The sequence below is a fragment of the Mauremys reevesii genome, linkage group 2 (genome assembly GCF_016161935.1).
Source record: "Mauremys reevesii isolate NIE-2019 linkage group 2, ASM1616193v1, whole genome shotgun sequence".
Lineage (NCBI taxonomy): Eukaryota > Metazoa > Chordata > Testudines > Geoemydidae > Mauremys > Mauremys reevesii.
The window spans coordinates 49,114,022-49,186,110 of NC_052624.1; the positions used below are offsets into that span (position 1 = coordinate 49,114,022).

The following is a 72,089-nucleotide window of genomic DNA, read 5'->3' on the forward strand; positions in this document are numbered from 1 at the left end:
TATAAAACTTACAAACAGAACACAATGAAGATCTGTTAATAGTAAATCTACTCTTTCATTAGCTCTATTCCATTTTAGTGTGTTTGTCTTTGTTCGTGCTACAGTTTATAACAAACTACATTGCAATAAATTGGTATATGGCAGATTTGTGAGTCTTGTTTGGCTTTGTTGCCAAGGTAGATAAGAACATAAGAATGGCCCTACTGGGTCAGACCAAAGGTCCATCTAGCCCAGTATCCTGTCTACCGACAGTGATCAGTGCCAGATGCCCCAGAGGGAATGAACAGAACAGGTAGTGAGCAAGTGATCCATCCCCTGTCACTCATTCCCAGTTTCTGGCAAACAGAGGCTAGGGACAACATTCCTGCCCATCCTGGCTAATAGCCATTTATGGACCTATCCCCCATGAATTTATCTAGATTTTTTTGAAACTTGTTATTGTCTTGGCTTTCACAACATCCTCTGGCAAGAAGTTCCACAGGTCGACTGTGTGTTGTGTGTAGGGTGACCAGACAACAAGTGTGAAAAATCGGGATGGGGTGGAGGGGTAATAGGAGCCTATATAAGAAAAAGACTCAAAAATCGGGACTGTCCCTATAAAATCGGAACATCTGGTTACCCTAGTTGTGTGAAGAAATACTTCCTTTTATTTGTTTTAAACCTGCTGCCTATTAATTTCATTTGGTGACCTCTAGTTCTTGTGTTATGAGAAGTAGTAAACAACACTTCCTTATCTGCTTTCTCTACACCAGTCATGATTTTATAGACCTCAATCATATCTCCCCTTAGCTGTTTCTTTTCCAAGCTGAAAAGTCCCAGTCTTATTAATCTCTCCTAATACGGAAGCCATTCCATACCCCTAATCATTTTTGTTGCCCTTTTCTGAACCTTTTCCAATTCCAATATATCTTTTTTGAGATGGGGCGACCACATTGGCCCTCGCCGCTTCCAGCAGCTCCCATTGGCCTGGAGCAGCGAACTGCGGCCACAGGGAGCCGCAATCGCCCGAACCTGCAGATGCGACTGGTAAACAAACCGGCCCAGCCCACCAGGGGCTTTCCCTGCACAAGCGGCAGAACAAGTTTGGGAACCACTGACCTAGGGCCTTACTCAAGGCTCCAAGAAAAGTGTGGGGAAGGGGTTTGAGACTGCAGAAAGGGTGTATAAAACAAGAAGTGCTGGGATGAAATAAAGAAAAAGAAAATTTAGGCTGAATACCCAGAACAATGAAATCTTAGAATATAGAATTGGGGGCAGGGGGGCGGGGTAAGCACTGGAAACCAAATCACAGGAAAGATTTAAAATCAGACTGGAAAAGATACTAAAAATATACACTGTAGGGAATGATTCTTCCCTGCCTGTTGGTGGAGCTTTCCCTTCTCAGGTCTTCTCTAGCCCTAGACACAATTCTGCACATTACTCTGCACAGGGGGACTCCTGTAAATGATGATGTAGTCAGAGCTACTTCTAGAGAAGCTTATGTGGATTGCCACTGAGGTCCGTGGAGGTCCACCTGCTCCGATTCAGTCACAGGATCAGGGCTTTAATGTTTATGAAGCAACGAAAAAGACTTTCACAGCCAGGGCTTTTTGTAGGCAGTAAACAATTGTTTATTCTGAAGAATAATCAGAGGTGAGAATGGTAAATGTTTTGATTTTCCGCGCACCCCTGAAAATGTGCTTTTCTTTCATCACCGGCGAGAAAAAACTTCCACACAACTTTACACCTATTACCTTCCCCAGCTCATCTCTTTAGCAATCTCCACACTTGCCCTGTATTCACTCACAATAATTTACCACTTTCTATCTCTGCTGTGCTTTTCATTCATTAAACATCCATTTTAAAACATTGCAAGATTTGCTCTTCTAGGAGGTCTCATTTCATTTAGAGTCAGTAAACTAAGGGACATTTCTGGGAATCTGAACATTTTTACTCCACTCCATCAGTCTTCAGAATTAGAGACAAACATAGGGCCTGATCACACAGGAAATTCTGCCAGTTAATGTACTGCTAGACTGGTATACTACAGTGATAGGCATGCTAAAAATGCCAACGGTGCTAATCCTATGCCTCTAAGTACAGAGGTCTCTCAGAAACAAGGCTGAACAGTACATTTTCATAGCACTGCAATGAGTCTTACCAGGACTCATTTCATTGAAGTCTATGGGAGACATTTGGATAAAACCCCATATGCCACATTGAAAATTAAGGGAAGTGTCTTTAAAGCCTAATGACAACTGGAAATGTTTGGTTATATGTTACTCTTGGATTTAAACCCATAGTTAGCCAGATGTCAATTTTACAATTATCTACAAAAAGTAAGGAGGACAAGTCCTTCTCTGTCTTCCATTGACGTGGAGGGCTAAAACAAAGTGCAACTGGTGATTTCTGACCACATGGTGAGACAAGGGGTGAAATCCTGTTCTCTTTGGAGTCAAAACTCCATTTGCCTCAGTGAGTCAGGGTTTAGTTCCATAAGGGCCCCCTTCATTATAGCATTCAGAGATGTGCGACTGTTTGGATCTGTTCCGTATCTCCCAAAGCTCTGGAGCTGCTGAACCACCAAAGTGGGGGGTTCAACAGCCCTGCAGCATCCGTCATTAAGTAGTGGCCCTGTCACAGGATTCACTTACTATTGGGGCATCTCGTTTTGCCCATTCATCCACACATGCTGCCACCTCCCTCTCAGTGCAACTCAGGGTATTCTCTCTTTGTGACTTGGCCCTCTGGCCAGGTCATGATGCGCCTCCCCATTTGGGTCCTAAAGTCCCACTGAACAGCCATCCTAGGCAGTCTTCTGCGCTGCTGCCTGGTCTGTGCCACTACTCCAGTGGGTGTTAGGGGAACCTGGCCCATCAACTCTTCCAGGTTCCAGTCCAGAATGGTACAACCAGCAGCCAAGGTCTGAACAGTCCCAAACCTTGATACTGTTTCCCTCGGCTGCTCCTACTTCACCTCTATCAGGCTCTTTCTACACTCTCCTCCAGGTATTCCCTTTCCTCAAGGCCAGGACCCCAGGCCTTCTATTCTCCCCCTAGTTTCCATCTTTCCTTCTCTACAGCCTCCACACTGCAAACCCCTTTCTACTGCCAACTTCATAGCTTTATCGGAGCCCTGCCTGTTCCTTCTCATTTGAGAGTCAGGAGTTGCTTATCCAGCCTAATTCCCCTCAAGTGTGGCCTATCAAATTAATTGCCCCCCCTGTAAGCCTCATTAACCCTTTAAAGGCTGGTGTGGGGTGAAACCCTTACCCCCCACCCATCACAGTCCCTGACATTCCTAAAGCTGGGAAGTGGAATGGGAGAGTAAAATTGTCTTAACTCTTCTGTAATATCCCTGCATCAAGCTCATATGCTCTGGCTTTAGTGCAGGGAGTAGAATTTGCCCTTAGCCACTAGAATTGCGTGTAATATAAAAAGAGACAATTTATTGGTTTTAAAATATGTTTGATATCTTGTACAGTTCCCTTTAGCAGAAGATTCCTGAGCAACAGCATATCTTGCCTAAGGGATTATTTTATACCCACCAGCAGCACGCTGCAAATGTAGTATAAGAGGCTCCGGAGATCCATCGGCTAATAATAAAATAGCTAACTTCAATCTCTTGACTAGGAAAGTGGGTTTATTATCTTGCACAAATTGTTTTGCAATATTAAAAATATTCATTTTTAAATGTTCCTAGCCATGTACGTTTTATACCCTGTCTCTTTTCTACAGGCTTCTTGACGATAATAAGTGCTAGAGTTTGATGCCAAAGCAGATAGGGACAGCCCAGCAACTTTGCTACCTAATAACGTGACCCTACAGCAAATATTCAACCTCAGCTACAGAGGCTGAGCAAGTTAAATCCAAGCACCTTTTGTTGCAAGCTTTAAGAAGTGGCTAACCAGATGACATGACCTGAACCGTAGTTGTTGTTATTTAATAAGTATATTCCTATATTATTTTTATTCTTTCAGTTTTGATACTCTTCACTGAATATTCATGTGTTCTATATGTCACCTCTGTATGTAATGCCTTTTGACAGTCTTATAATTGTAAAAACTCAATCAATTATTGAAAAATTGCCTATGAAATCAGATAAACAGAGTTGAGATAGATCAACATAGAACTTCCACTGCTTAAAGGTTCCCAATGACAGAAACAAGGATGGTTTATGACTTTGAACAATTCTTACTAATACAACAACATTACAGTAGAGGTTTTTGTGTCTGCTTAACATTCTGACATTAACAAACCATACCCATGACAGTATGAATGACCTTAAGCTTTGAAAAAAGAATGGAATAAGATATGGTGGGTAGAATACCTACTTAAATTATTAAGTAATGAACCAGGGACAAATTGTCCCTGTCACTTGTGTCTTCTCTGTGTACTTGGCACAGTAGGCAAACAAGAAGGCATCAGTGTGAGCTGTATTTTTCAATCTAGAAGCTTTTAGGGAAATTACAGGGTTCTGCAGAATTTCAGCCCCGTTAGTAGTGACTAGTGTTAAAGTAGAAAAGGAAAGATCCTTTGCACTTAGTTTCTTCACAGAAACCACATCCTATGTTTAAGCAGAATGCTGTCTCTAATTGAGAATAATTACTCTATAAATCTAACCCTCCAATTTCCTTTTTATGTGACAGTCAGATTTCACTCAAGTGTTATCATGCACAAAATAATGTTTGGGATGGGTCAAAATGTTGAACGGATGTCACTTGTCTGATCCACGGATCCAAAACAAAGAATACTCATAGAATTCCTGTATGGTGCTCTTGACATCTCTGGCTGTAATTCTCTCTCTTGATATCTCTGGCTGTAGCAATATTTGTGAATTTTTAAAAATATTGTAACCCCTAGCACTCAATTATAGACTCATTTCAAGCAGCCTAGCATGCACGTACTTGCATAATTCAGAAAAGAAAGATGTCTTGGTTAAATATTTTAAAGGTGTTTTAAAAAGTCTGCTACTTTAGATCAAGATGTTTCAGAAGAGAATGTGATAACAAGATGAAGAAAATCTGCAAACAATGAGTCCAGGGAAAAAAAATTTAGAAAGTGGAGAATTAATTTTTCTAGCTATCTATTACATGATTTACTAGGACTTTCTTTAATTGTATAGTTATTGAAAGTAACCTTGATTAATCTGGAAGACATGCACATTAAAAGCAAGGAGGAGACTGTGTGGTCTATCAAACACCTCATTTACAGATGAGGGAAATAATCTATGGATATCTTCTCACATGAACACTAAAATCTACTTGGTAATTGTGACTCATCATCCCGCCTTTTTTAGAAATATTATTCATTCTTTCTTGGGGCTGATCTTTATTCCTTATTTTTGTTGCTAGCTTCTAACCACTTCATGAAAATTCTACCCCAATTTCCTTCCTGGATATATAATCCTCTCTTCAACAGTCTATGGTCTGTTTATTTTCAAATTCTTTACAAATTCAAATGTATTAAAAAAACTAATTTCCCCCTACTGTTACTCACATCTTGTCAACTGTTTGAAATGGGCCAACCTCATTACCACTACAAAAGTGATTTTTTTCTCCCTTGGTATTCTACTGTTAATTGAACTGTCTCGTTAGACTGATTCCCCACTTGGTAAGGCAACTCCCATCTTTTCATGTACTATTTATATATACCTGCTATTGTATTTTCCACTCCATGCATCTGATGAAGTGGGTTCTAGCCCACAAAAGCTTATGCCCAAATAAATTTGTTATTCTCTAAGGTGCCACAAGGACTCCTCATAGATTTCAGCAGCAGACCTCGCAAATTCCTTCAAATGAACAAGTGCACTTTTAACAAGCTACTTACCCATGCTTAGTACATCTGTGATTAGGAGCATGCACACCTGTAGATTTAAGGGCATTGCACATACTAAATTCAAATACCCATTTTTTTGTTAATCAAACATGCATAGACTCCTGAAGACCATTGTGCCAGCCAGAGTGACCACAGTTGATGGCATTGAACCAGGAATCATATAATGAAGTTCCCAGATCTGGCTTAATCCTGCAAATCCATGAATCTCTGGGACAGCCCCACAGGCAGTGCCAAATAGAGTCAGGGCACACCCCTTCACACGTCAGTGGAGAATCTGAGAGAACAGTGTGCTGTGGTATCTTTGTCCTTTCTAGTGACATGGCCAAAGATTCCCCCTTTTAAGTTAATGAGAGTTTTGCCTGAGTGAGGTTTGCGATGGTCAGGGCTGTAGATGTTTAGCTTACTCATCAATTCCTAACATGGAATATTTCCCAAGTCTCTCATCATTTTAATCACCTGCTCCTGAATTCTCTACTTCATGTAGCTCAGTGTGCAACCTGAATGCAGTCATCTGCAACTCATCACTGTTGAATAGAAGGGAAAAACTTAATTTCACATGTGATAACTGTGTTTACACAATGCAATTGTATAAGCAGCATTGTTGCACTGAGAAATCATTTGCCATTTTCTCTGTGTTCTTTTGTGGTACTATTGTTGAGCAAATGGTATTCCGTTCCAGATGAGTGCTTTTGATTTTTGTCCTCAAATGGACTAATTTCTGAATTTAATTATATTTGTGCCAGACTTATCTTGCTGAACTTTTGCTCTGTCCTTTGCTTGCCATTCCACACTAACAAACTGGAGGATGGCTCACATAAAACCTCTGTGAACAGTGCCTACCATTGGGTCCTGTCAGGAGAGTTACAGCTTTCATTTTAAAAGTAGATTTCTAGCTTTTTACCTTTAAAAGATAGTAATTGAGACGATTCTTTGGAGAGCTCCCCAAACTTAGCTGACACATTTTACATAAACAACAAAAAACAATCTTTCAATCCTAGGCAAAAATTGGTTACATTTAGGGAGAGGCACCAATTTTATTTATTTTTCACAGCCCACCCCAAATTGCTAAGGCTGGCTCTAGTTGTTAAAATTTCCAGCCCTTTCTAAATGGACTCATTATTGCTAGGACCATGGCAACAGCTATTTCAAAGGGAACTCCCTCCTTTTGTTCCTGACCCGCATTTCTAGATGTGCCTGAGGGAAATGTACTTTCTACCATCCTGCCCCACCCATACCAGCTGTTCAGCAGTGGAAAAGGAGAAGACAAAGGCCAAGCTGCTACTGCACTGAGTGCCTGTCTCTACAGCTCCCATCCAGAAGCTGAAGAGTTGGTTCTGGAAAGGAACCTGGGGCCCTGTTGCCTCTTCAGCAGAAACCTATTGCCCACACTAGGAAGAGACCTGCCTCTGGACAGAGCCAAGTAGTTCTATTCCCCCAGCTGGCCACCCAGTCCACTCCTAGGGGGGACCACTTCTCTCCTGATAAGCATCCCACAGCTAAAGACCACAGGGAAGCTTGTCTGTCATCACTGTTACTGTGACAGTCACTGCCAGGTAAAGGAACCACTTACAGGAGTCTCAGTGAGGTGGTGGAAATAGATATGATGGTTCAAGGAGTATTGCAACCAAGGATGGAGGTTGGAAGACTGATGGATTTGGGAGAGGAGATAAAGTATAGAATTGTGAGGAAGATAAGCCCATATTCAAGTTGGACCTGGGAAAACTTTAATTGTCCAGTCTAAGGGGAATTTATTCTGTTAGTAATGTAAAAGAAGCTCCTCGTTTCTAGGAATTGGAATTTTTAAAACAAAATTGAGGGAAATTTCAAAACAAAGTATTTTTGAATAAAAAACAAAATGTTTCTTTTAAAAAGTTTCAAAGTGAAATATTACAGAATTTTTTTACACAAACTATTTGGCAAAACTGACATGGATTCACAAACATATGGATTCACAAGTAAGGTTTTTGATACTGTCTCACATTACTTTCTCAGAAACAAGCTAAGGAAATACAACCTTGATGGAGCTATTATAAGGTGGGTGCATAACTGGTTGGCAAACTGTTCCCAGAAAGTAGTTATTAGTGGTTCACAGTCAAGCAGGAAGGGCATATCAAGTGGGGTCTTGCAGGGATCAGTCCTGAGTCTGTCTCTCTTCAATATCTTCATCAATGATTTAGATAATGGAATAAAGAGTACACTTATAAAGTTTAAGAGGAAGAGTTACAAGTGCTTTAGAGGATAGGATTAAAATTCAAAATGATCTGGGCAAACTGGAGAAATGGGCTGAAGTAAATAGGATGAAATTCAATAAGGACAAATGCAAAGAACACCACTTAGGAAGGAACAATCAGTTGCACACATACAAAATGGGAAATGAGTACTTAGGCATCTGGGGGTCATAGCGGATCACAAGCTAAATATGAGTCAACAATGTAACACTGATGCAAAAAAAAGCAAACATTATTCTGGGATGTATTTAGCAGGAGTGTTGTAAGCAAGTGATGAGAAGTAATTCTTCTGCTCTACTCCATGCTGATTAGGCTGCAACTGGAGTATTGTGTCCAGTTCTGGGCACCACATTTCGGGAAGGATGTGGACAAATTGAAGAAAGTCCAGAGAAGAGCAACAAAAATTATTAACGATCTAGAAAACGTGAGGGAAGATTGAAAAGATTGGATTTGTTTAGTCTGGAGAAGAGAAGACTGAGAGGGAACATAACAGTTTTCAAGTACATAAAAGGTTGTTACAGGGAGGAGGAAAAAAATTGTTCTTAACATCTGAGGATAGGACAAGAAGCAATGGGATTAAATTGCAGGAAGGGTGGTTTTGGATGGACATTAGGAAAAACTTTCTGTGAGGGTGGTTAAACACTGGGATAAATTGTCTAGGGATTGTCTCCATTATTGGAGATTTTTAAGAGCAGGTTATTCAAACACCTGTCAGGGATGGTCTAGATCAGTGATTCTCAACCAGGGATACGCGTACCTTTGGGGGTATGCAGAGATCTTCCAGGAGGCACATCAACTCATCTAGATAGTTGCCTAATTTTACAGCAAGCTATGTAAAAAGCACTAGCGAAGTCAGTAAAAACTAAAATTTCATACAAACAATGACTTGTTTATACTGCTCTATATATTATACACTGAAATGTAAGTACAATATTTATATTCCAGTTGATTTATTTTATAATTATATGGTCAAAATGAAAAAGTGAGCAATTTGTCAGTAATAGTGTTCTGTGACACTTTTGTATTTTTATGTCTGACTTGGCAAGCAAGTAGTTTTTAAGTGAGGTGAAACTTGGGGATACACTAGACAAATCAGACTCCTGAAAGGGATACAGTAGTCTGGAAAGGTTGAGAGCCACTGGTCTAGATAATACTTAGTCCTGCCATGAGTGCAGGGGACTGGACTAGATGACCTCTCGAGGTTCCTTCCATTCCTACAATTCTATGATAATATTCTAATATTGCCAAGTCTGCAATTTTCTATGAAAAAAGGTTTCAGGCAAAAACTTTTGTCTAGCTCTACCTGTGACTGCACTGAGGTTTAAGGAGGATGTATTTAAGTGGTGTGCTGCAAAGAGCTCACAGAATTTCTTTAAAACAAGCCAAGGTGATTTCACTATTGCATAGAGCTATCTCCCTTGATAAAAGCCTAAAACCACAAGGGATGCTCATGTCCTTCACCAGCTATGTGGATACATTGTAATGGCTTCCTTCAGTTCTCCAAGGAGCAGGGCTGTCCAATCAATACTCACACATTTCTCTCAATCAATCGTGCTACCTACACAAACCCTCAACTCTCAGTAGCATTGGCCTGGGCCCCCTCTCACCTTCAGAACCTCCTTTTTCTCTATTTCATCGCCCCATTAAACCCACAGGCCAGTTTAGGAGGAAAGAGCAACAGCAAGTGAAAGGGATTCATTCCATGTCTGAGATTGGCTTCATGTCCAAACTATCTGGCACTTAATGAAGATATTGATTAGAAGTATCATCTAATCCAGTACCAGATTTGAGAAACAGAGGGCACAGCCCTGAAGAGAACCAGAAGCCCATGCAGGCACAGCATAACCTTGGGACCTTGTGCAAAAGCTGAGGAGTGCACACACCATGAGTATCAGAGGCTCGGAGAACCCACAATAACTGAAGTCAATGAGACCTGCAGGTGGTCAGCACTCCTGAAAATCAGGCCCTCACAGCTCAGACCCAGTTCAGTCTGAGAGCTGATTGACCACAAGGGAACCCTTGTGTCCCTAACATAGAACCTAACTTGCTCCCCTGGGTTGAGATAGATATACTGTCTCTAAACACTTGCACTGTACATTTTTTAATTCCTGTCTAGAATGTTAATTTTAACAGCTGACAGACTAGATAGTTTAACTCTTTGTACACTGCAGACACCAAATTAGCTCCATCTATTTAATGCTGTGATTTGCATTATTCTTTGATAATAATTTTTTCTTATTCATTCTTTGATACAGATTATTTGCCTTGAATTACAGGTGCTGTTCATCATTGTTTGAAATGTTCCACTCTCTTGGATTATAAAAGTATTGCAATGTGATCTGGTAATTGATTGGCAGCCCATGACAATCAGCTTGATAGAAACTGATATTCAATATTCAGCCAATGATGTATTCGTATCTTTAGAGATACTATCATTAGTTTTATACATGTTATTTAAATGTAGATTTGAGTTGCAGTTAGATATGTCAATCATTTCCCATTTTAAAAGGAGCACAGGTTAGAGGATATCAGTCTGATGAAGACTAATGGTATTTGAGCAAATGCCCTACCTAATTTGTGACCATCATTTGATAGGAAAATGCCCCGTTAATTTGACCAATTAAAACTCATCACGATATATTTTATTTGCTTATGGTTCTTTTTAAACAAATATTACTTTGAATTGTACCATGACACTGTAGTTAGTTAAGCAACTGTACTTAATTTTGTAGCTCTTTTAAAAATAGATATTTTGGAGGGGCTTGTGTTTGAAGGTGTGGCTTTAACTAGAATAGTCCAAAGCAGAAGAGATGAAAAAGGATTATTTTAAACATTCAGATCTATTCAAATAGAGACTGTCTGCTAATGAAGATCATGTTGTTTTCTTTTATCTTGCCATTTTAAGGAGGAAATAGTGGAAGAAAGTCTGGATCTTCTATAGCTAATCTGATAATTTGTCTTGCCTTGTTTCTAATCCTTGCGCTTTTCCTGAGGTACCATGCTTGAATTTCACTGTCAGCAGCCTGAGAGAGATACTTTCTCAAACACAATAAGAACATTTTTTCCTCAACTGTGCAGCACATGAGAGAGTCTTGAGCCACGACTGTAATTATGATGATGTATTAAGGAAAGTTTTGTGGTATTTTCATTATAGCGTCCTGGTCTCCTTCACCTTCTCATTTTTTCTTGTCCTTTGAATGACATAAATAAAAATTAAAAATGGTATGTCATGCCTACTGCAGGCAAATTATTGACAAGTATAAGCTGTAGTGTTACAGTTGGAGTTGGGCAACTGATTTTCTTGATTTAATGGCAATTTTAAAGTCTCAGGTCAAATGAAATATTTTGTTTTGACTTCAAGCATTTTTAATGATTTTGAATATTTTAAATAATTAAAGGAAATATAAAAACAAAAAGTCAATTTGAACCAAGAAAATCAAAATGTTTCATTTTGAAAATGTCAAAATGAAATGTTTTAATTATTTTAGAATTTGTTTTTCTCAATGAACAATTTGGTGTAACCGACATGATGCCTAAAAACAACATTTTGGAGCCACCTAATCTGTATATTTTGCCAAAAAAAACCTTTGGTTGAAAAATTTCACCCAGCTCTAATCAGTTGATAAGAGACAGTTCAGCCTGGTCTACACTGTGGAATATCCCCGAAAATTCTAATCGCTTCTAAAACCAGATAAACCAAACTTTAAACTAGTTAAAAATGAAGGATAAACCAGATTCTCATGGTCTGCACTGTCTTATAAACCTGCTGAAAAGAGCATTAAAACCAGCTCAGGCCATTAACTAATTAACTATTGTCATTGCAATTTCAAAAGAAGCTATTGGTTTCTCTAACCATGGGAGGAATATATGTATGATTATTTGACATGGCTCCCTTCAGAAATTATATCGAGGTCATAAGAGTCACTGAGAAGAGTGATATGTGTGCAGTACGTGTGTGTGCCCATTTTGTGCACACACACTGAATTTGGTTTGGCTTTGGCAAGGGTTCTGCTGCAGTTCTGCACTTAAAGCAGTTAAAGAGCTCTTTGTGTGGGTTTGTCTGGAAATATCCCCTTAAGCGCCCTCATTACTGGCATTCTGGAAATGGTTATAAGGACTTTAAATAACGGACATTATCATTTATACTAATGGTTTCATCAGTGACTAATGGTTTTGTTTTGATGCTCTTACAAATATTTCATACTGGTAACACATGAATAGTGGTTAATAATGCTGTGCCTTCTCTGTACTTGTTTTCTGATCTATGCATTGTTTCTATGGACATAGTTTTATTTTTGCTAAAAAAATACCTATGGGATACCACCCGCTGTTTCAAGTCCTTCTATTATTTACAGCTTGTGTCACCAATAGAAAAATGACTTAATAAACACCAGGCATAGCTTCCATTGCTATGCAGACAAAACACAGATCTATGTCTCAAACTTTTCCTTATCTTAGCCATCTGCACTTGAGTCCTGCCTATCAAAAATGAAAATATGGATGGGTACAACTTTTCTTTTTTTCCCCTCATCAGTTAAACGCTGATAAAACTAGGTGATGCTGATTGCCCCTCTCATTTGCAAGGTGGCCAAGATTAACTATGTGAACAGCCTATCGAAGTGCAGAAGCCTGTTACAGTGACATGGCACATTTTTATGTCATGCGTTATCTGAGCATCTCAGAATACTTTACACAATACTCCTGTGAGATGGGTAAGTATTAGAGATGTGCAGGAACTGGAAATTCTGTCTTGTGGGAAATTCCATGATTTTGAAATTTGTTTTCATTCCAAATTGGAACAAAAATGTAAAACTTTGAAATTTCCTATTAAATGAATTTTTTCAAAATACTTCATTTTCCTTTACAAAAGCCATGTTGGCTCTTCCCCAACAAATATTTTTCATCTATGTGTCTGATAAATTGCAGTATTTTTATAGCCATATTGGTCCCAAGAGGACCAGAAAAAGAGCTCTGTCCAACAGCAATAAAAAGATATTATGTCACCCACCTTGTCTCTCTAATATAATTGACTGTTTTCTATATAATGTAAAATAAAAGTAATTTCAAAATGAAATAAATGTTCTCCCTTGAAATGTTGAAACAGAATGATGGCTTTTTTTTCAATTTTTTTTCTAAACAAAATCTTGTTGAAATGAACACATTTCTATCACAAAAATGTTGATCAGCTCTAGTGAGTATTATTACCCTACTTTACAGATAAGGAAGTTGAGACACAAATGGCCTGATTTTCAAAGGTGCTGCTGAGTACTCACAGATCTCATTTTCTTAAATAGGAATTATGGGTGCTCATCACTTCTGAAAATCATGCTAAAAGATCTTGATTCTTCTCTGATTTACACTGGTGTCAATAAGGAGTAACTCCACTGAATGCGGTCCCTCCTATCTAGTCTATCTGAATGCATGTATACCATGTTTATCAGAGTGATATAGGAGCATCTTTCAAGAAAATAAAATGAAGATTGGCTGTAGAGTAGTTATCTCTCTACTCCTATCCCAAGGCAGGGAAATTAGTTTGTATTAAAAAATCATGTGGGCCAGATCTTTAGCTGGCTTAAATTGATGGAGTTCCTTTGACGTCACTGAGTCTACATCATTTACACCAGTAGAGGATCTCACACAAGGATTCTAAATGGGGCTAAGCAATACTAAATATATGTGGAAACAACCATATTGCAAATGAAAAGAGACTATAATTTAATCTTAGTTTTCCACTGTCATTCATGAGCTACACTCTTACAGCTCATGTCATCAGCTGATTACTGAATTGTGGCCTTTCTATTCAATTTAAGACCATATTTTGTTTTCTCAATATGGAACTAAAAGATCAAATCAATTAAATAAAGTATTGGACATTATCTAGAGGTAAGCTGCACCATTAGGAAAGAAATATTGAGATAGTGCCTAAAACAACTAATGAAATTATAGCCACGTATGTGTAAAGGGAAGACAGAGTGGGAGATTCTACAACAACCCTGTGGACATACATGTTAATACTTAAAATAACTAATGAATTCTTGGGTATGAGAGACCAGTGGGGTGTCTGATAAGCAATGTTTCCAAAATATTGTCACCTAAATATTAATTTTTAAAGTGAAGAGATTAAATATGGAAAATGCTAATGTTACCCTACTTGTTTTAAGCCCCAATCCTGTAACATACTTCATTGAAAGAAGAACAGGAGTACTTGTGGCACCTTAGAGACTAACAAATTTATTTGAGCATAAGCTTTCATGGGCTACAGCCCACTTCATTGGATGCATAGAATGGAACATATAGTGAGGAGATATATACATACAGAGAACATGAAAAGGTGGGAGTTGCCCAACCAACTCTAAGAGGCTAATTAATTAAGATGAGCTGCTGTCAGTAGGAGAAAAAAAACTTTTGTAGTGATAATCAAGATAATCAAGCCCATTTAAGACAGTTTGACAAGATACTTAACATGGGGGAAATAGATTCAATGTGTGTAATGGCTCAGCCATTCCCAGTCTCTATTTAAGCCTAAATTGATAGTATCTAGTTTGCATATCAATTCAAGTTCAGCAGTTTCTCATTGGAGTCTGTTGAAGTTTTTCTGTTGCAAAATTGCCACCTTTAAATCCGTTACTGAATGGCCGGAGAGGTTGAAGTGTTCCCCTACTGGTTTTTTAATGTTATGATTCCTGATGTCAGATTTGTGTCCATTTATTCTTTTGCGTACAGACTGTCCAGTTTGGCCAATGTACATGGCAGAGCGGCATTGCTGGTGTAGCCTACGAAAGCTTATGCTCAAAGAAATTTGTTAGTCTCTAAGGTGCCACAAGTACTCCTGTTCTTTTTGCGGATACAGACTAACACGGCTGCTACTCTGAATATGTCATTGAGACAAACTCCTATACCTGCACAGAGTCCCAGTAACATTAGTTGGGGGAGGCCTATTCACAGCTTACTTCAGCATTATGGCCTTAGGGAGATACAAGACTATCCATAATATTAGCACCTACAGCTCCACAAATAATGAATTTTTTGGTCCAAAAAGTTAAAAAAAAAATCCAGTCAGACAAAAACAAAAACATTAACATTTTTGGGTGAATTGAAAAATAAAAAAATGTTCATTTCAGGTCAAACAAAACATTTTGTTTCAACAAAATAATAAATATTTCATTTTGATTTCAAGCATTTTAAAATGGTTTTGATTTTTTTTAAATAAAATGAAAGGAAATGGAAATGCAAAGTCACTTCAAATGAAAAATGTTGATGCAAACTGTTTTGATTTTTTTCTGCATTTGAGAGGAGGGATTCTAAACACTCAATCTAGTAAAACTGCCATGAATTCGCAAAACATTTTGGTGTTGCTGAATCTGCCTTTTTGCCTAGAAAAGTTTTGGGTGAAACATTTTGCCCAACTCGACTAGCACCTCTGTCTTCTCGCTGACAAATCCCAAACCTTACACTGGGAACATATTGGTGTTTGGCACCAATGAGCCACAAGTGAATGCTTTATGCTGTGTTTTGTTTTTTAATCACTAGCTTGTAAGTGCCAAGGCAATGCAGTGACAGTCTCACTTTCTTCGCAACACTTTGCACTTCCATAGTGCCTTACACTGAAGATCTCAGAACACTTTTCATTTTCCAGACTGAAATTAATCAAGTCTCACAACACCCCAGCAGTTCCCTCATTACAAATTGATAAATTATAACTCAGCACTTTAAATGATCCTATTTGTGAAAAAGTAAAAGCATCTCAGCACACTGGAGCAGAAGGTTATTTTAAACAAAACTTCACCTCATGAAGTATTTACCAGGGAGAAAACATGCCTTTCAGCAGACCTATAAGTCTGTTCTCTGTTATGTTCCCACACAGTAAGAAACTCTTTTTTTGCAGCCTTTGTTCCCTCTTAGGCCTAAGAGAACAAAGTACTTCAGCACTGGAGATCCCCAGCAGATGTTTAACAAGTTCAATCAGACTGTAAAAGGTGCTTGAGCCTGGAGCACAGTGTTAATTATGAGCAGAGATCATTCTGGCAGGCCTTACCATTACATAACTGCAAAAGGTTTCTAGCAAAGAACAAAACGATCTGTGTGCAGGAAGGAAAGGAGGCAGCAGACAAATGATTCTTCATCTGATAGGTTCAGATTTTATTAAAAATCAGGATGAGCAGCTTTCCTCTGGCAGATTGTTGCTAACCTTAAGTTGTCTGCTTTGATACTACACTTTTCTAGCACAATAACATTTTCCTACATGTTCTCACTGTAACTAAGTGAGGATGTCCCTACCACGGCTGCAAGGGTGAGTTAGAAACATTGCACTACACTGCTTGTGTGTTCGAGGTAATTTCTAAATTACCTTTCTCTTATATTTATTATATAGTTCTCATGTGTATTATTTTTCTGAGTTACACAATGGATTTCAAATAGCAGAGTAGGAAATGGTACATTATCAATGTCTGATGGGGCTGGGAATCTTTCTTTGTGGCACACATGCCTGTGTGGTTGGAATGAAAAAGAGAAAGAAACAAAAAACCCTGTAATTGCCAATAGCAATAAATACATTAAATCACAGTGACCTCGTGTCAGACTGGTTGTAATGACACAGAAACATGGCTTTCAGAAGCATGTGTCGCTGCTTACCTGGGAATGTGATTTACCACCCAATTCTGCAGTCCTCATGTGCCCAAAACTCCCATTTGTCATTTGAGGCACTTGTACATACCCAGGGTTTGAGGTGGGCTTGGCCCACGCTGCTTCAGTTTAACTGTTATTTTTGGCTACACAAGCTAGATTGAAGCTAGTGTGGGTATGCCTACATGAGCTGCAGTCATACCTCTAATTGCAGTGTAGATATACCTTTTAAAGCTCTGCAGTATAGGGCACGGTTTTCACCCATAGACATTATAAGCTGTCTAGCAACCCCCCACAAGCTTAGAGTTTACAATGCCTATTGGCAGCATCTGGCGAGTGGAAGAGAAATGGCAGACAGCATGAAGCTTATGTAGTTTGCAATATGGCAGTCTGCATTTACAAGTCCTGCAATCTCTGTAGTAGTAAGCACAGGATTAGAGATTCCAAAAAGATAAATGGAACTCTATGCCAGAGTTTTCACTGGAGACAGAAGCAGTGATCTTTTGACCTGTAAGTCTTCTTCCCTTCTCATGTATTGCCCCAGAAGAAAGAAAAACTACAGAACCCGCCACCCCCTCCCCATGGAACAGAAAATATAGTCCCAGTAGGTCAATACTAAAGCCTTATTCTTGAATTTGGTGCCCGAGACAACTGTGATTGATGTATTGCAAACAGAGATGCAGACAGACTTCATAAAATTTTTAGCAAGATCCCTTTAGAGTTATGATCGGACCAAAGAATTTAAAAAATGGAAAATCCTTAAACATCTCAAACTCCCCACCTTCCCAGAATTATCCTCTGATTTAAGAATAAACATGAAAACTTTCTGGCCAAATGGAGCTGTTTTTTAAAGGAATTTTAGAGTAGGTAATCATCAAACTTGGGCTTCCTGGCGTCTCTCTCTTTTTAGCCCTCTGTCACCCAGGCTCTTTTTATTCTGCTCTAATGTTCTGATCTTGCCCCAATGTTCTCTCTAGGCTAGCCTCATTTACCAGGCCACTCACTTACACTTCACTACTCTTCTGTCAAAGAATCTCTTGGGATCTTTGTTTGAAGCTGGGTGATCGTCTTATCTTTATGTAACTGGGGGACATGCTTGCTTTCAAGGTAAGGCATTATTAGGCATATTTTAATGCCACCACCTTGATTTAACAGCATCATTATTATATCATATTTATTTTTTATATTAGAATTGGGAAAGGTACAGAGAAGGGCAACAAAAAGGATTAAGGGTATGGAACAGCTTCCATATGAGGAGAGATTAAAAAGACTGGGACTTTTCAGCTTGGAAAAGAGATGACTAAAAGGGGATATAACAGAGGTCTATAAAATTGTGACTGGTGTTGAGAAAGTGAATAAGGAAGTGTTATTTACTCCTTCTCATAACACAAGAGCCAAGGGTCACCCAATGAAATCAATAGGCCACAGGTTTAAAACACACAGCACAGAGTCAACCTGTGGAACTCGTTGCCAGGGGATGTTGTGAAGGCCAAGACCATAACTGGGTTTTTTTAAAAAAGAACTAGATAGGCTATTAGCCAAGATTTCCAGGGATACAGTCCCCTGCTCTGAGTGCCCCTAGCCTCTGTTTGCCAGAATCTGGGAGTAGACAACCAGAGAAAGCTCACTCAGTGATTGTCTATTTTGTTCATTCCCTCTGAAGCAGCTAGCATTGGCCATTGTCAGAAGACAGGATACTGGGCTAGATGGAGTATTGGTCTGAGCCACTTTGGCCATTCTTATGTTCTTATTAACTTCTCAAAAGAACAATCTCAATCCCCTAACTTTGAGGTTTAATCAAACATGTTTTATGGCTTAAAATACTTACAAAATAATAATTGTCCTTTTTCGGGGGCAAAAATGTAATTGCTAGAAAGACTCCTAAGTTAGATCCTTTACTGAGGAAAAAAATCTTTTAAAATAACTTGAGGGCATGATGCAATCAGTGTCCGTCTCAGATTCACATAAAACTGGAGAAAATGCTGATGAAGCTATGTTTACACTTATGGTATTAAATAATTTAATAGACTGTTGCTTGTACTCTAGCATTTGTTCACAGGGGAGCTTCTAGCAGCAAAATCATTAATTATACTATAGAGTTAATGAAAGTATAGCCTGTATACTACATGTATGGTATTGTGCAAGTAGGAAAAACAACATAGTCCCATTCTTATCTATTTAAGTACATGCTTTTCTTTAGTGTGCAATGAAAATAGAATATGGACTTTGGGACTTTCAAGTTCACAGGACAATTGTAGCAACAAGCATCTACTGTTATTTGTGCTATTGTCCATTGTAGCTATTTGCTTTATTTAGAAGTTGATGTGCTGTATGTGGCCGTTAGTATGAACCTCACTTACACTTACAGCTGGTTGGGAATTTTTTGATGAAACACGTCAATTCATCAAAATCAAATCATTTTGTGGGAATGTACCCATTTCAATGAAACTTTTATCAGGAAATGTATCTCAGGTCCAGAATGGAATTTCCAGTCAAAGCAAAAGAGAGCAAATTCTTTTCTCCCCAGTAGCCAATGGTTAGCGCACTCACATGGGATGTAGGAGAACCAGGTTCAAGTTCCTGATTTAGAGCACCAGACTGCAGACACAGTCTCTTGTTTGCTCTTTGGCTCTATAGCCTGGTGGTTAGGGTGTTCCTGTAAGATATAGGAAACTCTGGTTCAAGCCCATGAACCAGTACACATTTAAAATTTTACACAATGTGGTACAGCTCCAATAGGAGAGAACAGGGCTGGTGCAAGGATGTTTCGTGCCCTAGGCAAAACTTCCACCTTGCGCCTCCCTCCCCCGCACCACCACCCTGAGGCTTCCCCCGCCACGGCAGTTCCCCCCCTGCCCTGAGGCACCCCCCCTTGCGGCAGCTCCCTACCCCCCCACCCTGAGGCACCCCCCCACCCCAGCTCACCCCTGCTCCGCACACGAGCATGAGCACCCCGAGCACGCCGTCGCTGCTTCACTTCTCTCGTCTCCCAGGCTTGCGGTGCCTAAGCTGATTGGCAGCTCACCCCTGCCCCGCCTCCTCCCCGAGCACGCCATGGCTGCTTCATTTCTCCCGCCTCGCAGCCTTGTGGCGCCAATCAGCTTAGGTGCTGCAAACCTGGGAGGCGGGAGAAGTGAAGCGGCCATGGCATGCTTGGGGAGGAGGTGAGGCAGGGGTGAGCTGGGACAGGGAGTTCCCCTGCGTGCTGCCCCACTCCTTACTTGCTGCAGGCGGCCCTCCCCGCACGCCCCTGCCCAGCTCCCTCCACCTAAATGCTGGTGGCGACCGGGGCAGCCAAAGATCAGGCCGCCGCGGTCACTCCCCGAAGAAAATGGTGCCCCCCAAACGCCAGTGCCCTAGGCGACCGCCTAGGTCACCTAAATAGTTGCACCGGCCCTGGGAGAGAAACCCATTCCAGAGTAGCCAATAGTCTGGTGGTTAGGGCTGGGACCTGGGAGACCCAGATTCAAGTCCCTGGTCTGAATCAGGCAGAGTGGGGACTTGAACATCCCTATCTGAAGTGAGTGCCCCAACCAGCTGACTGTCTTGGGGGCAGGAACCTTTGCACCTCAAAAAATTTCACAAAGTCTGAGTTGCATCTTGATGCAGAATGGGGAATAAATGTAAATCTCAAAAAATTTCACGGGACCAATAAACTATTTCCCACTCAGCTCTACTTATGAGAATGCCATGGGTTTTAAATCAGGTATTCATAGACTGATATAGTTTATGGGCAAAGGGATTATTATGCTAACTAGTCTGACCTCCTGTGTAACACAGTCCAGAGCATTTCTCCCAGTAATTTCTGCAGCAAGCCAAATAGTTTGTGGTTGAACTTGAGCATGAATGAAATCCTGGGCCTACTGAAGTCAATGGAAGTTTTGTCATTGACTGTATCGGGGCTAGAATTTCACTGTGTATCTTCTATAAAGACATCCAATCTATAAAGACCTGATGTGATGCAGCGTCCACCACATCCCAGGGTAAGCTGTTCCAGTCATTAGTTACCATCACTGTTAGAAATGTAAGCCATATTTCCCATTTGGATTTTTCTACCTTTAACTTCTAGCCATGGGATCTTGTTATGTCTTTGTCTGATAGACTAAAGAGACATCTAGTATCCAATATCTTTTCCCTGGGTAGATACTTATAGACTCATCAAGTTGCCTCTTAATTTTCTCTTTGATTAGCAAAACAGATTGAGCTTCATTAGTCTCTCATTTTAAGAAATGAGTAGACAGCATGATGATTTCAGAAATCACTTTTGATTAAATTAAAAGCAATGCCTTTATTGTCTGTCTGCGAAAGGAAAGTATTCCTAGGAAGTTATACTGGCAGGTGTAACTTCACAATATAGATTGTAACATACAACAGAGTCTTTCAATGGTTATTTCTGCATTAAAATATCCCTGGAAATGATATAGTGATCCGCTGGAAATGCTTAAAGACATTAACTTTAGAGACAGTCCAAGTGCTGTATGTTATTTGCATAATTTTACAGTAATGAAAATAAAATAAAACCAAAACTATAAGAAAATGGGAAAGGGATGATATTCATTGGTGTGTTTGGGTTTTTTGTCCTCCACTCCCTCCAGGAATGTAGCCTTCCTGCTATGAAAGTTCTGAGTCCATTATAGATCATGTAGTCCACCACTCTGTGCTTGTGGGCTGGTCCAAAACGAACACTCAGCATTGAGAGATTCATCTGCTATGAGAAACTGGATCAACTCTTCCTACTCCACATGCACCTTCCACACTCTACTTAAGACAGATTTCAGAGTAGTAGCCGTGTTAGTCTGTATCCGCAAAAGGAATAGGAGTACTAGTGGCACCTTAGAGATGAAGTGAGCTTAGCCCACGAAAGCTTATGCTACAATAAATTTGTTAGTCTCTAAGGTGCCACAAGTACTCCTGTTCTTTTTACTTAAGACAATACACCACCATCGTCCTAGTGCAGCACACAATTCTGGAGTGTGGACATCCTTCCAATTAGCTTCGGGGAGAGGAAGGGAGAGACAGTGTTTTTTTAGTATATGTGAACAGTTTCTACCACAATGGGGTCCTTGATCTCAATTGTATCTGTAGTTTCAACCATAATACAAATGCATAATAAGAATGACTGTTTAAATGTCTAAATGTTTCTCTCAGAAATAAGGACCACACACCAAAAGCAAAATATTTACTGAAGAGAATTGCTGAAACTTGATGTTAGCTAATTGTCCACGGTGTTCTCAGGTTCCCTTTTTGTGGATGCATTTGAATAATTTCCTCAAACTTCCAAAAGCTCAGTCATTAAATTTTAGCTTTACTGTCATATTCAGCCACACATAATCTTCCTTATACCCATTTCCACCCTAGTGCTGAGCAGTACTATTATCCAGCACTTTTCCCTTGTCTTCTTTTTTCAATGGAAGCAGGAAAAAAAAGTAGGAGATAACAGCTGGCATCAAACACCACTTTTCCGCAGCACAGGGCAGGTTTCTCTAAACTAATGATGTTTCCATCTCAAACCCACCAACATTGTTACCTTTATTATTTCAATAGTAATAAAATACTAAAATATCCCATTGAAAATACACTGATGGACCATAATTACAACATCTAGTTTTATCAATAGAGCTAGAAGACCACTCATGTTTTTCAAAATGGGAGCAGGATAAACTCCTTATAAACTCCCAAGGCTATGGCTAGTATAGTTTGAAGTGTTTATTTTGTGAAAATGGTAAATCACCAACCAAGTAAAAACAGAACACACCTTGAAAACCCAACAAAAATATTATACTATAAATAAGTTCCTCTCTGCAGGACATAAGCAACTAGACAACAAGGGAAAATGTTCCTAGCAAATAGCTTCTCTCTAGAAAAAGACATCACAAGAGAAACTGCCTCCAGGGACTGTCTCTCTAGGCAAAACCCCTACTAGCATAAATAAAATGATTCTAGAAGATACCACTATATCCCCAGTAAGCAAAAACAACTCAAGAAGCCCCTCTCTGGGCATATCAAAACCCTGTATCTGGCTGAATGCCAAGGCAAGGCTCTTATAAACACAGATGAAGCCCAGATGGCCCAGAGGTGAATGAAAGCTCTTATTATTCCACCCCAGTTATGTCCAACAAGGTATTTATAAATCTGGGGCTACCATCACTTTTATTTTAGGCTCATAAAGTAAATAATCTGCTGTGGTGGGGGATGACACACTCACAGCCACATGGCTGTTTGTAATATTTGTTTGTTAGTAAGATGGCCACCCTGACCAAAGCTGCATAACAGTTAATCCTTGGTTCTCGGTAACTCATTTTCTGTAACTTTCATCATTCATGCTAAAATATTTTAGGTTTGGTCATTTTCTGAAGGTGACTATTATTTATTTATTTATTTATTTTTGGGGACATTTGAACAAAACCTGTTCAAGTCTTTCAGAAGGTGTATGCTTATTCTTGTTATAATTTGTTTGTTAACAATGGGAGTAGATTGTTATGATCCTTTGGAAAGCCCATATTCAGCATGTGCACTATGTTTTGCGTAAGTTATTGCTCAACTCATAAAGTGCAAGAGTGGAGTAGCGAGGAAGGAAATAAATAGGAGGTTAACTATAGTCCTATTAAAAACCAGCTTTGAAGAAAAGTGTTAAGATGCTTTCTAAAAATGGAGAGAGATTAACTGAAATGGCATCTCTGTTTAGTGCAGCTATTACATAGAGTACCCGGTATATCAGCCACAGTGGAGGCATATTGGTTCCCAAGTGTTCAGTCTTTTGAAAGACAACTGCTTCAAATTACTTAAACAATTCTGTTTTGAAGTTGCTGGTATAGTGTGAACAGAAGTAGCTTTTAGTGTGTTTCATCATCTAACCCTTTTAAAGCACTGTACTGTACATGACAAAGGCCAAGCTGTTTAAGAGCATTTCTGGTGTGTTCTTTTTAGTGTTTTGATGAAGGAATCCGAAGACAGTATGTGAGATGCATGATTCTTTATTGAAGTAAACACCCAATCTAACTAGGAGAGAGAGCTCCTAGAAACAAAACTAAAACCTTTCTGGATAAATGCATCCACTGATCAGAGTTGCTAAGGAGAGAGCGTGAGAGCAAAGTGATAGGCTAGCTCTTAAAGAGAAATGATCCTCACAATTCCCATCACTTTCAAAGCAGCATTATGATGCCCAACAAAATATGGCCAGAAAACTAGAAAATGATTTTTGAAGGACATACTCAGAGTTACTTAAGTCCATTTGCCATAGTGAGTTTCTTTCCACTCTGTCCTCTGGACCTGGGCTGTTATGCCAGTATTCCCAATTCAGTTTATTCTTTAAGAGAAGCAGCTGAAATTAATTTATACGTTCAGACTAATTTCAGAGGCCTTATTCTGCTCTCATACAGGTGAAGTACATGGGTGACTCCACTCAAGTCAGTGGAGTTACACCAGTGTAAAATTGGTAAATTAGAATGGGACTTGTTCCCTCATTTTATAAAGGTTGGTAAAATCAACTCCTGTAATATCAACAGCCGCTAGCACTAGTATAGTTAATGAGGGATCATTGACTTAAAGTCTAGTCACTTTCCCAAGATCATACAACATGTCAGGGAACAGAGACAATGTCTCCTGAGTCCTACTATAGAAACCTTCATTCATTTCCCCAATATTTTCTCCATTTATCTTTCCCGGTGGTTTTGAAAGACTGAAAATAACACCCTTTCTTGGAACCCAAACAATATATTCCCCAGTGATCTCTGTGGATTCTGGGACAGATGTTTTCCCCCATTATTTGAAAACCACCTCTGCGATGATTTGCTCCTAGGTGCTATTTTCAGGGCTACCACAATATCTATTATGCTGGCAATTTACAGCTGCCAGTGATAAGAAAAATGTTCTGTCTACAGAGGAAAAGAAACACATTTTTGCCTCATTTCAGTAATATAACTCTAATAATAATAAGTAAGCAAAACCCTCAGCTACAGCATTGAAGTGAGAAAAGAATACACTCGTCTGACCTCACATTTACTGAAACAGCTTTCCATAAAATAATAATAACAAAAAGCTTTTAAAAAGCACTCTGAAAAAAGTTGCAGCAATCCTATAAATGAATAGATTTTCCTTCCCTGTGGAAAGGTGTAGAATGAGGGCTCTATTAAGCCAATGTTTACTGGGTGCATACTATTTCTGGGATAGTGTGCATCTCGCAGAATGTGGCAATTATCTGAAGAGAGCATGAAGGTTATGCATATCTTGTAAAGGGGGCATGGACACTGTTGTGTGAAATGGAGAGTCCACAGTGAAGAACTTAATCATATTTTCTTAGAAACAGTGAGAGAAAGCCAAGAAATCAGGTTCATAAGCATTAATCCTGTGGCCTTAGGATCTTATCCTGAAAGACTTCTACTAATTTGAATGAGTTTTGGATCAGGCACTGTCATTGAGACAGGGTACTGAGACCCTACCTGAGCACCGACAGACAAAGAGTTAATTCCCAGCTGCAATCTCCTAGGATGCTACCACACTAGATACAATTAACTGAACCAGCAGAATTTCAGTCATGTAAATAGCAATGGTTTAGTGTGTTCACACTAGCCAGCATGTTTGGGGCACATAGTCAGCACTTACATCGAGAATGGAAGTTGCACTGCCTTCTGGATACCTATTCCACAGCTCGCAGAAGCAGTGGCTTGTGGTAGCTTTGGAAAAGTCATCTGGGAGCCCAAGAGAATTGTGGGAGAAGCAGTTACAATTCCCATAACTTACTTGGGAAACTTTGCTATTTCCAGAAAAGATTCTCAAAAGGGAGGCTAGGCTGAACAGCTATAGTTTGCTATTTGCTCAGAGAGTCAAATTCCTGCTGGAGGTCCTGAAAATGAATTACCAAGCATCTTAAGACACCCAGTGGTGATATAGTGTGTTCTGGTAATCTATCCAGAGAGCAAGAGACTGAGTCCAGTAGTCCATGGAATTCATGTTGCAACTCAAGGAGAGATGCTACATCTTCTAAAATCCTGGCCCAACCATCTCCTGGAAGCCCTTGGGTCCCTGTGTGTATATCTAGACTAAAACCTGTGTGTATGTCTGAGAAGAAAAAGGTTGAAGTTAGATATGCGTAAGCTACAACACATTAGCTGACCTCAACCACTTTCCCTACTCTGGACATACCCAGAGCCACCACAGAATGAGCCCCTGCCATAATTCACAACCTGACCCTTATACGAGACTCTGGTTCCTGAGAGATCTCCAACCCATTGCTGCTTTCTGCACCTTCTCTTCAACTCCACTACTGCAGTCCTTTTCCTGCAGCAATGAACCAGATACAAGCTCGCTAATATTTGTTCACCTAAGACTGAGATTTTTGCAACAGTGTACTAAGTAGTCCTAGCTAACATTTGTGTGCATTTCACTGGCTCCTTGCATTGCTCCCATTAGTGTAAGCAGGTACCAGGTGTTTCCTGGGGGATTAATACCCACACACCAGATGTGAAGAAAGTTTCCTCACATAGAAGCACTGCACATTTTCAGTCTGCTCCCAAATTTAGCTGGTAGATCCATTGTCCTGCTGAAACTGTAAAGACTGTCCCCTAGAACAAAGCACACTTGCCCAGAGACAAGTGGGTTGCCCTGTGAGGGACACACTACATATATGACAGGCAAATACAAAGCCAGTGTTTGAATGGTGAAGTTGTAACTATTCCATGATCTTTTTCTCCACTTTGGGGTTAAAATACTTTCCAAATTCTTATTTTCATAAAATGTGGGAAGAGAAAAGAATTACCTTGAGAGGCTAGTCCAGGATGAGCTCTTGCATGTCCCATGTAATCAAATACTACCGTGTAGATTAAGATCATGATCCCCACTGGCTGCAAATGGCTATAGCTCCATTGACTTCAGTAGAAGTATGTTGATTTACACCAGCTGAGGATCTGGCCTTCATAGTCTAGGTGTGAAAGATTCATGGAATCTAGAGAGGGCTAGCTACTTTAAATTAGTTCTTTTTCTTCTTCATAATGTGATGTTTGCAAGTATGTATCTGTCACTTCCGCACCCTACATTCCTGTCCACAAAATGGAGAAGACTGGGAAAGAGACCAACGATACCATTAACGATTTTGTACACAACATTAGTGTACAAGTTACAATTATTTGGACTTGAGGACTGTGGGTGGAATAATGAAAGCACAAGGAGCCTGACAAGTATAGTCTGTAAAACCTACTATAATCAGTTATACTAGAGTTTATTCATGAAATGGCACTCCTGATCTCACCAGCTATATATTATCAAATATTGTCCCTTTTATCTTTTCTTCTGTGTATTGGTGGATGGAGAAACCCTATTCATTAATTTGTGAGCAGGGGCGGCTCTAGGCACCAGCAAACCAAGCTGTTGCCTAGGGCAGCCAAATCTAGGGGGCGGCAGGCTGGGCCGGTGGACCTGCCGCAGTCATGCCTGCAGGAGGTCCACCGGAGCCGCAGACGACCGGACCTGCCGCAGGCATGACTGCGGAGGGGGCGCTCGTGCCCGCGGGAGGTCCGCTGTTCCCGCGGCTCCGGTGGAGCTCCCGCAGTCATGCCTGCGGCAGGTCCGCTCATCCCGGGGCTCCGGTGGACCTGCCGCGGGAGCTCAACCGGAGCCGCGGGAAGAGGGGACCCGCCGCGGGACCGAGGAAGGGCGGCGCAGCACACCGCGCTGCCTGGGGCAGCCTATTTTCTAGAGCCGCCCCTGTTTGTGAGGCTACATAAAGGAAGGATGTTCTCTAGTTTATTTTCCTACTTTAATCCCATATGATTACAAAAGCCATTATCTTTCATTTAAGGAATAAGGCATAAAAGGAGAAAGTATAATGAAGGGATAAAATTGGGAGAAAAGTACCAGTCTCCACCCTATTTCTCCTTAAGAAAAGGAATGAGGAGGTAGCTAGAGCTTTTGAAAATGATTTTAATACTATCATTTGAAGGGGGTCTCTTTCTTCTATAATTAGCAATTTCTTTGGGCTCATTTGTGAACCCATCTGCACACAAAGGAAGGGGAATAAGAGGGCATAAGGAACCCCTTAATTCCCTAGGCAGCAGGCTACTTTCTGCAAGGATGAGGAGAGCTGCTGCCACTGGGTTGCTACTCCCCCTCTGTGGACTCTAAGGACTGTCTTGGAACTGCAAGCTATAATTTGAAGAGCAGGATGGGGGTAGGAGTTGTGAAGGGCAGGCCTGGTTTCAGGATAAGACACTCTGTAGCAAAACATGCAATAAAAGATATTCTGGAAAGAGATAGCTTAAAGCGAGGTGAGGTGAGCTGCCTTATGGAGCAGCCTGTTTTCTCTCTGTATGTTTTTGGGTTCTTGGGTGTCGTTGTTCTGAATTCTAAAAAATAAAGTCATGCTATGTTGCAACCCTCCAGCAAAAGTGTCTGTTGTTTTTATATAATTCCTCTGCGTGTATGCTGTAAACTTTACACCCTCCTACACAGGTGGGTGGGCAAGGGCAAGGAGTGGGTGGAGATATGGAGATGTGATTCTGAGAGTCACAGTCAGGTTTCTGCCCTGATCCTGGGACACTAGAGCTGCATGTTACCCTTTACGCAAGCTGGAGTGCAAAGTACCAATCCAGCCCATAGATTTTGAGTAATATTTTTCAATTGTTAAATATGGAGGGATATTATCCTTTATTTTTTATCATCATATGTTATTCCTAGGGTTTCTTGCATTAGTTAGGGCAATGCCCTTTTGCAGATCATTGATGGAGTGATCTGGGATTGTTTTATAGATAGAATCCTGGGCTAAATAGATCCCAATCCCTACTTCTTTTTTTCCTATTGCCTTTTCTGCACATGTATTTTAAAAATGAATCCAAATAGAGTACAGGATGTTCTGGGATTTTACTTTACATAACTTTATGATGGAATCAGAGAGCAAATTTCTGCCTTCCTTTGCCAAATTTTCTAGGATAACATAGAGTCTTAGGATGTCCTGGGTAATATTGTTCTGTAATGACACAATATATTTTCTTCAGATACAAACCAACTCAGCAGGTGATCAGAAGGAGAGGGGGAATCGGTGTTTGAGTCAAGCAACCAAGGTCCCTAGCAAAGGGGTAGGAGATCATGACTGGCTTAGAGAAGGATTCTTGCTCATTTAGGGTCTGATCCAAAGCCCACTGAAGTCAATTGAAAGCCTCACATTAACTGTAATGATCTTTGGAGTAGGCTCTTGGAAATACCAGAAAAGAGTTGCAATAGGGATCTCCCTTCTCAGTCATCAGTCGTCTTAGCTACTGGTCAAGTGGAGTGAAGGATTTAGGGCCACTGCCATTTTTGCTTTAATTTTACTGTTCTTCCTAAGTAGGAAAAAATCTCCCTACTAAAGTCTACAAAGCCACTACTTTGTCCTTCCTCAAATCCGACCCCCTTAAAACTCCTCTCTGCCATGATATCTACAAAACACTACCAGCTAACACTAGCAAGACAGCTAGTGATCTGAGACCTCTGATTATTGTCTGATAATGTACATGTCTTCCCATTACCTCATCCACTCCCATCCATCTGTTACATCTGGTCATAACTTAGAGTCAGACTGTAAGCTCTTTGGGCCAGTGACTGTTCTTTGTTTTGTTTTGGACTTCATATTTGTACAACACCTAGGATAATGGAGCCTTGGGCCGTCCCAAACCATTTGGGTGCCCTACGCAGCCCCCCTCTGGGGGGGGGGCTGTGTGGGGCCCCAGGCCTCCCCACCCATGATCTGGGAGGCAAGATCTGTGGGGGCCACTTTTGGGGGCCCCACAGGCCCAGAGTGGCTCGGGGGATTAGTGGGGGGCCAGGAGCAGCCCGCTCCGCTCCGCTTCCCTCGCCCCGGCCACAGCCAAGTCACTCTGGAAAGGGGGCTTGTGGGGAAGAGATCCCCACCACCACTCACTGGAAGCAGCAGGAAGCAGAACAGCCTGGCCCCAGCCCGCTCTACTCTGCCAGCTCCCAGCTGCGGTGCTCCGCTTCCCGCCGCTGGAGAGAGCCGCGGGCAGTCTTTTCCCCAACCCAAGCGACATGGCTGGGGCCGGGGCAAGAGAAGCGGAGAGGGCTGGGGCTGCGTCTCTCTGCTTCCCGCTGCTGGTGAGTGCGGGGGGCGATCCCTTCCCCAACCTCCCTGCACTCACTAGCAGCGGAAAGTAGAGTGCCACGGCTGGGAGCTGATGGAGTAGAGCGGGCTCGGGCGGGGTTGCTCCACTTCCTGCCACTGCCGGTGAGTGCGGGGTCACTGGGAGAAGAGGTGGAATGGGGGCAGGCCAGGGCAGAGCAGGAGGGAAGGGTAAAAGGCAGGGTGGAGGGAGTTGTCCAGGGCTCCACACCCCCTTAGGGACAGCCCTGCCCCTTGCAGGGGGGCCGGCCGAGGGATAGGCTGGTCGCCAGGGCTGGTGCTGCCATGTATGCAGCATGCAGCTGCCTAGGGCACCATGAAATTTGTTGTGTATGCCTAAGGATGGCCCTGCATGGTGCAGTGTACTGATATGTCCTATGTGCTTTGATTTCATAACTCCTTTGTTATTTGTGATTAGTTTTATATATTGTCCTACCTGGACAGCTGAAAAATGAAGTCAGATGAATCATATGCTGTATTCCTCAAACTGAAGTGATCTTGACAGCCCTGATGCAATACAGTGGGCTGCCTCTCAAACAATTCATCCTGAGCTATTCCATCGGGTGGCTTGCTAAAAATTGTTGTTCAGTATTGGACACAAAGACCAAAACTAAAGAAATGTAGCTTCCAATAACAGGAGAATCCACTGTATTTGGGGGGAGGGAGGGAAGGAGGGTGGAATTATGTAACATAATCATCTGGCTGGCTTTGGACAACAAACCTTGCAGTTTTGGGAATAAAATAAATAAATAAATGAACAATCCTGAAAGTGTTCTCTTCTCTAAGTAGGGCCATTTAGACCATCTATCAATTCACAGTCCATTTTATTTTACTTACTGTTGTCATCCTTTAGTTACTTGTGAATTCAATGCACCCTAATTTAGATATCTTTTTCAGAGTAAGAGCAATTCATTATCTGATTACTGTAGAAAGAGGAAAAATAGATTAAAATCTTGATCAGGATTTCTGGAAACCACCAATCAGTTTCGGGGGGGAGGGGACAAAATTGAAATGTGTGTTTCAGGGAATAGGAGATTTTATTGTTTAATGTGATTGTACCTCAAAGAAAAGCTGGCTTCATATGTGTATTATGATCAATAAGTTTGGTAGCCTCAGTGTGTGTCTGTATCTATTTCATCTAATTTATAGTTACAGAGCAATAATCATTATCTGTAAATGCCAAATATAACATGGAAAATTAAAGATTATTTGAAATGGAATGGAAATTTTCTCTATTTTTGCCATCCTTGGCTTTCTTCTTTATCTACAATATGTATTGAAGAAGAGAGAACAGTGGGGTTTGCATAGGGGCCCTAAAATCCTCACATCAGGGGCCATTCTGATCTCTCCAGCACAATATTCCACTCTGGCTTTAATTTCCAGCCATAGGTTTTTGTTATGCTTTTCTCTACTAGATTAAGAGCCTCTGAGTACTCAGTTTTTTCACCACATGAAGGTTCTTACACAAGTCTCCTCTGAGCCTTCTTTTTGATAAGATAAATGGATTGAGCTCTTTAAGTCCCTCACTGTAAGGCTGTCCTGGTCTGCACCCTCACTTGAAACTGGCCGGTTTCAAAGTGAGGACCAGCATGTCTTCCCCCCACCCCAAAATCCTAGGGTAGGTCTCCCCTTCGGCTGCCACCACCGCGGTCAATTACGTGGGCCGGGACACCCCTGTTTTCCCCCTGTCTCCCTTCTTTCCAGAGACGTTCCCTGGGGAAATACAGATCCACTCATTGGAGGGAAACCTCCCCCCCTCTCTCTCTCCTAGCCACTGGAAAGAGATACCTGATTCAAACTGTTTGAATCAAACCCAGGAGGAACTCTCTTCCCCCTCCCTTCTCTGCCCGGAGATAAGCCTGTCTCACCACCGAGAGAGTGTCTTCGCCCCTCCCCCTGTCCACAGTAGAAGGGATTTAATCAAGTCTTTATAGAAAGAATTTATTAAAAGAAAAACAAGAAAATACAGAATCTCTATGAGTCCAAGCTGGACACTCATAGGGTATAACCTTGCTAAATTCTGGAGAGAATCCTCTCTTTTTCTCAGTACAACAAAACAACAGAATTAAGAATAATCAATAACAAACACACAGAATTGCAAGCATAGGATTATTAGGAGAGGACACAAAGTATCTTTCTAATACTCACTATCTTGACTAGAAGAAATTAGTTCAGAAAGGTGGAAACTTGTAGACTTGATTAAAACATCTGGACTCTTGTAACTCCAGACGGCTAAAGACAAAGACCCCCCCAAACAGAGGGAAAAGTTCCCTCCTAGGAGTTTCAAATTCTCTTCCCTGATTGGTCCTCAGGTCAGGTGCCCACCAGGTACTATGCTTTAACCCTTTACTAACTATTCATGACAAAGGCATGTTCAACTCTCAGATCATTGATGTGGCTCTTTTCTGCACTGTCTCAAATTTGTTAACATCTTTTAAATATATGTACACCAGAACAGTATGCGGTATTCTATATCGGTCTCACAGATTGTTCTGTATGACTTCCCTGTCCTCCTCATTATTTACCATACCACTAATCTTTGTGTCACCCACTAATTTTATCAGCAGAGATTTTATATTTACTCCCAGATCACAAATAAAAATATTTAACAGTGTCAGACCTAGTTCTGAGCCCTGCACAACCCCACTAGAAATATATCCATTTGATGATGATTCCCCATTGACAACTAGTTTTTGCGCTCTCTTAGCCAGTTCTTTATCCATTTAACATGTGCTATATTGATATTGTATAGTGCTACTTTTTTTTTTTAAGGAGAATGTCAAGGTGTAGGTATTAAGTCAAATGCCTTACAAAAGTCTGTTTATCACTCGACATCAGATTTAACACTTCACTGAGTTGAATGAGCAGTTCACATCTATGAAAGCTATAGTTCCAGGCTCTCTGCAAACTCAGGTAGACAATTCATAACAGACAGACACATTTTTAATGAAAGCTGAGATTCTGACTGACAAGATAGTTGCTTCAGATGCATTCCAGTATGGTATACACACTTGGCTTCTTCCAAGTCCTGAATTGTGTAGAAAAGGCCTATATATCTAGAAACTAATTTATTTCCTTGTAATCTTAACTACAGAATCCTTCAATAACCTGATTCCACTGGCTTGGATCAAAGACAAACCATGTACGCAGATTTCATCTCACATGTCTCACAAAATGCCACTGTCTCACTAGAATGTGATACTAGAGAAAATATTCTTCCTCTCTGTAAATTAGAAGAGGTTTAAGTTTGCTCTTCTTTGATTTGTTTGCTTTCACTTCAGCAATAATAATATCTAGCTCTTACACTGTGCTTTTCATCCTGTAGAGGTGCGGACTCACCCCTGCAGCACCTCCTGCTGGTGACTCCTGGAAATTAGCTCTTTTTCCAGCCAGGAGCACCCTCTGCAGGCCGGTGATCCACCTATCCTCTTGGCCCCCTGTGTCCCTCTCTGGACCCTGGTGCCCTGTTACCTGGGGTGCTGCCCCCTGGCAGTAACCCCTCAGTCTTAGGGTCTCCCCTCCCCAGGGAACCTCCACCCACTATCCCCACCTTGTCTCAGTATATAACTACTGCCAGTCATCATCTAGGCCCTGCTCCCTGGGGCAGACTGCAGTGTACACCCCATTCATCACTGGCAAAGAGGGGTTTGGACCTGCTGCCTTTGCCTACCCTTGGCTACTCCTCTATAGCCCCAGTACCTGTCCTGGCCTTTATCAAGGCTGCAGCCTGGATCTTTCCAGGCTGGAGCTCCCCAGCTCCTCTGCCTTTCCCCAGCCCTGCTCCACTCTAGATACCTTGTCTCTAGCATCTAAGCAACCAGGCCCTTCTCCCACTACAGGCAGAGGGAGACTGTTTGCTCCTGGCTTCCCTGGCCTTTTTATACAGGCCAGCTGTGGCCTGATTAGGGTGTGGCCCAGCTGCAGCTGCTTTCCCAATCAGCCCAGCTTTTAGAGCTGCAGCTTTCAAGCCCTTCTTGCCCCACCCACAGCCTTCTCCTGGGCTATTTTAAGCCCCAAAGGGCAGGAGTGGGTAACCACCCCTCTACACATCCATAGAGGCCCGCCGGGGATATCAGTTGGTGGCTCCTTCATGGGGCTCTGATCACGGGCATGTATTTGGTGCGGTTTACCCCGTCCCAGACACCTGCCCCTTCTGCGGCGCAAGGGAGACCCTGGCGCACGTTTACTTAGAGTGCACCAGGTTGCAGCCCCTATACCGGCTCCTCACCAATATACTGTTGCGTTTCTGGCTGCACTTTTCCCCTCACCTCCTTCTCTATGCACTCCCTATCCGTGGCCCCACAAAGTCACGGGACCTCCTGGTCAACCTCCTCCTCGCCCTGGCTAAAATGGCCATCTACGCAACCAGGGAGAGGAGGTTGGCAAATGGAGACTCCTGTGACTGTGGGGCTTGTTTCCGATCCTCTGTCCATTCACGTATCCGGGCAGAGTTCCTCTGGGCGGTGTCCACTGGCTCCCTTGACGCCTTCGAGGAGCAGTTGGCGCTGTTCGGGGTTCTCTGCTTGGTATCCCAGTCAGGCTCCCTCCTTTTGACCCTTTGACCGCACTCCTGTCCCTGTTCTTTTATTAGTTGTCCCCCGAAATCAGTTGGGTTTTTGAGGTCCTGTAGATCCTCCCCTTAGGCTGGGGGGGATCCTTTAGCAATGGGCGGGCTTCCGACCGCCCACTTCCCGGAACCCAATAGGTATACATCCATAGATCTCAAAGCACTTTACAAACCAAGGTGAGTAATCATTATCCTCAGTTTACAGTGTTATGACTAAGAAGAGGTTGGGTTTGTGGTGTGGAGAACTGCCCCAGAGCAGTCTGCTCACACAGCTCAGTTGCTTCCACAGTTCATATTTTGCCACTTCCAAAACCAAAATCCAATATTTTTCTATGGGTGACACTATTTTAAGCATAGTTAGAAAATGAGGGAATGAGGATTGTCTTCATTTCCTCCTGTGCATGGATTGATTATATAGCCAACAGCTAGAAATAAAGTGGTACTTGAAAGGAACACTACCAACAAATTGTAAGGAAGTGAATAAGTTACAACTGCCCAGCAGCCATGTTAACAGATGCATTATCTTTTTTCCACCGCTGATTTTTCTGTGACTACACATATCTCACATTTGCCTCACTCTGCCCTTCAAGAGTTATATGCACATCTGTGGTGCATAAACAAGAGGTGCTTAGCTATTTATGGAGAAGACTATTTTGGAGAATAATAGAAAAGAGATCATTGCATTAGGATTGCTTAATTTCCACAAATTGCTTTGTGGAAATTAAGCAATGATTTTTTTACCCCCCCTCCCCAGGTACAGGTCCCCAACACAAGTGCTATCATATCTCCATTGTCCTTGAGTTCCCATAGAATGACAGAAGGTGAGGTGGAGCCCAAGCACAGAATATCAATCTCAGCAGCCTACAATTTAATTTACGCTGCTTCACTAGAAGAGCAGAGACAAAGCAGAGATTTCCATTCATTTTATTCAAAGCAGTAATATTCGTTTTTTTGTGAGCAAGAAAATATGAGCATGGCATTGGCATAGCTGAGTTTTCTCTCAAGTGAGTTTCAAGAAGGCAAAACATACCAGATCATTAGTTGAAAAGTAAATAGGGGAAATTAAGCCAACCACTGAAAGTTAGAGAGAGACAAGTGAAGCATTAATTGAGAGACAAGTAGGAGAAAAGCAATTAGGATATCATTTGGAAGTAAACAGGAGATGAGACAGAGGATAAATTATCCATCAAGCAAATCTCTACATTTCATTAGATGCTTCATTACTAATTATTATGAGCCAAGTTTTTTCTCATATCATCTGCAATGTGCTCAGAGCAGTTAAAAGCAGTAGGATGACTCAAAAGTACTGAAAGGTTGGTCAGTTTTCATCTGACCACAAGAGATAGTGACATGCCATAGCAGTTATATACTGCTGTGCTTTTGTAGATTGTAGCAAACATATAAACAGACAACCCCCCTGGCCTGTAAAAACTTATGTACACACTTAACTTTACTCGTGTGACCAGTCCCTTTTCAGAACAGAGGCCTAAGTTTGCAATATATTTACATGTCATTCTAGATTGGTAGGGTCAGCTGAAAAAAAGAATTACTCAACTTTATCACTGTTGGTGAAATCCTCCTGCCCCAGAGAAGCTGGACAAATTCGTACTATGAATACGGTGCAATTTTTTAACAGTGAGGGTAATTAACCATTGGAACAACGTATCAAGGAGGATGGGTGGATTCTCCATCACTGGAAATTTTTAAATCCAGATTGAATGTTTTTTAAAAGATATGGTCTAGTTCAAAAATGAATTAAGTCAAAGAAGTCCTATGGCCTGTGTTACGCAGATGGTCAGACTAGATGATCACAGTGGGTCCCTTCTGGCCTTAGAATTTATGAATTTAGGATTAGGAGTTTTTCCACTGGTTTTTCCTGAAAGCCAGGATTTCAGCCATTGACCTTCTATGCAGCAGAAGCCCAAAAGAAACATAACATACATACTTTTAAGAGGATATGAGAAAACTTTATGATTTTTTCAACTGAATCTGGCCTTGAGAATACCAGGCATATATTAACCACTATCTCAGTTGTTGGCCATTCAAGAAGATGTTGTGCTGCTTATGAAAAACCTTATTTTAATGAAACTCATTCCTCTGATGCTTGTTAGATGTAGTATTTAACTTTAAAACAAAGACATTTCTTACAGGCATATCACGAGAAGTACTGGATATCTGACATTCTTAGGGTATGTCTACACTACGAAATTAGGTTGATTTTATAGAAGTCAGTTTTTAGAAATCGATTTTATACAGTTGATTGTGTATGTCCCCACTAAGTGCATTAAGTCAGTGGAATGTGTCCTCACTACAGTGTCTAGCATCGACTTACAGAGCGGTGCACTGTGGCTAGCTATCCCACAGTTCCCGCAGTCTCTGCTGCCCATTGGAATTCTGGGTTAAGCTCCCAATACCTAATGAGGCAAAAACATTGTCGCAGGTGCTTTTGGGCACATGTCATCAGTTGCCGCTCCCTCCGTGGAAGAAATGGCAGACAATCATTTCACGCCTTTTTTCCTGAGTTACCCATGCAGACACCATACCACAGCAAGCATGGAGCCCGCTCAGCTCACCGTCACCACTGCTGTTGTGGGCAAGTCTGATGTGGGGGCTGCTGTGATCCAAGTAGCCAAGTAGCCAATGCAATCATTGATGTTCTGTTATCTGTTATCAATGATTCAGTCCTGCCTGGAATATCATGCGAGCTGGAGGCTTCTGCCTTAGGCTGCTCTCCCAGCCAGCAGCTTCGCGCGGTCACATTTACCCCAGGCTATCCCTTGCTCCCATGGTTCATGAAGCCTGGACAGTAGTAAGGAGCAGTTCAACTATAGGCTGAGCAAGTGCAGAATGGTGGTAGAATGTGCCTTTGGATGTTTAAAAGTTCGCTGGTGCTGTTTGCTGACTAGGTCAGACCTCAGTGCAACCAACATTCCCATTGTTATTGCTGCTTGCTGTGTGCTCCATAATATCTGTGAGAGTAAGGGGGAGATGTTTATGGTGGGGTGGGAGGTTGAGGCAAATCGCCTGGCATCCGATTTTGAGCAGCAAGACACCAGGGCAATTAGAAGAGCACAGCAAGGTGCGCTGCGCATCAGAGAGGCTTTGAAAACCAGTTTCATGACTGGCCAGGCTTCGGTGTGACAGTTGTGTGTGTTTCTCCTTGATGCAAAGCCCCTCTTTGGTGATTAATTCCCTGAAAGTCAACCCCCGCCCTTCAAAATAAAGTAAATATTGTTTTGAAACCATGCAGCAGAGGTCAGTGGGATGCAGCAGGGGGTCTGTGCTCTTGTTGGCTTTCCTGCAGCTCCAACAGATGCTTCATCATGTCTGTTTGCTCCCCCATTAGCCTCAGCATCACATCCTGCCTCCGCTCTTTGTGCTCACTTAATTGTTTCCTGGCCTCTGCCACTGAATGCCTCCATGCATTAAGCTGTGCCCTATCAGTGCAGGAGGACTGCATGAGCTAAGAAAACATGTCATCGCGAGTTCGTTGTTTTCACCTTCTAATCTGTGATAACCTCAGGGACGGAGATGATAGGAGGAGAGTAGAAACATTCTACACTCTACGATTCTGGGGAGACTGCATGGTCACCTGTGCTGCTGAGTTCGCCACGCTGACCAAACAGGAAATGAAATTCAAAAGTTCCCAGGGCCTTTCATGTGTACCTGGCTAGTGCATTGGAGTTCAAAGTGCTGTCCAAAGCGGTCACAATGGAGCACTCTGGGATAGCTCCCGGAGGTCAATAACGTCGATTTGTGTCCGCACTACTCCAAATTCGACCCAGCAAGGTCAATTTTAGCGCTACTCCCCTTGCTGGGGAGAAGTACAGAAGTTGATTTTAAGAGCTCTTTAGGTCGACGGAACAGGGTTGCTTGTGTAGCCACACATTCATTATAAAATCAACCTAATGCGGCTAAATTCGACCTAACCTTGTAGTATAGACCAGGGCTTAGATCTTAGACTGAACTTAACAAAAACGGATGGGCAGAATTATCTAACCTATCTTCTGCCTCTTGGCAGTCAACTCAGCACTGAGCAGTTATGTCCCAAAATATTAAGCACTACCAGATCTTCACTCATACTCTTAGTTTCATTGACACGTGTAGCTGCAATTGGTCCCCTGGGAAAACTATACTTACAATAACCCTGTGAGTGAAAAAAACTATTGCTAGGACACCCCCATTTTCTCCCACTCTTGTTTCTGTGTTTTTCTTCCACACTGCTCCCAAGGCCTGGACTATCTTCCTCAGCCCCATTCTACAAGCCACCTCTCTCTCCATTTACACATCCCTACTAAAGATCCATTGCTTTTGCAATACCCATGAGAAGAATAAACAAAACAAAATAAAAAACTGAGCCAGCTCTTCAGGCCTGTTAGCAGCACAAAGGGGGGTTAAAGGCAGTGGGAAATTCTCCCAGTGGAAAATCACTATACAGTCTTGATTTATGGGCCAGCAATTGAGACCGATCCATATGTACCAATGGTATGCACATAGGTAGAGAGCGGGGAGAGGGTTGTGCTGGGGTATGGCCAGATCATATAGCATTCTGGTCAGTAAAATGGAGCCTATTAAACCACTCTAGCCAGCATAACGTAGACCCACCCATAGTACAGGAACTGCATTTTTCCTCCTAGTGCCTATATCACTCCTTTCACCTTCTATTCATTTCCTGTCTCAATCCCCTAACATCCCAAATTAAGTACCAGAACAATCTAGCCCCTAATATCTAAAATGACCAACTACTATTGTTAGCAGGACCCCGCTATCAATATAATATTAATCAGTGTTCCAGAAATTCTCTTCTTATATTAGACGATTCCTAGGGGTTCAGTTACACCAGCAGCTTGAAATTTTAAGGTTGCAAACTCACAGATTCAGATTCTCCACCATCAGCTAAGTTTTGCATGTGCAAAATCATTGGCACCAGGAAGTGGCTGAAAAACTTAGATTTCAATAAGTTAGTGCACAAAAGTGTAAACAAACAGAATTGAAGGATATTTCTAAGAAGCTGGTCCAAAAGGCATAGGCATTATTATTATTTCTCTAGGGGATTACCCCAAATGTAGGAGAATAAGACAAATATCATTGTAAAGGCTTCGTGTATCCTATTAACAGTCTAAAAGAGCTTACTTACACATGGTTGTGTGCTCCTTTCAAACAGGCCTGATAGAAAATTGCAGAAATACAAAACTATGTTGAGTAGCAGTCTCAGGAGGCACAGAACTAAATTGGTAGCATTTTTTTTCCTAAACAATGCGAAGAGAAAATGACTATCTCCTGAAAACTGGGGAAAAAATTGAAATATTAAAGCTTAAGAATAAGACACACTGCTTTTACAGTAATGGATGCTGCACTAAAACATAACTCTGCTTTTCTGCTGCATTTATTTTATGTTTCTGATTTCTTTGTTTTAAAGTAATCAGAATTATTTTGTATTATATATTATGTTGTATTTTCAGACCTCACTAAATCTTTTAATGGACTAAAATGTGGATGACGAAGATGCTTATGCCAATTTCTCCAGTTTTTCATAGTCTGCAAACTATCTTGTAATGGTTTGGCTGTTCCATTTTCTAAATAAATGAGATTTTCAGTGATCATGGGTTGACATCTCCAGAAATGTAAGCCCTGTGTTTATGTGCAGAAGAGGGAGAACTCAGGCATCAACCTTGGGTGTATTTTGGAGGTTGTGAAAATTAAATGTAGCCTCATTGCCCATTCCCTCCATTGGTTCTGTGCTGCTACTAAACATTTTGCTTATTAGTGCCAGATAATTGTTGTGATGGTGTTTGTTTTAAATCATCTATTTCTACAGTGACACGACAGTGATATAGACAAATAAAAGGAAGGGTCCTGTCCTGAGGAGCTTACCACCTTAGGGCCTGATCCAACACCCACTGAACTCACTGGGAGTCCTTGCATTGTCTTAGTTAGCCCTGGATCAGACCCTGAGACCCAGCACAGCTAGGGATAATAAAGGTAGGGAGGATAGTATGGAAAGAATGAGGCTGACAGTATCATGACTCTTATTGCTGCAAGGAACCATCAGAGTAGCTAATGTAACAGAACCAAAAAGAGACACCAAAACAGAATGTATGTACTTACCAGATTAAAAATAGCCTAAGAACACCACTAACAGATAATAACAACCATTCTGGAATAGTGGCACCCTTGTCCAGCAACACTGAGCTCTATACCTTCTATCTTTATGAGCTCGGGCATCATACATGACCCACGATGGACATTTGTGAATAGTGAGGCCCAAACAGTACATAGATACTGTTTGTAATCCACCATCAACTATGATGTCCAAGCAGAGATAAAGAACTACTAGATTGTACAGTTTGTCTCTGTGTTGGAAAATCATTTTAGCTTAACTCAGAACCATTGTAGTTTAGAGCCTGGTCACTGATGCCAGGCGGCCATTTGCAAAGCCACATCTTTGGTTAGATTGAGGAAGGACTTGGTCAATATAAATACCTCATTGTGACTTACTGTTGGTGCTTAACGTGGCCTACTGTGTATCTCCAGCAAAGAGGCTTATGTCAGAGATAGAGGCTACTGGAAACCTCTTTGCCAGGGGTATCAAAAGATTTAACAGGATTCTGAGGAGAGGTCTTTATTTAAGAAATTATTTAAAAATGTCTTCTGTTTGCTTCTTTGAGACATATAAAGAACTGTGAAGGCTTTTTCCACAAAAAGGGGGGTGAGCATGGGGTTTCTGTTTGTATTTTACCATAGAAATATCAAGAATGTCAAGTATAGACTTCCATAGCTTTGGTAGGAACCCTCTGTGGTGGGAAGCAGGGGCCTCAGCATGTGTGTACAATGAAATCCAATTCATTAACTGAAGATGAAGGAGGGTTGAATCTTTCTCCAGAATGTTAGACAAAGAATTTTAAACAGTCTGACTAAACCTACCTTCCCTCCCAATTGCTTAATTTTCATTCTCTTGATGTCATCATCTCTCTATTTTGCTGGTCTTCACAGCAATCTCCAGGGAAGATAAGACGTGAATTTCTAATATATATTCAAAATAACAACAATATATATAATCGGGTCTTTATATATTTTAAAGAAATTAAAAAGTATGAAATAATCTTTTTCACTTTGCAAGTACCTTTACAATTCATTTTGCCAGGGGCACACTTCTGAAGTAATTCTATGGCAAACGAGTGTTACACATACAAATGATTTACACACACCACTGCTGATGCTTCACTACTTTTCTGTATGATTAGTAGGGAGCTAAAATTACTTTTATATCAGCTAAAACCAAAGTGAGACACCAAACATCACAGGTAATGTACAAGTACCACAAAGAGGAGGGAAAGCAGTCATTCAATACTGACAGGAGAGAAAATTCCAGGAGGCAGACTAGGTCCACATACTACAGCCTCAGAGAAGATGACAACATAGTTGCTGAAGTCAAACCCAAAATGATTAGCAAGAAAATAGCCCCTGCAATAGTTCTGGTGGCAGATACATCATGCTGATGTGCCAGATACTTGGCAAGAGTGTTTTGAGTCTGAGCCTGCTGCTCCAGCAGTAGAAGAAGACCTCAAGAGTCAGGTTAGAATCTACGTTGATCAAGCCAATTCCAAGATTTCTAGAACTCATACATGATGTTTAGAAGGGGGCGGGTGAGGTAAATGTTGTGTTGCAAATTGTTGTTTCAATCTGTTCCTTTAGACAGAAACGAGTGAAAATCAGGCTCAGTGTAATTAGGAATAATCTATTTATAGAGATATAAACCTTATTTATGCAAGACTGGATATCACTTGCATTAACTGTAAAGCCTGAGAACTGTTTTCTCATATGTGTATTTGTAATAAACTGTGGTACTTACATTGAATGGCAATTGTATCATTTGATTTAGGATCTATACATGTAATATAACACTTATATATGTATTAAATATTAAGTAACTGAAAGAATAACTTTTCATACATTGATTTAAACTAGAGAAGTCCAATCTGCATTATTTACTGTATAATCTACTGTTAAACAGTGAAGTTGTTGATGAACCTGGGATAGAAACTATATAGACCTTTTCCAAAGCCCACCAAAATTAATGGAAAGTCTCCCACTGACTTCAGTGGGCATTGGATCAGGCTCTATTTCCATTATTTTGCAAAATGTCAGCAATAGGAGCCTTTAAATTATAAATAAAACCTATTATCTTAATGCTTGAAAATGCAATACATTCTTATTACAAAAGCTAATGCTATAATAGTGAAAGCTATTACAGATAATAATAATATTAATGTATTTATTTATTTAAAAAAACCTGATTTCTTCCTTAAAGGTCCTATTATACGTTAACTTCATCACACTCATATATCATTGTGAACTTACGCAAGTGACCCATATTATGTATATAACTATAAATATTACTGAAGTCTTAGGAAAAGACTTTGGTTTTGAGTTGTGTTATGTAGATGTACAGCTATAAATATTTATGGCATGTTGAAGCAATCTATTTGGATGTGATTTGTGAATTAGGTGTATGACTATAAATATAAATGAAATGTTAAGAAAAATCCATTTGGTGGTGGGTTGAGTTCTTTTCTGAACAGGTATATATTTCTATCTGTGACATTTTTATGAGAGTTTTAAGTGACCGTCTCTAGTACTGATATAACAAAACAGGCCTTTTATTTTGGTAAACATGTCTATCCAATAACCAAATAGTGGTGTGAATGCACTTACTTATGATTCAGTTTGTGAACAGTGTTTACTTATTTCACTGTATGAATATGGCTTTATTTTCAAAAAGTTATCTCTATTTCAGTATCAGTGCTGTATTTCAGGGTTTTGGAAAAGCATAAATCCTCTAAATCTTTGACAATCTAAAGTGTAAGTTTTGTAATATGTTATACGTAGTGCAGGTGACAACAACATCTATAGCTACGGTTGCCCAATACGTCCCATTATAAGACCCTTCCCATTATAAGCAAATTTCAACTGTCTGGGCTGAAATTTTCCATGGCAGGTGGAATTTTTTTTTAAAGTTTCAGCAAAAATGGTTCAGCCATTTCTAGAATGAGGTTAGAGAAACATGTTGCTTTGCCCATGATAGCCATTCCATTGAGAAGCTCTAGCATCTCCATGCTTTGAAACTAGGACTTGAAATTTTGCAGGGGGTGGTGGGTCACCCTCATCATAGTGATGTGCCTTTTATCCTTCCTATGAAAAAAGTCCAAACTTGGCCAAGTTAAGAATCTTTGCAAAATGTCAGTTCACACATGTTCAGGAGAGACTTGTTAGAATTTGGCAGCTAAAGTCTCTGAAGATTCCATATGTTCTGGGCATACTCCAGCCCCAGAACAAAGAGGTTGAGCAGGACTTTCCCTGCAATTGTTTTTCCTGGCTGCTGCACTCTGCTTTGGCACCAGGCACCAGCAATGATCATAGGGAGACGATCTGAAGAATGCTCAAATGCAGAGTGGACAAGAGCTGTATTTTAAAGAATCCTTATTGAGGTTGCAGGAAGTAACCATCCCAATGTGTAGAAAGAATAGTAAATATGGCAGTGATCTTAAACACAAAAAAGAAGCTTACAAGAAGTGGAAGATTGGACAAATGACCAGGGAGGAGCAATAAAAATATTGCTCAGGCATGCAGAAGTGAAATCAGGAAGGCCAAATCATACTTGGAGTTGCAGCTATCAAGAGATGTTAAGAGTAACAAGAAGGGTTTCTTCAGGTATGTTAGCAACAAGAAGAAAGCCAAGGAAAGTGAGGGCCCCTTACTGAATGAGGGAGGCAACCTAGTGACAGAGGATGTGGAAAAAACTAATGTACTCAATGCTTTTTTTGCCTCTGTCTTCATGAACAAGGTCAGCTCCCAGACTTCTGCACTGGGCAGCACAGCATGGGGAGGAGGTGACCAGCCCTCTGTGGAGAACAAAGTGGTTCGGGACTATTTAGAAAAGCTGGATGAGCACAAATCCATGGGGCCGGATGCACTGCATCTGAGGGTGCTAAAGGAGTTGGCAGATGTGATTGCAGAGCCATTGGCCATTATCTTTGAAAACTCATGGCAATCGGGGGAGGTCCAGGATGATGGGAAAAAGGCTAATGTAGTGCCCATCTCTAAAAAAGGGAAGAAGGAGGATCTGGGGAACTACAGGCCAGTCAGCCTAACCTCAGTCCCTGGAAAAATCATGGAGCAGGTCCTCAATGAATCAATTCTGAAGCACTTAGAGGAGAGGAAAGTGACTGGGAACAGTCAGCATGGATTCACCAAGGGCAAGTCATGCCTGACTAACCTAATTGCCTTCTATGAGGAGATAAATGGCTCTGTGGATGAAGGGAAAGCAGTGGATGTGTTATTCCTTGACTTTAGCAAAGCTTTTGATACGGTCTCACACAGTATTCTTGCCAGCAAGTTAAAGAAGTATGGGCTGGATGAATGGACTATAAGGTGGATAGAAAGTGGGCTAGATCATTGGGCTCAATGGGTAGTGATCAATAGCTCCATGTCTAGTTGGAAGCCAGTATAAAGCGGATTGCCCCAAGGGTCGGTCCAGGGGCCAGTTTTGTTCAATATCTTCATTAATGATCTGGATGATGGGATGGATTGCACCCTCAGCAAGTTCGTGGATGACACTAAGCTGGGGGCAGAGGTAAATACACTGGAGGGTAGAGATAGGGTCCAGAGTGACCTAGACAAATTGGAGGATTGGGCTAAAAGAAATCTGATGAGGTTCAACAAGGACAAGTGCAGAGTCCTGCACTTAGGATGGAAGAATCCCATGCACTGCTACAGGCTGGGGACCGACAAGCTAAGCAGCAGTTTTGCAGAAAAGGACCTGGGGATTACAGTGAATGAGAAGCTGGATATGAGTCAACAGTGTGCCCTTGTTGCCAAGAAGGCTAATCGCATATTGGGCTGCATTAGTAGGAGCACTGCCAGCAGATGAGGGAAGTGATTATTCCCCTCTATTTGGCACTGGTGAAGCCACATCTGGAGTATTCTGTCCAGTTTTGAGTCCCCCACTACAGAAAGGATGTGGACAAATTGGAGAGAGTTCAGCTGACAGCAATGAAAATTATTAGAAGGCTGGGGCACATGACTTATGAGGAGAGGCTGAGGAACTGAGCTTATTAGTCTGCAGAAGAGAAGAGTGAGGGGGATTTGATAGCAGCCTTCAACTACCTGAAGGGGGGGTTCCAAAGTGGATGGAGCTAGGCTGTTCTGAGTGGGATGCAGATTATACAACAAGGAGCAATGGTCCCAAGTTGCAGTGGGGGTGGTCTAGGTTGGATATTAAGAAAAAACTATTTCAGTAGGAGGGTGGTGAAGCACTGGAATGGGTTACCTAAAGAGGTGGTGAAAACTCCTTCCTTAGAGGTTTTTAAGGCCTGGCTTGACAAAGCCCAGGGTGGGATGCTTTAGTTGGGGTTGGTCCTGATTTGAGCAGGGGGTTGGACTAGATGACCTCCTGAAGTCTCTTCCAACCCTAATCTTCTATGATTCTAAGGGAGATTTAGGTTAAATATTAGGAAAATCTTTCTAATTAAAAGGGTAGTTAAATTCTGGGAAAGGCTTCCAAGGGAGGTTATGGAATCCCTATCATGGGAGATTTTCAAGAACAGGTTGGACAAACACCAGCCAGGGATGATCTAGGTTTAGTTGATCCTTCCTCAGCATAGGGGGCTGGAATTAATGAGATTTCAAGGTCCCTCCAAGCCTTATATTTCTGTGATTCTATGGTTCTATAACATAATAATGACTAACATAATTGTTGCTATATTATTACCATTAATCATTATTTTATGTGACTCTTTTCTATGATGTTGGAATTATACACATGAGAGGAATAAGAAACCAAGGTGGAATTTTCCCCTCCATTTTTATAGTCCTTTGCCAATGAGAGAGAGAGAGGTTTTTGCTGTTAATGACAAGCATAATAGCTCATGGAAAGTGCACTTTCTATTAGCATTAGGAAATTTTTTATCTTAGTGTTGCTAGGTTAATTTACGTAAAGTGAAACCTGGCCTAGATAACTTTTGCATCATTTATCTGAATGAACCACATGAATCTGAATAATAAATAATGAATATGCTTATACATAAGCATATCTCCTTTTCCACAGGCAAAAATGAGTATTTTCTGTGAAAAAGACCCATCCCCAAACATACCTGTGATCAGAAACCTGTTTGCACAAATGTTTGACCTAGTATTCACAAACACTGTCTTGTGCAGGATACTAAAGACTTAATTCTCTAAACATATAATATAGAGCTAGTTGCTTGCTCCCTCACCAGCAGGACAGCTGCTTTACACAGAAGAAATATATAGACTAGGATGATATTCAGTGATCCTGTTTAAATAGCCAGGTTTGAGCTTTCTGATATTTTATCACATTATGAATTAAAGAAAAAGTCCATAGAAAATGCACCAGTTCCTTCTGATGGTTTTTCTTCGTCTTGCTTCTTGATGCACAAAGAACATACTCAGTTACCATTTGTTAGGCTGGTCTGGCAACACTGTAATAACAGAACAAAAAAAATGCCTTGAAAAATCCAGAACTTACTAATAAGCAGAAGCTGCAACCCCACATGCAGCCACAGGGACAAATCCTACACTCAGTGCACAGTAACGAGGCAACACACGGGGACAGTCCGCTGGGTCCAGAGCAAAACAATCATTCATTTCTTCACTTCTGCATGGTTACTGTAAAGCCCTTGCTGGCCACTGCTGCACCCTCAGGGTGGTAGTAGGCCCCACTGCCACATCTCACACCCCACAGGGAAAAATGTCCAATGGGCTAATGTTCTCAGTGATCCACCGGCTCTGGCCCCTGCTTCTCCACACACTGAAACATAGGAAGTCCCAAACATGCCAGGTTTCATGGCATGTTGCACAGCTTCAAATCAACCAGCCGGGACTCCACACATCCTGCCCCCTGCCCACCAATGGTATTGTTGTGATGAAAGGTGCTAATGGCTGCCTGAAGATGAGTCTTGGAACCAAAGACAATCACAGTCCTTGCTAAAAGCAGTGGCTTTGCCATGTACTCTTTTAGACAGAGTAATCAAGCCCCATTAGGTAGTAAAAATTAAAAAAACAGCAGATGTTATGATGACTGCCTAAGGCCTAGATAACTTTTGTATCATTTATCTGGATGAACCACATGAATCCGAATAGCAAATAATGAATATTCTTATTCACAAGCAAATCCTCTCTACCATGTGGGCTGGAGCTAGTATGTCAGTTGCAGGCTGTGTGTGTTGGAGGTGGAAAGCCAGGTGAACAAGTTGTGAGTGTGACCATGAGAGGAAGCAGAGGGCCGAGCTCCTTGGACATAGAGCTTGCTGGAGTGCTATACTTGGGGATTTTCCAAGCAGGGAAACTGCCTGTTGTTTATTTTTATTGTGTTCAAGGAAACAGACCTTGTGTACTTCCTTGTATATCAATAAGAATACACCAACAACATACTGATGTCTTCTCTTCACAGAAACAATCCCATAGGGCTGCAAATATTGGCTAACTGCTTGGGCCAAAGGGGTAACAGTTCTGTATTGGCCTATCCTTCTATGGTTTGCCACTCCTACAGGATGTAAAGACAGGATTACCATGACGGGTGTGGTCTGAGTATCCGAAAAGAGCATTTGCTTGATATTGGGTGAGTGCAAATGGCTAAGGCTTGAGACCCTGGACAGCAAATTCCCATGTATTTCTATTAGGGATGTCAAGCAATTAAAAAAATTAACCACGATTAATCATGCGATCAAAAACATTAATCGCAATTGCATTGTTAAACAATAACAGAATACCATTTATTTAAATATTTTTGGATGTTTTCTACATTTTCAAATATATTGATTTCAATTACAACACATAATACAAAGTGTACAGTGCTCATTTTATATTTATTTTTGATTACAAGTATTTGCACTGTAAAAAAACTAAAGAAATAGTATTTTTCAATTCACCTAATACAAGTACTGTAGTGCAATCTCTTTCTCATGAAAGCTGAACTTAAAAATGTAGAATTATGTACAGAAAATAACTGCATTCAAAAATAAAACAATGTAAAACTTTTGAGTCTGCAAGTCCACTCAGTCTTACTTCTTATTTAGCCAATCACTCAGACAAACAAATTTGGTTACATTTTGCAGGAGATAATACTGCCCGCTTCTTGCTTACAATGCACCTGAAAATGAGAACAGGCATTCTCATGGCAAGATATTTACGTGTCAGATGCGCTAAAGATTCATATGTCTCTTCATGCTTCAACTGCCATTCCAGTGGACATACGTCCATGATAATGATGGGTTCTGATCAATAACAATCCAAAGCAGTGTGGACCGACGCATGTTCATTTTCATTATCTGAGTCAGATGCCACCAGCAGAAGGCTGATTTTCTTTTTTGGTGGTTCAGGTTCTGTAGTTTCCTCATTGAAGTGTTGCTCTTTCAAAACTTTTGAAAGCATGTGCCACATCTCGTCCCACTCAGAATTTGGAAGGCACTTCAGATTCTTAAACCTTGGGGTGAGTGCTATATCTATCTTTACAAATCTCACATTGGTACCTGCTTTGCGTTTTGTCAAATCTGCAGTGAAAGTGTTCTTAAAATGAACAACATGTGTTGGATCATCATCCGAGACTGCTATAATATGAAATACATGGCAGAATGCGAGTAAAACAGAGTGGGGGACATAAAATTCTCCCTCAAAGAGTTCAGTCACAAATGTAATTAATGTATTCTTCTTTTAACAAGGATCATCAGCATGGAAGCATGTCCTCTGGAATGGTGGCCAAAGCATGAAGGGGCATACGAATGTTTAGCATATCTGACACGTAAATACCTTGCAATGTCGGCTACAGAAGTGCCATGCAGATATCTGTTCTCACTTTCTGTTGACATTGTAAATAAGAAGCGGGCAGCATTATCTCCTGTAAATGTAAACAAACTTTTTACTGGCTGAACAAGAAGTAGGACTGAGTGGATTTGTAAGCTCTGAAGTTTTACATTGTTTTGTTTTTGAATGCAGTTATGTAACAAAACACAGAGATTGCACTACAGTACTTGTATGAGGTGAACTGAAAAATACTATTTCTTTAGTTTATCTTTCACAGTGCAAATATTTGTAATCAAGAATAATATGCACTTTGATTTCAATTACAACACAGAATACAATATATAAAAAAAATGTAGAAAAACATCCAAAATATGTAATAAATTTCAATTGGTATACTATTGTTTAACAGTGCAATTAATCACAATTAATTTTTTTAATCGCAGTTAATTTGTTTTGAGTTAATCGCATGAGTTAACTGTGATTAATTGACAGCCCTAATTTCTATGGCTCCTTTGTCTAATCAAAGATGGTACTGTAAGTGACTAAGGTCTGGTCCATACTTAAAATTTAGGTGACATAGCTACATTGGTCAGGGTTGTGAAAAATCCTCACTCCCAAATGCCATAGCTTTGCTAAACTACCCGTTCATGAAGATACGGCTAGGACAAGGAAAGAATGCTTCCATCTATTATTGCCTGGGGAGGTGGTGTTCCTACACCAATGGAAAAAACCCTTCCGTTAGTGTAGGCTGCATCTACACTGCAGGGTTATGCCAGCATAGCTAAGGTGCCATAGCAATGCCAGTATAAAATCTCTGTAGTGTAGACATACCCTGAGCATCCCTACCAAAGCAAAATTTGGGAAGAAAAGGCCAACTCTTCAGACTGCAACATAAAACAAGTCAGTGACTGACAGATAGGTAACTGTGATGAGTGTGGATGCATGCAAACCATATTTAAACAATTTCAAAAGATTGCAAGCACTACTGTGAACAGTGTTTTGTGTTTTATATAACTAGAGTTGGTGTACAATACACAGAATTCAGGAAGTCTTATATACTAATCTCTTGCTATGATAGCTGAATTCAAGGTGGCCATGTTGCATGATGCATTGTCCTCCAAGAGGGGTAAAACCACTGTACAAAATCTGGATAGAATCAAATGAAAAATTGCATCAGACTAGGGATATTACATGGTTCCAAAGATCTAGAGAGAATTTTATGTTCCCAGTAAGGGGATCTATTCTCTTATGAACAGATTGGGGCATTAGTCACATAAATCTTTCATTCGTTCATGGGATAGTAGAGCTTCTTGAGTGAAACTTTTTTTTAAATTTTATATATCAAAGAAATGTCTTTTAACCAACTTATGAGGAAAATTAAGCAGCTGAATTTTTACTTTTTTCTGTTGTGTCTTTAGTGATTTAACTGATTGGAAGTTCTGAACTAATTTAAATAGCACACTAATTATAAAATTAAGTGCTATGCATATTACATTTATTTTAAAATTTCAATGCCGCTCCAAAATTAGCAATGTAAAGGAAACTCATCAGCAACATATAAAGATGTACAGAATAACTTAAGACAAAGAGAATGATTATTTTGGGGAAAGAAAGACCCTTCCGACCCCAAATCTAAGTAATTATAAAATGAAGCTGACAGTCACCTTTTAACAAAGACAAACTTATTCCATTGTATGTCAGTATATCGTATATAATGGTAAGACCTGGTTGGGAATCTTCTGACAAAAGAGAACGCCAATTCATCGAAGCTAAAGTGTTTCATGGAAACATCTCAGGTTCAATGACTTTTTGTCACATTTTAGGTAGGATTCTGACAGTACCCTGTCTGCCAGGTTTCCCTGCCTGGTTTCCTAGCAGGCTGTTAGGAGGTCTGGACTTCCCGGGTCCAGAGCTCCAAGGCAGCTCCACCATATAGACTCTCTAAGCAACCCTAAAACTGACACAAATCATGTCAATTTCAATCAGCAGCTGCTGGTTTCCTACAGAACATATTTCCTTTAGGCAACACAATGTGGCAGGATTTCTGAAATAAAACTTTTTCAGAATTTCTGGTGTGCAGGAAATTTTTTTGTGGGGGTAAGGAATGATTTCATTTGGAATCGGAACAATCACAAATGTTGATATATAGAAATTTCCTGCAAACTGGAAATCTTGAGTTTCGGCCAGTGCTAATGGTGTGAGACATGCTGTGTACATTTTCATTTCCAGACACATTTTAATAGCTTTGATCTGACAAAATTATTCTATACTGCTTTTATGTGCCTTTTTTGTTATGCAAATACTCACTACACATTTTTTTAATATAAATTTCCACTCCTTTCTTATTATTCCAGTGACAGTAAACTAGTCTTATTCCTCTGTACCCTACCACCAGGGATGCTGTCCATTGTTCTTGTCTCACTTAATCACTATCACGGTCTGCTGAGCCCCTGATCATGTCTGTGAAATGTTCACATTCAGGTTGCTTTGAAACATTTCTTTCAGAGAGCGTTTTTCCTCTTTACCCTTCATCTTTTTCAGCAATATGTTGAACAATTTCAGTTAGCTGGGATATGACTATGACAAGGGCATCTGGTGGTAAATTGTACATGACTGATCATTGAGGAAAGAAGCTGCATTATTCCCCTCTGCTGAAATGTGCAGCTTTGAAACTCAGTCTCAGATACTGAACTGGGTTATTATTCTTTTCAAAGATGGAATGTTTCAGCCAGATAATAAACTTTAGCCAACTTTTTGTTTATAGTAGGAAATATTATACATTGATGGTTCTCCATGCCACATCATGTAAAGCAACACACAATTAGGATAAGATTGTATGCTGTTTAAAACTTAAAGAGCTCTCTTATTTTTGAATCAGTTACCCACTCTCAGTTCAAATGAAAACTTTTTCAATTAGAATATTCCCTGCCTGGAACAGATACTGTATGAATGAATGAATGAATGATGACATTTCGGCAATGTGTTAGCTATCAGGATGAGTCAAATATATACCCACAGAGTAGTCTGGCATATTTTTAAGCACGAAACACTTGTTGAGCTGAAGAAAAAATACCCTCATTATTTAGATAACTTTTCCATCATTTTAATAATATCTCAGCAGTTTTGGGATTCTGCTTAAATGCATACAAACCCTTTTAGCACAAGTACCTCAAACTATATACCAGATAAAGTCAATATGCAAGGGATACTTTTTTCACATAAAAACCAGATCAGCTGATAAAGTAATATAAAGTGTGAATACAAATGTTTATTGCAAATTATTCCTCTCTACCTATGATAAATGCAGTGCATGGAAGCAGGAGGTTTAGAAACTTACAGAACCTCCATCTTCCTACTCAGCCTGCTTTTCTGGTTTAGATACAATACTGACTTCCTCTCTCTCTCTCTCTCTCTCTCTCTCTCTCCAGAAATCTCCACTGAAAATATGATGTTTTACATGTTCTAACTATAAATAGGCTGGACACCACACTGATCATTTCAAACAGAAATTCTTAGTGAGACAGTTAGGATGCACACATTTCTTTCTAAAAATCAAGATGCACTTATAAACCAAAATCATCTTTTTCCAGTCTTTTTATATGACATAGGTAAAGGCATTATTCAGTGTGAAATCTGAGTAATACAAGACAATTGCTAAATATGAGCCTGATCCTGCAGGCAAAATTCCCACCAGTGTCCTATATCATCTGTGTTTGGGGTTAGTCCAGCTAGAAAACAGAATAATTTGAATTCTCCTTATATGCTCAAAAACACAAAAATAGGTCCAACTGAGTGGTTGCACACAAAACATCACTACTATGAAGAGGAACATGGAAATGTAGAGGTATCTTTGGTATCGCTGATAATAATGCTTCTCTGTGGAACCAGGAAAATGCTCTGAACGTTTATAAAGAGAATAGCCCTTCTTTGAAAGGAGGAGGTAATCATATATTTGCTTTTCTATTGTCTTGCTGCCAGGTCTTAAAAATGTTAATTGACTCCCTGAATTATTATTTGTAAGTAAAACTGCAGGGTTTTTTTCCCTAGTGGATAAGGTCTACTGTGAAGTTATGCATTGTGACATTTTTTCAAAAAGGAGAAAAACCTGATGGGAGCCTGACAGGTCAAATTTGAGCAGGTTGTCATGGCTGCAGTGAGAGAACAGAAGCTTTTTGTTCTTTCCTACTTTTAGCTGAGTTGAACTGAGGGAGAGGTATGATGCAGAAAAAGAAACTGCTTCCTTTTTAAAATGTTGTTAATCGTCTTACTTGGGTACACAAGCTCAATCAAATATAGAGGGTAAAGAGTCTATAAATTGCTCTGTAATTTGGGTTTGGCTGATTACCAGTTGTTCAATGACGCTTGGGCCCAGTCCCGCGAGCCCTCTGCAACTGGAACTGCCACCAAAGTCAAGTTCTGCACTTAGAGGTATGAATACCTCAGTCATTAGACCCTGCACCTTTTCTGTGTGGACTTCTGTGCACAGATGGAGATCCCCACTGAAGTTAGTGGGGCTGCAGATGGTGTCCAGAACAGCTTGCAAGATTGGGAACTCAGGACCAGACTCTGTGGCCCTTACCCTTACTTTCTGCGCCCTAGCACTTAAGGCCGTGACTATGTGGGACAGCACTTAAGCACATACTTAACTTTAAGCTTCAATGAGACTTAAAGCAAGTGCTTAAGTGCTGTCTGGCATGGAGATATTTTCCTAAATCATTGTCTTACGTCATAAGCTGTCCAACTGAAATCACTTCTGCCCATAAAAAAGCAGCAGCAGAGGGGAACAAGATTTCTGTAAGGTAGAAATAATGATAGTAACTGGTAAGGTTACAATCTAGCCCTTAGCTAATTAATCAATTGAAAGAGTAAAGTGAGGAAGATATTAATGCAGTGTGATATTTTTTTTTAATCTGTGGACATAACTCTGCCCTTGGATATACATGCAGAATTTGTAATATGTTATTAAAAGTAATTGTACCAACTCATAGACTGTCAGAAACAAGGCTTTCCTGTTACACATTAGTGTTAGAAGGACAGTGCACAAGCATCTGACGTAATAAGCACATACCTTCATATCTGGTGAATTATCTTAAACTCAATATTATTACCTAGGGAAAAGTATTAAAGGTAGAAGAAACTATCTACGTTTAATGAAATACTCCAGAACATTGGGAAAACAGAAGATATAATGTTTTCTGAGGTAATAGACCTAAGATCTATGAGTAATAATTCCCTCTTTGATGTGGCCCAATATATTTCACACACTTCTCTTCATTCGCTTCATCTGATGGGAGTTACTCAAATCATGAAAAATCATAATGTTGCATTGTAGTATTTGTATAAATTATCCATCAGGACAATAAGAAGGAAAGATGTGAACATGAAGTGTCTTATTTCCATTTGAGAGAAGAAATGTCTATAATTCCAATTCAGCTGTGTAGTGTTTAACATTCTCCAGTACAATAGGTACTCTGGGCATGTGTGTATGTGTGTATATACAAATTAAATTAACTAAATTAATAATTGCATTTAGATATGAAGTGATACATTGTTGGGGTTCATATTGACATTGCAACAAAGCAGGCAGTTAAAATCATGCATGTAGCTCCATGCAGGATTTGATGCTTGGCATTACAGTATAAAGCCACTGTTAGAGAGCTACCGTTTCTCCTGGTGTTACTTTAAAGAGAACTGTACAACACTTAGTACAAAGCAGTACTTTGAATCCCTGATTGGGGCCCCCCTAGACACTTCCACAATAATCACCAAGAGATTATACAAAATGATTTTCCCAAAATGAGAATGACCTGATAGACTTTAGCATCTAAAGAATTGGGCAAATAATGTATTTATCTTACTTTATGTGGTAATCTGCCAAGCATCTAGGCCACTGTTTTCAGTACGTCATCCAATAATAAGAAAAAGCTACACTTTGTGAATTTTACCAAGGGTATTCTAGAGCTTCTGGTAATATTGTCACTAGATTTGTGTAATTTGTGTGCACAATTACATGTGTAATTGTACATGTTGATGTCCACTCAGACTTTTAAGTTGGCCTCTTACACACACAGTTAGCACAACTGCATGCACAATCATAAAAATTTGGCACATAATTTCTATCTGAATAAACAGTACTGGTAGCTTTGGGAAATCATCTATCCAGGCCCATCTCAAGAGTGCTCTGTGGGAGTCAACAGGATAAACAAACAAATGTTTAAATATGCGAGCTGAACTTGGGCTGACAGGGAGTTAGAATTGGGGTAGAAACACAGCACTTTGTGGACATTCCTTAATGACCAAGAAGAAGTATAATTAAGCTTGTTGCTGAATTAAAAATTGAATGTGTTTGCTGCATATGTATTAACTGGAGAGTGATGCAAAATTTAATTAGACTCAACACTTGATTCTTACTCATCCAAACCAAACTGCAAGAAGAAATGTATCACAGAGACATATACCCACACCTTTCTGATATGGGACCTAGTCTCTGAACTGGAAGAAGAAAGACAGCTTTGGGTACGTCTTCATTACCCACCGTATCGGCGGGTAGCAATCGATTTCTCGGGGATCGATATATCGCGTCTCATCTAGACGCAATATATCGATCCCCGAATGAGCTCCTGTCGACTCCGGAACTCCACCAACCCGAACGGCGGTAGCGGAGTCAACATGGGGAGCTGCAGACATCGATCCCGCACCGTGAGGACGGTAGGTAATTCGATCTAAGATACTTTGACTTCAGCTACGTTATTCACGTAGCTGAAGTTGCGTATCTTAGATCGATTTCCCCCCGTAGTGTAGACCAGCCCTTTGACTTGGGGATCAAACAACCATCTGCTAATATGAGTTTTTAAAGTATCCAAAACTACACTTTCTAGCGTAAGTTAAGTGCCAGCGTAGTGATGCTTTCTGTAGTATTTTCCTAGAAGTGTTCATTTTTGTACCTTCTTATTTTGCTATTTCGTTCTTTATTTTTTCCTGCCTAATTTTTTAGCTGGGGCAGTCATGCCAGATAGGTGCAATGAACTTCAGGTGAAGCAAAGCCAAGAGGGATAATAGCTTGAGTACAGGTTTCTAGGAAAGAGTTTCTATCTAGGCACGTATAGGGCCATAGTATAGAGCAGCTCACATTTATTAATGGATTTTATCCTTGTTCTTTAGGTGGGGATCTATGGCACAGGGTAGAATAAGAGACTTGCCCAAGGTCACACAGAAAGTCTGTGGCTGAGCAAGGAACTGAGCTCAGCTCCCCTAAGTCCAAATCCAAGTCCAGTGCCTTATTCACTAGACCAGTGGTTCTCAACCCGCAGGCCGCCTGCAGCCCAATAAGCACATAGCTGCAACCCATGTGGCATCCTCAGGGCCATACAGGTAGCATATATATTGTGTGGATGCAGCACACATAACACATAAAGAGTTGCATATGCGGCCCACAATGGTAAAAAGGTTGAGGACCACTGCACTAGATAATCCTTCCTTCCAGAAAACTGCTCTCTTCCAGGGCTGCCCAGAGGATTCAGGGGGTCTGGGGTCTTTGGTGGCGGGTCCCAGGAGAGGACCCCCCGCCGCCGAATTTCCTCCAAAGACCCGCCCTGGGACCTGCCGCTGAAGTGCCGGAAGGACCCCCCGCCGCGGGTCTTCAGGGCACTTTGGCAGTGGGTCCCGGAGCGGAAGGACTCCCCGCCACTGAATTGCCAATGACGACCCGGAGCGGAAGAAGCTCCAGGGGCCCAGGCCCCGCGAGAGTTTTCCGGGGCCCTCGGAGCGAGTGAAGGACCCTGCTCCAGGGGCCCCGAAAAACTCTCATGGGGGCCCCTGCGGGGCCCAGGGCCTGAGGCAAATTGCCCCTCTTGCCCCCCCCCAGGCGGCCCTGCACTCTTCTGTTCCCAGTAGTGGTACAGAAGAGCTATGGAGGGCTAGTTTGTGTATGAACAGAGTGAATACTCTGAAAAGCACAAGGACCGCCAGTATTAAAGACACTGCTATGACTGAAATTTCTGGCACTCACAAGTGAAGAAAATTCCAAAAGTTAAGTCAGCTCCCAGATTGACCTGACAACATGATACATCCCCCTAATACACTGACCCTAGTGAAGAGCAGAATGTAAATCCGTGAATGAAATCACTGTGACTGACATGCTGTAACTGCAAGGAAAGGAATGGCAAAGAAAACAAAGAACTCTTCAGGGTGACAGTATTCAAGGTGATGGGTAGTTTCTAGATTCATAGATTTTAAGACCAGAATGGACCATTACATCATCTGTTCTTACCTTCTGTACAACACAGTCCATCGAATCTCACTCAGTTGCACCAGCACTGGTCCTACTAACTGGTGTTTGACCAAAGCATATCAAACAATCAAAGGCCTGGAAAAAGCCTCACTACAAAATAAAAAAGAGATTGCAGCATGATCCCTGAGTGTTGTGCAATGTGGTGGTTTCTCATACAGAGGAGCTTTTTCTGGTTCCCAGGTATAGACCATTTCCTGTGTTGTTCAGTGTAGTCCCTCTTTACTGGCAGTCATGTGCTCCAGAACTCAGAATTGATTTATCTGCTAGAGTCTTCTATTAGTTCTCCAAAGAGAAATCAAAACAGTGACAATGTGAAATAATCCTTCCCTGAAGACTGCTAGCCTCTGGTTTCCTGAATAGATAATTCTAACAATGTTTTATCATGATGGTACTTTGAATAGATGTGTGTGTATCTCAACATTGCTAACACCATCTTTCATTGCTGTAATCAGTCATTGACTATAATAGAGAGATTAACATTGCATGTTCGGACTGAAGGACTATAATTTTCCCATGTTTCAGTTTGATGCTTTTATCAGATCTTTATACTATAACAAAATGAAGATTCAATAGGACACACAGTATTTGCTTCTACAGCCCTAGTATATCTACAGACCTCAGACCTTACAACTGCAACATTATTACCTAAGGAAACATAATTTTAGTTAATTCAAATGTATTCGTTATTTTTCTCTCCCTCCAAACCCTGAACAACCTCTCTGCCATTAATCTCTCTATGCAATGCTTTATTCTGCCACGTCATAGACATATTTGTGTTTCCCCCTTTCCTAATGAATGGAGCTTTACAGCTGTTTGGAACAACTGTATGGAGAGAACAGATCATGTGCCAAGAAATTAAGACACACAATTCAGTTGAGGGGGTTACCTATAAGTTAGACACATTTAGAGGCCAAGACACAACTCTAAACTGTAATTAATGATTGCATCTTCCTTTGGGCTGAACCTTAGTCTCTTCCTCTTTCCTCTCTTCTGGATCTATGCTCGGTAAGCACTTACAGTGCCAGCAGCACTCCTGAACATTAGCATCCTACTGCCAGCAGGATTTGGAGTGTGGACATTGGATGTGCTGCCAGAACCTGCTTGCGTTACTCACTCCTTCCTAGTCTATGTAACAACCCTATGGGATTCCCTCCCATTCCCCAAATCCTTCAAAAACATTGCAGATCCTTTCATCATAGACATGAAAAAGAATTCTAGAAGAAACAAATGCAAAGTTGTAAACATAAATCTCACCATATCCGGGGCTCTATATCAAACAGTGGGAGAGTGGAGGCGGAGGGATGGATTCTCAGATTTCCTCAGGCATCATGGTGGCCCCCTAAGAATTACTGAGAGTCAGTTCCGCCTCCTCCTTCAGCTGATGAAATGTAGATCCCTAGCCCTTTGAAGAATCTACATCAGAGCTGCGACAAGCTTTCAAAGTTGCTTGGAAGTCACCATGGACACAGCTGGCAACTTTCACATGTTAAATAAGCACCCCGACTTTCACAATAAGCCAAAAATCAAGCTAATCCCATTTCAAAACAAGGCCAAAACAAGCTAGTCCCTAAGAACCCCAACACTCTCTGTGGGTCCACTACACACTAAGAACTAGAGGATTGACTAGTGCATACAATTCAATAGCGTGAAAAGCGTAAGGAATTTCGAACCTAGTTGTTCACTCACCTCCCAGGAAGTCCGAATGAAGTCGGGGGCTCAAGGTCGACTCGCCGCCGCCTTTGCAGTGGTGGAGTACCGAGATCGACGGCCGCGCCGGAGTTCGGAACTCAACCAGATTAGGATTACGATAGCGAAAGAACGAGAAGTTGAACTCACCGCGTCGACCCGGCTCGTAAGTGTAGACTAGCCCTGTGACTAGATACACACAGCGTGCAGTTTGGGACTGTGGTGGGTCTGCTGTGCACAATGACTCTCTCCCACCCCCTTCCCCTGCTTGCTGGGAGCCAATCAAAAAAAAAAAGAAGCAACAAGCTACAAGCCAAAAACTAGCCAACAAGCAACTCACAAGCCAATTAAGTCAAAAACAAGCCCAATTTCTGCGTTTTTTTCCGCGGATTTGGCACGTCTGACCATGAAGTGAGTGGGAAGGAATCACAGCAATGCAACAAAACAAAATAAACAAAACATCCTTGTAAACAATGTGATGAAAATCCTCAGGTTACCATGACACCCATTAGCAACTATATCTCTTAGTCACCTTTCTCCATAGGACACACTTTCCAGTACGACTAGCTTCTCCATTTATTTAGTTATTGTCACAAATGTCATTATATCCCATCCTCATCGACCCATTTCACACATTCTTCCTTGTTCCTTCCAGCCCGATGACTTAGTACATAATTTTTACCTGACCCACTTAGAACTTGTAGCTGTGTCAATCCCTGGATATTAGAGAGAGAAGTGGGTGAGGCAGCATCTTTTACTGGAGTAATTTCTATCTCTCTCACCAACAGAAGTTGGTCCAATAAAAGATATTACCTCCCCTACCTTGACTCTCCGCTTAGAACTAGTCAGTAATGTGATTATTGTACTCAAGATGTTTTAAATATTTTAAATATATTGTCAGATTCAGAAATGGTGCAATAGGTAGTCACACCATACAGAGATGTTTTACTGTGATTACCAGAGTTGCTGTGACAAAATACTTCATGCTGGGGTCAAAGATTTAGAAGAAAGGCCGGCGAAGAATTGTGAAGAGGAATGAATGAGAGGCAGAGAACACATAAACAACATACACAAGATCATAAAAGACTTCTGGGACTTATGAAGAGATGATGAACTTCACAACAATACACTATTCAAGATGTGCTGAGAGGGAGAGGGAAAGAGACCAAAGCAAAACAAAGCAGAAAATGCATTTGGATTAAAAAACAAGGTTTGTCTCCTCCTTTGCCTAGCCACCAATAAAACTGGTGGCATTAATTTTCTATATTAAGATCAGAATTCAATTAAACTTCTGCTGAGACTACAGTTCTCTCTCCTGCAAAATTCAGACTATGTGGCCATCCCCTACTGATTTTTGTTTTTTCTCTTTTTAGAACATAGGGACAACCATACTGGGTCAGACCAATGGTCCATCTAGCCCAGTGTCCTGTCTTCTGACAGTGGCCAGTGCCAGATGCTTCAGAGGGAATGAACAGAAAAGGGCAAACATTGAAAGATCCATCCTCTGTCATCCAGCCCCAGCATCTGGCAATCAGAGCATGAGGTTGCCTCCCTCACCATCTTAGCTAATAAACGTTGATGGACCTGTCCTCCATGAACTTATCTAATTCTTTTCTGAAGCCAGTTATACTTTTGGCTTTCACAACATCCTCTGGCAACAACTTCTATGGGCTGACTGTGCATTGTGTGAAGAAATACTTCCTTTTGCTTGTTTTAAACCTGCTTCCTACTAATTTCATTGGGTGACCCTTGGATCTTGTGTTATGTAAAGGGATGAATAAATCTTTCTTTTTCACTTTCTCCACACCATTCATGATTTTATAGACCTCTATCATATCCTCCCTTAGTCAACTCTTTTCTAAGATGAACAGTCCCTATCTTTTTAATCTCTCCTCATATGGAAGCTGTTCTGCACCCCTAATCATTTTTGTTGCCCTTCTCTGTACCTTTTCCAATTCTAATATACCTTTTTTCAGAAGTGGGGACCAGAACTGCACACAGTATTCAAAGTGTGGGTGTATCATGAATTTATATAGTCGCATTATGAGATATACTGTCGTAATATCTATCTTTTCCTAATGGTTGCTAATATTCTGTTCGCTTTGTTTACTTTTTTCTTTTGTTATATTATTGTACGCAATACCTCATCAGAGAACATATCCATAGAATAAAATACCGTATACATTTTTTTCTAAAGTAAATTTTGGAATATACAGGCTTATCTGTAAAGAGCTATGTGTCTTTCATCATTATTTGACAAACTTTGGCTGTAAGGCATCCAGCAGAATATAGGGGCATGTGGAGAAGGCAGATGAAAAAGTAATCTTTTTTCGTTTGCGGACCCTTAAAAATTTTTGAATGGAGGTGCAGACCCTTTTGTAAATCTTAGACATAGTCTGCGGACCCCCAGGTTGAAAAACACTGTTCTAGACTTTCCATATCATCTATCAAATATAAAGTTGTTTGAAGCCTAGGCAGTTAAGAAATTATTTATATTAATTGTAGGTTGTACTGTATAATAATATTATTAATGTGTTGCTGTTGTTAGGGTGAAACTACAGGGGCCATGGAGAAGCTTGAGAAGGCCCATGATGCAGCAGAACACTAGTGGTTTCACTGTACAAGAAGTCAGGATGTGGAGGAGCTAGGCAGGGCCTACCCATCCCTTTCTCGGTTGTGGAACTGAGCTCTGCTGTGGTCCACTCCATGGGAGTGTAAAAAAGGACAGAGGTGTAGTGGAGTGCCCAGTGGCCCCATAATTGGTAGGCCCTAACAAGAGAAAAGACAATCTTGTAGTTAGGCATTGGACTTGGAGTTGGGACATCTTAGTTCTATCCCTGATCCTGCCATAAATATCTTGTGTGACTTCAGGCAGCAAACATTCATCAGTGATAATGAATTAGCATAGAAATTTTGATAGATAATCACTCAGGTCAAACTTTTCAAACTTGGATGTCTATGTCAGGACAAGGGATCTATTTTATAGTCAACCCACAGAGATGTAATAAAACCTGAGCAGTTCTGGAGGGCTCTGTGGAGTAATATATTTACTTTGACAGGAGAGAAGATTTGGTAGGCCTGCATAAAAAATCATCTTTTGTCCTCTACCGTTGATGAAGTGGCCTTATCCATAACTTTGTCCTTACAGGTCACCATAGTTTTCAGATGACCTAAAACAACGGAAGCAAGAAACAAAATGACTAGAGAGCTAGTCTCTGAAGTCTCAGCCTGAATCAAATCAACTGAGTCATAAACATTTTTTGTAATCTTATGTCATGACAATGCAGGAGGCAGACAGACTCTGCATCATACCATCTGCAAAGTGAGTATCAGTCAGCAGATTTTGTTAATCCAAGGTGTTTTTGCTCAGTGGTTGATATGACACCCTCCACTATGAGGAAATTTCATGTTACTATTTCTCCGGTTAAGTTTAGGTCAGTGGTGCTCACAAAAGTACTACAGATTTTGAGAATACTTTGTACTACAAACTGTGCCTTAGCCCTTAGTTCTTCCTGGATGTTGAAGGCTAGTGAGGAAAAACAGGAATCATTGTTTACAGAGATTGCTAGCATGTCCCTTAAATATGGCAGGGTGCTTATCTGTGTATAGATCTACATATGCCACAGAGGCTTTGGTAGATGATCAGCTCCTGAGGATGGATAAAAATCAGGTGTCCATGCTTATATTGTTAGATCTAGCAGCCATCTTGCATGCGGTTGGTCATACAATGTTGTTAACTTGCCACAGACCCTAGAGGGAATAGCTAGAGTTGGTCTTAGGTGACTTTGTTCCTGTCTCTCAAAGATCTCAGTCTAGTTTGGGGGAATTGTTCTTCAGCCCCAAGGACTCTCTCAGAGACTTCTGCAGGATTCTCACTTTTGTTCGGTATGTCCATTGGGCCACTAGAGTAGCAGGGAGGTGCCGAGATGCAGTAAATATTTTCAGTATGCTGATGAGACCCAGCTCTATAACTCCATTTCATCTGACCCCACCAGCACATCATATGCCTTACACAGTATTGATAAAAATTTGGCCCCAAATGAGGGTAAACTGGCTGGAACTCAATCCGGATCAGATGAAAATGATGTTGGTAGGATTGGGGAAGCAACTGGAAAATATTACGAGGACTATATCTCCCTGCGTAATTGGGGAAGTGTGCTCACCATCTGTGGCTCATGCTGAGAATCTGGGGATACTGTTGAATCTCCAACTGCTGTTAGATGACCATATAAGTGGCAAGATTGGCTTTTTCTGTCCGAATCTGGCCAGGACATTGAAAACATTTCTTTGGGATGCAGCCCTTGCTACTTTGAGATTCTTGCCTCCCTTGCACAACTGAATTTATGGCACCTGCCTTTACAGGCAGAAAATACAGTGATTCCCCGACTCCCCCACCCTCTGCATAAGCATAATTAGATGACATCACACTAGCATATATTCTTTATACACACATTCATATTCAGATACATATGTATTCTAGAACTATACATCCTCATTACAAGAATAATTTAAAACCTGATACATTTGCATTATAGAATTTAAAAACTTGGGTTGCACAGTAGTTCAGCAACCTGGCCACGCTAAATTATAAAATCTGTCTGCTATGTGAGTTCTGCTAATTTATTCCATGTCTCATAAGTGTAATGCAAATTGGATACTTCACCAATAAATAATTTTAAGATGTCAAAATCAATCACCATGGTACCATGACGCCTGATCTGTAATCAATCTCATTCTACTTTCTCTTTAGGCATATATGAGTGAGAAGTTTAAGGGGTAATCAATCAGAGCTTCTCTTACTTACGAATAAACTGAGACACCTCCTGACTACATTTCAAATGATCTTGCAAAGCTGAAAATCAGAAGTGAAGTCTGTGGATGTGTGGATGTTTATATATACACAGAGAGGTGAATTAAGATTTATTGGGGCCCTGGGCACAGAGAACATTTGGGCCCCCCACACCATGGCAGCCATGCCCACCCACTTTTCAACACGGGCATAGTAGCCTCAGGCAGGAACACAGTGGCAGTGGCAGAGGCTGCACTTTGCGGCAGAGGGAGCTCCTAAGGTAATTAGCTCTCCCACTGCAAAGTGCAGCCCTTGCTAGTGGTGCCAGCCTCTTCCTGGTGGGGGGCTGAGGTGGGCCTTAGCCCCTCCCTCATCACGGGGCCGTGCCCCCTGATCCTCCGCTTCCCCCCAAAGTCCTGCCCCCTGGCCAAGCCGGAAGCTAGATCCAGGCTGTGCTAAGAGCCACTCATGGAGCCCGGGCCACTGTGGGGAGCCCCGGACCCTGCACCTGCCCTGGGTGATGCACCCCGGGAGTGGGGACACTGGCCAAGGGCTGCTCTTGAGTCCCCTGACTCCCCACCTGGGGCAGGTTGAGAGTCCAGCTCCCCACAGTGGCCTGGCTCCCTGGGCGGCTCTTACCATGGCCCTTCCAGCCTGGCCAGGGGGCGGAGCCTCAGGGGAAGAGGAAGAGCAGGGGATGAGACCACAGTTCCTGCACTGGTGTCCCCCACCCCAGTTCTCTCATTCTACTTTCTCTTTAGGCATATATGTGCCTAAAGGTTCCAGCGCTGAATTAGCCGGGGCCCCTGGGCATGGGCCTACTGGGCCCAGGCATTAATCCACCACTGTATACACACACATTATTAGTCTGTATCAGCTGGTATTAGTTGGACTGGCAAAGTCCTTTGATGATGGCATACCAGCTGTGCTGTCACATCACTATACTAATGGATTTTTGTTACAAACCAACACATCAGCACAGAATTCAGATAGACATTTCTCAAGTATCCTCACAGAGAAATTATCATTTTAGAGCCATCTGAAAAACAACACTCTGTGTAGTTTTTCAGACACAATTGCTTCACAGTTTTCCATTTGAGTTGGGATTCATGCCATGACAGGTTTCTTTAATCCAACTCCTAAATATGAGACTAGAAGAATGCCTGATTAATAATACTGAAGTCTTCTTCCCTTATTATAATTTGCATGAGAAATACTGAACATTTGGAAGACCTTTGATCCCATTATCTCTGGATTTGTGAGGCAAAATTTCTGTATCGGTTGTTTGAAATTATAGGGCCTAATATTGTAATCTCTCATGCTCATTTGCAAACAAATTGATAGTATGATGTAAAACTTACTAATATCCTGTAATTCTTTTTTACGGTCATGTAAGATGTTACAACTGCATGTGCCCAGTGGCTAGGGACCAAATCCTGCAGTCCCTTTAATTGCTACTGGCCAGTGATGCAGGTATCTCAAGTATTAAAAAGAACCCAGTGACGGAATTGTGCTAAAAAATTATAATTTTTTTCAAGAGAAGAAAACTTTTGAAAGGCTCATTTTAAGTCCTAATTAAGACACTAATAATTCATATGATTATCTTGGCCTCAGAGTAATAACAATAATGCTTTAGCACTTTTGAGACCTAGATTTCAAAGTGTTTGACAAAGGTAGGTAGATCATTTCCCCTTTCACAGATGGGCAAACTGAAGAGCCAATGGGGAAAAAAATCACATTGACTATAATAGGAGCAGTATGGAGCCCCAACATGACTCATTTGAGATAATACCATGAGTTACTGACAGAATTACAAATAGAGTCATGTGTCCCCCGACTCCTATTCTTGTGCTCTATGCACTGAATTGCACTTCTGTCCCCACCATTTTATGCCCTCTCTCTCTCATGCTAAAGATGGGCACTTTTGCTAGAGGCCCCACTTTTGCCAATTAGCCCTGAAATGGGCTTCTCACTTTCTGAAAAGTCCATAGTGCAATTTTTGTGTTTAAGGTTCGAAGGGCAGGAAAACATCGAGCAATCTTCATCGACTGGGAAGAAAAAAGTGAGATTGCCCTTTTAGTCGATGTTCACTCTCATCCAGAATACTAGATAAGATGGCGATAAAATGCTTGAAGTCATTGATACCTATAAAAAAGAGAAAGGGCTGGACTAAATCCGTTTTAATTTTGTGGTCTCTCTCTTTCTCTCTCTTTAAAAGAAATTTTTTCTTGTCTAGAAGATCATAGGGCATACTGTGATTGTTGTGGCCATTTTGATGACAATTTAACATTGCTGGAAAACTAGGACTTGATAATGTCACTTCATCATAGCTAAAATATTGAAGCTTGAATGCGTAGAATTGTCTTCAGTGAGCGCTGTGGATAGTCAGCACCTCTGCAAATCAGGATCTTTACTGTGGTGCCTACATATGGATCTAGCCGGTGTTACATTTTAGGTGCTCAAGTTTGTACATTTTGGCCCATATGTCCACAGATGCCCACTGAAGACTGACATGGGATAATCACATGCCCACAGAAGACTGACATGGGATAACCAAAGCACAGCAAAACCAGTAAGGGCTGGATCTTCAAAGCTCATGTGAAAAACGGGATGTTGCACAAAAGCACAGCAAGGAAAAGAGATGGCTGAATTCGCCAATGTTGCTCAACAATGCCAAAGTGTCTATAGGTGTAACGAGTATGAAAGGGACTCATGTTGGGACAGATCTTTATGGAAGAAAAGGAGCCCGAAGAGTGATTATCACTTTATGGTTAACCTTTTCTTTACCAGTCTAACCTGTAACCAACGGTGTCTTTCACCTAGCAACTGGATGGCAGTGCCACAGGATTAACCGACTAAATGTCAATGGGCCATTCTGGGAGGGAGGCTTAATATTGTATTGGAAGGGCCATTTCAGTAACAGCATTCTGAAACACAGGGGTGGCTCTAGGCATTTTGTCGCCCCAAGCACGGCAGGCAGGCTGACTCCGGCGGCGTGCCTGTGAAGGGTCCGCTGGTCCCGCAGCTTCGGAGGACCTTCCAAAGCCACAGGACCAGCAGACCCTCTGCAGGCACGCCTGTGGGAGGTCTGCCAAAGCCACGGGACCAGCGGACCCTCCGCTGGCAAGCCACCAACAGCAGCTTGCCTGCTGCCCTCGCGGCGACCAGCAGAGCGCCCCCCGCGGCTTGCCGCCCCCAGCACACGCTTGGCATGCTAGGGCCTGGAGCCGCCCCTGCTGAAACAATAGAAATAATGGAGTCAGAAAATAAATGGCCATTTCCTGGAAAATGTCTTCCTTTCTACAAATATTTATAGTTACTGCCAAGCCTTGAATTAAGTGGTTTATCTAGACAGCATTTCTGCACATTCTGACAATACAGGTGCTGGTATGCATATAAGTAACCTAAAATAAGATAGACTAGCTATGTGAACTGCAAGGGAAGCTAAATGGTTATCTGAGTTGAATGTCATAAGTCACACAAAACTGTCATATGGAAAAGGATAAAGGTCCAAATTCTCTGCTGGAGTAGATTGGCACCACTCCAGTAAAGTCATTTGTACCATCAGAGAGTTTGACCCCAAATCTTTATCATTCAACTGCCTTACATTAGAAGATTTGGTAGTGGGATATATCGATGTCTAGACATAAATGTTCTGGAGTTTAATGTAATTATGTCTCAGAACTCATTTCTGTTTACATGTTAAACTGTCGTGAGCAGGACAAGACCATCTAAAGAAATAATATTACGGGAGAATATATAGTTTAAACATAAAGGTAAGATAATGTATTTCCATAACATGCACAAAAACAAGCAATGTTTCAATTAGGAGAGAGAGAGAGAGAGAGAGAGAGAGAGATGGTAAGAGCTGCAGTGAAAGCTCCCAGCAAAAGCTAATTTTTTTTCTGTAGGGATTTATGTTTCTCATCAGTGCAATTTTATTGTTGGTATAATCATCTCTTACCATAAATCACACCTAACCCAGTAAAGTGTAAATTACTGTCAAAACCCACATCTTTTATAACCACCAGAGAAACAGAAAAGAGGGAGAGGGAGAATCTGGAAAATAAAGAACTGCAGCCCAAAGAAGCTTCTGTTGTTCTGCTTTCACCTGCCAACAAATCTTTCAGTGGGTACCCTACATCTGACATCCTTTTCAGAGGTTAAATGCAATCTACTATCAGATCTGTGTCCATTCAAGAAAGAAGAGAAACAAAAAACAGAGCAAAAAATTTTTTTCAAGAGATGTGTTATACAAAAATGCATCTGGTGTAGTAAAGATGTTAAAGGACCTGATCCAAATATCATTGGAGTCAATGGAAAGGTTCCCATTGATTTCAGAGGGCTTTTGGATCCAGCCCTTAATGCAAACTAAACCTTCATAATTTCCATTCCAGGTCTTTGTTTTCCAAAGTGCCAATAGAAAGAGATCCTGCAACTGTATTGAGCGTTTGAGGACAATGCAATAACCCCTGATAAATTAATGCGGATTGAGAAGCCTGACAAGAAGCCAGGATTCATTCCTTTGAATTTGCATTAGGTGATCAATACTGACAGAATGTTCTACAGAGGAGTCCCACTGTTGTGTAATAGCTTCCTAATTAATTGTAGCTTTCATTAAGGAATGCCGGGGCATGAGCGTTATTTTCAAGTGTTCAAAGTGATTCTTCGGTTCTCTTGTAGCAATATTTGGGGGTCCCTTCAGATCATCTTCAGTGCACTTGCCCTGACGTCTGAAATATTATCATGAAGTTGCTTTGAGTGCCTGGAATGCGTCACTTGCCCTGCTTTGATGACTAATCTTTGGTGTGAGGGGACAGTGGATCAAAATCCCTCTCTGGGCGGATGGCACGAGTTGCGGGTTGGAGATGGGCTCCTTCTGCGCAGACTTCTCTAACATTGCGTCATTTGCAACCCAAAAGGAATATACTGTAGTTTGTGGTGGACACGGACCCCCAAGGGGTCACCTCCAAGGAAAGGCTCCTTCCGGGGGTCAGAGGGGAAGAGGAAGGAAGGGATACTCAGGGTAATTGACTTCTGATCGCAAAGTACAGCGGGGGGTCTGTTACGTGTTTCAAATAACTACAAGGAAGTAATTAGATTTAGGCAAATGAAGCTCCCTTGGCCCTCCCCATCTCCAGGTATATAAGCTGGAGAGCGCTCGGGCGTGTATTCAGACACACTGCGAGAGAGCAGCGGAGAGCGTCGCGCTTTCCCATTGCAGTAAGTGCGCTCAGCCCCCAGGACTCGCCAGCCGCTGTAGCGCATTTCTTTGTTGTTAGGACCTAAGTGGTGCCACCGTCTGCCCACTGCTTTGCTCGTTAGATATTGTCTATGCTGAGATGCGCGATTCCTCTTGGGACGGATGCTGAGGGGGAGAGGAGTTGTATGCAGTACTCATGCCTTTCTTTTCTTTGTTACAGCAGACAGCAACTTCAAGCAACTGGCCGGAGGGCTCGGGACACTTGTCCGCCACCCACCCACCGCACCAGGGGTACTGCCTAGCAGGAGGAGAGGCGAATATGAAAATCCTCGTCGCTTTTGCAGTGCTTTTCCTAATTTCAGCGCAAGTATTTGCAGAAGAAATCGGAGCCAATGATGATCTGAATTACTGGTCTGACTGGTCCGATAGTGACCAACTCAAGGTGAGCTAGAGAGCCAGGAGATGCTCCCCTTATGCACGTAAGTAGAGGGGCAGCTTTTATAAGTAAATGCATGAGCTTTGGGCGCCCGTCAGGTAAGAGAATTCTGGGCTTTGTCTTGCAATTTGTTACATTTCCTAACTTATACAATACAACCTATTTCCATTTAAGAGCGGTGACTACTGCTAATGAATTGCTAGGTAACGGCCAGCATTTAGCCCTTTAATAGGTGGGGCAAGTGCTTTAAACGGTTACTTTCTTTGGGTGGCTCCCAAATCCGCCTCTGTTCCAGTTAACAACAGTGTGTCGATTTCACACCAAGTTTAACAGAGGTTCCACCTCTCCCATAGCGCGGGAGTCGTTGCTTTAACGAAGAACAAGTGAAGGGAGTAACCGCGGAGAAAGATGTTACGCGGTAAAACAGGTCGCTCCCAACGAAGTTTGCTTGTGGCTAGGAAGAGGCAGCGGGTGGATGGGGAGATCCGAGCAGGGAGGGAGCGGCGCGATGCAGCCGCACTGAGAAGGGGATGAGGGAGCGTGTGCTGGGGGAACTTTACTCCCAGGTCTTTCCGAGGTCGGGTGGAGCTCTGGGGGGTGGGCTCGGCGGCGAGCCGCGCTGGGCAATGCCGCTGTAACGTGCTCTTGCCTATACGCGCAATAACATAACGGATCCGCTTTAGCCGTCGGAGTGGGGTCGGTTTGCTTAACGATAACCCGGCCAGCAGCGAACTCGGGCAACACGTGGGTCCTGCGAGCAGCCGGCTCCACCGCCAGCCGCACCCAGCGGGGGCGGGCGAAAGGCGAGTGAAAATGCCCATCGCCCTGCGCCGTGTCTCCCTCCTCCAGGGCGTGGCCGTGGGTGCGCCGCAGGTAGTGCCCTAGATTCCCCCCGCGCTCCGGGTGTCTCTTGGCCCGTCTCCGGTCCTCTGCAGCTACCCGTTGCTAGACGGCTTCTTCTCAAGCAGTCTTAGGGCTTGGCTACACTTACAAATTTGCAGCGCTGCAAATTGCGGCGCTACAAAGCGCCAGTGTAATCAAAGCCCCAGCGCTGGGAGCCGCGCTCCCAGCGCTGTCCGTTATTCCCCACAGGGAGCTGGAGTACGGACAGCGCTGCTTGAGAAGAAGCGGCAGTAGGGGCCAAGATAATCTGAACCGGGAAGCAGCCATCGAGCCGGAGCTGCTGCTTTCTTTCCAAAGGGGGAATTTCGATCCGTCTGGATTCTAATGTCTAGCCTGGAGGAAGACTCTTGTGCGTGCAGGTCCGATCAGGTCCGATCAGGGTTGGCTACCTTACGCCGGGCTGGCCCTTCCCAGGGGAACCGCCACCCGCCAGCCACGTGTCTGCGTGTATGGACTGTCTGCAGGCCATGTGCTTTGCACTAAGCCCGTGACTCCCCGGCAGCCGTCTAGCAACGGGTAGCTGCAGAGGAACGCCTCAGTGCAGAGTCTACAGGCAGGCATGTCCGGCGCAGCAGGGACAAGCAGCCAGAAGTTTGTAATGGGGCAGGCTGCTGGGGCGTAGTTTAATTTGTTGGCTGCTATTCCGGGGAGACTCCGGGTTTGTTTGTTTTTTCCCTCCCGGATCTCCAGGGCTGTGCTGAGTAAAATGCTGACACGCTCTACATTTCAGGAGGAGCTGCCCTTACCCTTGGAACACTTTCTGCAGAGAATTGCCAGGAGACCCAGACCACAGCAGTTCTACGGGTTAATGGGCAAACGAGATGCTGGTGAGATTGCATTCTGTTTCTGTGCTGGAGGAATGATTTACACACATCAGAACCTAGGGGTCCTTTAGCCTCCTTCCTTTTAAACTAATTCACAGTTCACAGTTCTCTCTTTGCTATTGAGCAGGCACTATAGGCATTTCGGTTCATGTAGTGTCTTTGAACTAGGGTGACCGGATGTCCCGATTTTATAGGGACTGTCCTGATAATTTGGGGCTTTTTCTTATATTGGCACCTATTCCCCCCCCCTCCACACCCGTCCCAATTTTTCACACTTTCTAGCGGTCACCCTACTTTGAACTGGACTGTTCCCTGTTTATGACAACTCATTTTGAAGAAGAGGTAATGAGGCTAAAATGAGAATTTCACACTCAAGACAGAAAAAATATTGAACCAGACTTACACTCACCCATGGCAAATATACACAAAAATGTAAATCTGACCCTAAATGCTTTAAGAGAAAGCAAACACAAAGATGTGGTAACCTATTTCATTTTGCTCCTCAGGGTACAATCAGAATGAATTATTTTATGTCTGGATTATTTTTAGGACCATCTCAAAGATGCATCATTGTAGACCTCTTTTCAGCATAACTATCCGTGCCTTTATACAATTTTATAATTTGTTTTTAAAATAAATTAAATTCACTCCAGCTACTGAAAGTGTTTTCTGTTTAATAGAAAATTAATCCATAATTTGGAAAAACAGTGGACATATGATTTGGGCTTTATAGTAAACAATTCTTAAGTGTGCACACATTTTTTAAACACAATTAAGAAAATAAATACCTTGTGGGCTGGTAT

General features: G+C 41.5%; 1 protein-coding gene and 1 long non-coding RNA gene across 4 annotated transcripts in view; one reads left to right on the forward strand and one right to left on the reverse strand.

Annotated features, from left to right (window-relative positions):
* Nucleotides 1-10,809: 10,809 nt before the first annotated feature.
* Nucleotides 10,810-59,591, reverse strand: LOC120396566. Its single transcript, XR_005593230.1, has 4 exons — nt 59,472-59,591; nt 58,700-58,784; nt 41,260-41,358; nt 10,810-11,235 (listed from the first exon to the last, which is right to left on the reverse strand). It is a non-coding gene; the product is annotated as an uncharacterized LOC120396566 (long non-coding RNA).
* Nucleotides 59,592-69,032: 9,441 nt separating this feature from the next.
* TAC1 (tachykinin precursor 1) overlaps nt 69,033-72,089 on the forward strand; it is a 9,675-nt gene continuing 6,618 nt past the window's right edge. For 2 of the 3 annotated variants that reach the window (XM_039525581.1, XM_039525579.1), the window contains exons 1-3: nt 69,033-69,143; nt 69,344-69,565; nt 71,193-71,289. In XM_039525581.1, the coding sequence (XP_039381515.1) occupies nt 69,443-69,565; nt 71,193-71,289 (220 nt within the window). In that variant the 5' untranslated portion in view covers nt 69,033-69,143; nt 69,344-69,442. The remainder of the gene's footprint in view (nt 69,144-69,343; nt 69,566-71,192; nt 71,290-72,089) is intronic. The other variant, XM_039525580.1, reaches the window with a different exon arrangement.